A 72,089-nucleotide genomic window follows, 5' to 3' on the forward strand; every position below is an offset into this window, starting at 1 on the left:
AAGGGAACTTCAAGTAAGCGATTCAAAAGTTGTTCCCAAGGGAAAGGGAACAAATGGTCTGAAGAAACAAAGAAATGGAGCTCATCCGAATGAAGGCCCCCTGACGGTCACGCTGTGTGAGTTTTTCCCTAAAGGTTTTCTTACAAAGAGCCTAATGACAACCACTTACATGGTCTTTTGCCATGATGCTGATGGTCAAGAAGACTTCACCAAAAAGGAGGAAAAAGTGAACCTCGAAGAAACCAGAGGAACAAAGGAAGAGGAAAGTGAGACCCGTGCCTCGGAAGAAACAATTGCTATATGTGCTCACTGTCGCAACAAGATGACGTTCGCTGATGAGGATCTCTTATTGGGCTCCAAACCACACAATCGACCACATTTTGTCTCAGGTTACACACAAGGGGAAAGAGTAAGTCGCATCCTCATAGACGACAGGTCTGCCGTCAACATAATGCCCAAAGGAACAATGAGACGCCTAGGCATATCCATGGAAGAGTTATCCAAAAGTTGACTCGTCATCCAAGGCTTTAACCAAGAAGGACAAAGGGCAATCGGCATGATTCGGTTAGATGTGACCATTGATGAGTTGAAAGCAAGACCTCTCTTCCATGTGATCGATTCAAAGACCTCTTATAACCTGTTGTTAGGACAACCATGGATTCATGGGAATGGTGTTGTACCTTCTACGTTGCATCAATGCTTCAAGTATTGCGATGGCAAGCAAGTAAAGGTGGTGACAGCAGATTTGCAACCATTTACAGCGACAGAATCTCACTTTACAGACGCCAAGTTTTACTTGGACTGTGACACAACTTCCGATGTACCACAAGAAGAGTTTACAGAAAAGAAGAAGGCAAAACGTAAGGAAGGAGGCGAGCCCCTCACGGAAGGTCCCCAACCTAACTCTGAAGTGAGACAAATGTTTCGTGAAGAAAAGAAAGAGGTACCCTTGGTCTTACGATATGTGCCCGCGTCTAAACGGAAGGAAGGGAAATCCCCATTTGGGTTGATGATGGAGACGAAGGATAAGCACAAAAAGCCTCTTCAAGAGGAAGATATCGCTATCCTTAAAAGTGATTTCACCTTGCCATTACCAAAGTTAGACCAAGTGGCTTCAACAAAACCCCCACTCAAGGGTTTCACTAGAGCCACACATAGCCTTGTTGAAGAAGATTCATTGCCAGTCAAAAGAACAGAAGAGGGTTTTGACCCTAAAGCGTATAAACTTTTGGCAAAATTAGGCTATGATTTCAAAAATCCTCCGCAATTGGGGCAACTTTACTTAGATTATGTGGAAGAGAAGTCTCATGGGCTTAACTCGACCCAAAGCAAATTGAAGCAACAAGGCTATGCAATCGAGATTCCTAGAACCGGGCCGGGGTATTCGTCACAAGAGCCAGTTCGAATCTTGGCGAAAGGAAAAGGAAAAAAGGCGACATCTCAACACATCACCTTTGAAGTTGAGGAGGAGGGGAAGCCGAAGCCCATGACAAGATCTTCTGTATTTGACCGTCTAGGAACATCTGCTCCTCGAGAGTCAGTATTTAATAGATTAAGCATTTCTCTCCCTACAAAGGAAGGAACCTCACGTACACGTAGGTCAGCATTTGATAGGCTTGGGTCTATGAGTAGCTCAACTGACAGCCCACGACCCAAGGAAGGGAAAGGTGATCTACAAAAGAGAAATGGCACCAACCTACCTAACAAAACTAAGGTGGGCTTGCAAGGAGAAGTCTTTTGTGTGTGATCAGGCCCGTGAAAGTGAAGCCCCAGTGTTCAAAAAAAAGGGGTGTGTCCTCTATATGGTAAAGCAATGAAAAGATACCTTGGATGGCAAAGTTGTAATATACAACATTGGATGAAAGAAGCCCAAATTGCGCTTGGATGAAAGCCTTGTGTACCAGTAAAGCCAAATCCATTATTATAAAAAAATAATAATAATAAATAAAAATAAAAATTTAAAGGATACTTCAAGCCTCGTCTTCCTTGCACGACAATTGGGAGCAAAGCAGAATCTTGAAGTGGGGGCATTTGTAGACATCAAAATTTTATGATGAATTCACAACCGTCCGATTGTTCATGATAAAATATTTGTGATCAAATTAATCTCTAAATGATGACGTGGACGATTAGCAAATGAAATCAAGCCACGTGGCAACATCAAATGAAGAAAGCCATATGGCAGCATCAGAAGAAAAGATCTATATGGAAAGTTCTTATAAATGAAATACCAAATTAAATTCATATATAATTCAACTCTTAATAAATGCTGAGAGAAAATTCCAAATTAAATACCATTGAGTTGCCTATAAATAGAGGCTTCTCATATGAGAAAATGAGAACACTTAGAGAGAAAACACTACTGACACTCTGCCAAAATAAAGAGTCATCTCTAAAGTGCACAAGAATTCCATTGTTCATCAAGGCCTATTCCTACTTCTTCAAATCAAAGTGGGGATTCTCCTTTAACCTAGTTCGAGATCAAGCCAACGGCCCTCGCATCAAATCAAGCACGTTCGACTATTCATTCAACTTGGAGACATCACATCACGATTCAAGATCAAGCTTCATACCCCCTTTGGATCGTAACGTTTCTTGGAGATCGAATCAGAGGAATTTATTGTACTCTTTCATTGTAAAGATTCAAACAGAGGATTGTACTCACATATATACAAATCAATATAAATTGATAATTTGTTACACTATTTCGTGATCGTGTGATTTATCTTTTACAAAAATTGTGTGTACAATTGGATTCAAACAAATATCTTAACTAAAGACTGTTTCACAAAAATTTTCAAGATGTGCACTCTAAAGCATTTGTGTTTTGCCTTTTGTGCTAGTGAAAGTGAACACGAGATAAGTCATGTCGGCTTCGTATTCTTGATTCCATCACTGATTAAACTACTCCAACAAAAGGATCAAAGCAAAAATGTGTTCCCATTTGACACGCCCTATAAACACATGAATCTTCCTTACAGACTTGTTCATATATTGCTTGTCACTTGCAACCAAGATGGAGATTCGAACTCATTGGGCAAGGTACTCTCAAATCCTTGCCAATGTTCATTTCATTTCAGGAGCACTTGCATCAGTGTCATTGGCTTCAATCATTCTGCCACAATTTCTTGGGTGGTTATTTCTCATCATATGGGCTTTTCTGCCTATTATTATTGCAAGCCACTTTCTTATGTTTACATTCAGGTGGATTTTCCTAATAAGAATTATGGAGGCAATTTACTCCATATGTAACATTTCAAGTAGACTCATGGGATAGATAACAGTGCAGCAAAGAAGTTTGTCTATGTGATATTAGGCTATTAGGGAGGGTGTAGACATCAAAATTTTTATGATGTATCCACAACCATCCAATTGATCATGATAGAATATTTTTTATCAAATTAATTTCCAGTTGATGATGTGGACAATATCAACAAATGAAATCAAGCCATGAGACAACATTAAATGGAGAAAGCCATGTGACAACATCAGAAGAAAAGACTCATATGGAAGGTTCTTATAAAATGGAAAACCAAATTAAATTCATAATTCATAATTAAATCTCAATAAATATTGAGAGAAAATTCCAAATCAAATGCTATTGAATTGCCTATAAATAGAGGCATCTCATATGAGAAAATGAGACAGAGAAATAGAGAGAGAAAAATGCTACTGACACTACCAAAATAAAGAGTCATCTCTAAGTCCAAAGGGCACCCCTGCTCCCTCAAATCAAAGTAGCTAGGGATTTTCCTTCAATTTTGTTCGAGATCAAGCCAATGGCCCTCGACTTCAAATCAATTACATCCCCACACATCCAACTTGGAGACATCAAGGCACAATTCAAGATCAAGCTTCATAGCCCTCAGATCGTAAAGTTTCTTAGAAATCGAATCAGAGGAGTTTTATCGTATTCTTTCAGTATAAAAAGTCATACAGAGGGTTGTACTCACATATATACAAATCATTATAAATTGATAAATTGTTACACTATTTCGTGACCATGTGAATTGTACATCTTTAGTAATTGTATTATCCTAGTCTTTCGTGCTTGTATATCTTGTAAACTTGTATTGTACTATGTTTGGAGGTCCACTAGCTAAGTTCTAATCTGAATGTAAAGTCTCCCTGAATTTTTTAGCATATATATATATATATATATATATCCATGCAATATAACAATGCCCTTTAAGGGACAATTAGGTCTAAAACCAAAATGAAATATATATAAGTTTCATGCTATAACAATTTTTTTTTTGATAAACATGCTATAACATATTGAACCAAAAGTTGCTAGAATTTGCAAATCATATAACCTAGCGTTTGATATATAGTTGAAACTTAATTGAAACAGCAAAACACAAATATCCAAGTGTTTGAAAACCATTAGGTCATGTTATCCCTGGTATGTAATATATAATTGGTTCATGAAATCATCTCAACTAATTTGACTAATAATGGGCCAATATCTTTAAACTTCGATAGTATGGATACTTACTACTACATTATTATTAATAGGAAAAAATAAAAAGTTACTTTGATAACGGGAACTCATAGCTATTGTTGTATCAAAAGGACTCTGTATTGGCAACTTCAATCACATCTTAACACGTGAAGACAAGCGCTCGTTCAAAGACTCTCCCACTCTAGGTAGTAGGTACACAAAAATTACAAAATTTAATTAGTTTTGAATTGGGACGCATTGTTATTGAAGCCAAAGGCCTTTTGTAGACTTGGGATGAATAAAAAAGTCGGGAGCTAATTTTGTGATGGAGCTTTTAGCAACCTTGAATGGATGGAATACTACCCACATTGTATAGTAAAAAACTAAACTATTATTTTCTCAAATTATAAACTAGACTATTATTTGCTCCAATTATGGACTGAACCTTTTGGAAACAGAATGAGGGCCTCCTTTTCGTCACAGGCCCTTCAGATAATGTAATAATGAAATGATTGAACACTTGCCTAGAATGGAAGACTGTTGTTCAAGAAGCATGGGAATGAAGATAGAGCTCCTAGGCTCCTACACTTTCAACCTAATGAGTAAACTACGTGAAGTCAAAGGAAAATTAGAACAGACAATATTGTTTCACATTTATTGTACTTCCACAATACAATGTTCATAATTATACGTTTTTATTTTATTATGTCCATGCAAGCTTAAAAAAATGATATGGATGATATGTAGAAATGATGTACAAATGAGCGTGAGAGAATTAATACCCGGAATAAAATAGTTTTTAGATTACTAGAAAAGGAAATCTCCTTTAAGAAAGCATAATTACAAAAATTACAAGACAACCTACACTCACTAGAAGACCTAAAACAAAAAACTAGAAAAAGGTATATAGTGTTTCAAGTTCAACTACATGAATGAGACACTCACAAAAACATGTAGGCTTCATTGGTGTGCGAGACTTACAAGTTTTGAGGGGCTCGTTACACACGCTTGAAATACAATATATGCCTTTTTCCTTTCAAAGAATGAAACTAATAATGTGGGCACAAAAGTCTAGGAGTGACTAGATCCTAAATGAAAACATTAATACCATGTAATTTCAAGTAGCGGTTAAAAAAAGAAGGATGATAATAAAAAATAAGTGTTTAACTCAAAGGGCATTTGGCCGAACAAAGGTGGACATTGAGGAGTAGTGCTTCCAAAACCACTTCACTCACCTATTCATACAACCTAACAGTATGGAGGTCACAACAATACAAAAACAACTTAAAGAGGTCCTTCACCTTATAGAAGAAAAAAAAAAGTAACGTTGGAAAAACCCCTTTTTAATGAAAAGGTAGTGCAAGCAGCCTTTCAACTAGCGATCTAAAACCCATTGGATATGATGGCCTACCTGTGGCATTCCATCAAAAGTTTTGGTTCATGCTTAAGTTGAATGTCATCTTAATGGTGCGAGCCCTCTTTCAACCAAGTTTCTACTTAAAGGTTTGTTTGGAATGAAGGGAAAAAGAGAGAGGAGGAAAGGTAGGCGGAAAATCTTTGCTCCTCTCCCCCATCTACCTCCATCCAAATATAACGTAAATCCTTGAATATAGTTTATAACCCTAGTAGTAGTACTTAAACTATTGGCTTCCAAAGAAGTGTCACATTTTCTACCAATAAATTTTTACAATGTCTCTTATAAAATCATCTAAAAAATACTTGCCAATAGACTTAAGCCCATCATGGACAAATTGATTACCAACTTCTACAATATCTTCATAGCAAATAACTCACAAGATCATCTTAGCCCATCAAATCTTTAAAAACATAAAGAAGTGGGGAAAAAAAGCAAAGAACAAAAGAAAGTGGGAGCATTGGAGTCTTGAAACTAAACATGAATAAAGTATATAATAGAATTAGTTTGAATCTCTTAAGGGTTGTCCCACAAATAAATAGAAGTCTTTCAAAATTCAAACCTTTTCAAAACTACTAGGAGATTGAGACGAGAGGACCATTTTCCTCTCATTTTGTAATTTGTTCCTTCTTTTGTGCAAATGTCTTATCCTATTTGGTTTTTTTTTTTTTTTTCCTGAGAGAGAGAGAGAGATATCCTATTCCTTTTTTTAACTAGTAGAGGAGAGAAGCCAACAAAAAAACTAGGGAATTTATTACTTAGTGTCTATTTGGAACAACTTATTTAACTGAAATTGAAAACTTTTTGCTGAAAGTACCGTGTACAAAATTAAAAAATAACTGAAATAATACAGTGTAACTTATAAACAGTACCAAAAAGTACAATTTGATCCATGAATAATAACAAAAAAAGCTTTAAAAAAAAAAAAAAGACTTTTTAAACTAATGTCAAACGCACACTTACTATTATTTCAAGCTAGGAAGATCCGGTCCTCCTTTTTTATAGCCACCTAGCAATCAAAAAAGAAGGAACATTTGGGGGGGGATGCATTTTGGAATAAAACATAAATCCAAGGACTCATTAGAAATATATATCTTTGATAAATTAAAATCCGTAAAAACCAAAAAGTGAGGTGGGGCATATGTTCTATTATTGCTGTAGCCAAGCCATCCACATCCACACCATTCATTCATTGGATTCATATTTTAAGCCATAATAATTTCCACTTCAACACCCATCCATTCTGATATTTTTCCACAACCAAAACGCAAACCAAGAAGATCAACAACAACAACAAAGAAAGAAGAACCTCAAAACATCGACCTTTAGGCCTTCAATCCAAAACCCAGGTCTCTCTTTCTCTCTCTTTAAATAATTTTGTTGATTCTTTCTAATCCTAAAAGCTCCACCTTCCAAAATAAGCTTTAAGAAAAAAAAAAAAAAACCCTTAAAAGTATTATATATATGTGTGTGTATTTACTTATTTATTTGTTGTTAATATTATATATTGATTGGTAGAAACAGTGTTATTGATTTTTCTCTGAGCTGTGCCCATTATCAATTGAGAAAGAAGGAACATTTATCACTGTTTATTTTGAGCTCACATGGAATCTCAAAGTTTTATCTGTCAAAGAAAGTACCAATGTCAATGAAAAAAGGTGATAAAATGAATGAATTGAATGAGATCAAGCTTTATTTATGCTCAAGGCTTTATTTCGGTTTCTGGGTATTCAATAACTGGATTTGAATGTGAGAGTTCAAGACCCATGACCCATTTGGTGCCCTATAATATTAATATATTATTAGTTGCAATTAGGGAAAAAGGAAAAGATGTTAAATTGAGTGCTTTGATATTGGGTTGGTGTCCTTTTGTCCTAAGATTGGGGAGACAAGGTGAAGTCGTGACGGGTCTAGGCCCGGAATGTAGAAACATAAGAATACTATGTGATCGATTGAGATTGAGAAATTTTCAATCTTGACCTTAGATTGTTATGAGTGAATGAATTTATATGCTTTTCTGTGTAGAATTGAGGCTACAAGCTGTGGGTAGTTTGGTGAGACAATGTTGTAATATGGTACAATAATTCATAGATTCTCTGGTTACTTTTTGATGTTTGTGTGTTTAGGAATAAGCCCTTTTGAGGATGATTATAGATCTTTTTCTGTGAATATATATATATATATATATATATGTATGTATGTATATTTGTTTGTGTGTTTGGAAAATCATTATTTATAGAGGGTTTTTTTTTTTTTTTCGGGGTATTTTGTTTCTGATACAGGTGGTTGGCCAGGATGACCCCTGTTTGCCCTTTTGTCAAAGCTGCTCGTCCAGACGAGATGAATTCCAAAAAACCAGGCGAAAATCTGAATAAGCATCAGACCGAGACTGAGATCAAGACAAAGAAGGACACTAGTGACTCTGCCACTGCTTCTCCAAAGTGCCCCTTTGGATTTGATTCCCAAAAGAAGGATGCAAATGACTCTGCCGCTGCTTCTCCGAAGTGCCCCTTTGGATATGATTCCCAAAAGAAGGATTCGAATGACTCCGCCATTGCTTCTCCGAAGTGCCCCTTAGGATATGATTCCCAGTCATTTAAGATAGGCCCCCTCAGCTGTTTGGTCTGCCATGCACTTCTTTTTGAAAGCAGCAAATGCGTGCCTTGTTCTCATGTATATTGCAAGTAAGCTAAAAATGGAAAGTTACATTTAGATTTATTTTCCTTTATTGAATCTTATACATTTACCTTTTATCTTTTTTCCCCCTCATTCTGATATTATTCTTAATTTTCTAATAAAAATTTAACTGAAATCAGAGCATGTATATCACGCTTTAAGGACTGTCCACTATGTGGAGCTGATATTGAAAAGGTAGAAGCTGATTCAAATCTTCAGAGCATGGTTGATCGCTTCATTGAAGGTCATGCTAGAATCAAAAGGTCTCATGTTGGTACAGACAAAGAGGAAGTAGTAGGTGAGAATAAACCAGTCATATATGAAGATGTGTCTTTGGAGAGAGGTGCTTTCTTGGTACAACAAGCTATGAGGGTGAGTGTTTCTTGCTTTCATTTTTTTGCTAAGTTTTCCATTGTTATTTATGTAGATGATTAAGTTAGGGCAAGCCCTTTTAAATTATCAATTAATATCAATAATGGTAATGAAAAGAAAATTATTTTTTGAAATATTTGATACTTATACAGTAAGGAACTTCTTACTTCTTAAAATCAAACAAGATCCAAAAGTATTCAATGCATATAGTTTTTCTTCTATTTGAGTAGGCTGATGACTTTCCATTTGTAGGCATTTCGAGCCCAGAATGTAGAAAGTGCCAAATCAAGACTCACTCTATGTGCAGAAGACATTCGAGATCAGTTAGAAAGAATGGGCAACACATCAGAGCTTTGTTCTCAGCTCGGAGCAGTTCTGGGCATGCTTGGTGACTGCTGGTTTGTCCTTGATCTATACCTCCTCAGCTTTAGTATTGCATGTATCATTTTTTCTGTTATGGGTTTACACACTAAAATATTGTGGTATTTGTCAACATTAGCATACTTGAATCAAGCTTACCTGCAGCATGGGAAGTGTTTGAGACTAACAACAATTATATGTTTTGAACAGCAATGAGATTTTCAGTAATTTATCCGTGAAGGTGATGAATAGGAACTGACATGTATACATAGAGGGATCATGCTACAGTACACCCCTTTTTTTTTGTGTGCATGTACCCTGTATTTGCTTTGTGGGGTTCAGATAAGTCAAGATTAGGTAGGTATGGTAAATAAAATAAAAAGAGAGTAAAGTATCTACTGTAGACATAGAGACATGGGAAATGATTGAATTGGTCAAAGCTTCCTTTCCAGCTTTGGTAGACTGAGAAGTTCCTATCCTCAACTCAACTAAGACCCATTCCCCATTAAATTGGGGTCAGTTATGGATTCTTCCCATCTAATTAGAATCAACTAGAAACCTGTTACTTAGAATTCATACTCTCCTTTGTATAATTGTATTGGACTGGAAGAGCAATATAATTTCTACGATTATAATCTTTAGTGAAGCATAATATTTGAGTACATTTTAGACGCTCTAACTTGTTGAAGTTGACCATTAACTGTCAAGGTTAAGGGCACCTATTGCATATTTATGAGCTGCTTGGAATTGTTGGAAAAAGATGATACAAGCAGCTATAAAATGAAACAAGAGAAGAAAAGATTTGTCATGATAACCGTTTGACAGATGGACTCTTACAAATTGTTGAATAGCCTTCGTAGAGACCATTTCTCTCTCTGGATGAGGGAAGTCAATTGGATGAAATGTGCATAGAAAAACCATAGAAAGATAAAATGGTTGTCTGAAGACTGATCCAACAATGAGAAAGAAAGGAATTGAGTAATAGTTGCTTTCTAATGTCCTATTGTGAACTGAAACAGAATTTGATATGCACCTTTTACAGGGTGTCTTACAGAACTGTCACATTATCACATACATTGAGGTTTACTTTATCTAAAGATGAAAATTTTTGAGGCGGCTAGGCACTTTGTGCTGAGCCTTTCTGAAGTCATGAGAAATGATTTTGGCTAGGTGACCTTGTATTTTCCTTTTGGGGTTCTGATAATATACACAAGGAAACTGCTTTTCCTTTTAGTCCACTGGAATAGGATTAAACTTTGGGTTCACACAAGAATCTAGTCCTTATCATCTCTAAAAAGCCCAATCCCTAGTGAAAATGGGATGGAACAATTGAATTTTTTTATGTCAGTGAGCTTGATATATATATTGTTCACCCACTTCCTAATAGCTTAAGCATTTGATGCTGATGGTTTTAGATATGGTAGTAGAGCTAGGTTGTCTATGAGGTACTTGATTTAAGTGTTGGTGGCCCTCTTTTTATTAGTTTCTCTGTTGCATGTGCAAGTCCCATAGTTGGTTCAATATGGATGGGCATAAATGTGAGGGGGTGTTAACATTATTGCATTCCTTTTATGGCCGCATTTGGAGTCATGCATCACAAGCATAACACAAACAATTCAGCAGGATGAGTGCCACTTCTGCATATTTGGTGGTTGCACTCATACACTACACCTCATCTCCAATAAAGGTTCTCAATCCTTTTTCCATACCAGTGGACCAAGAGGCCATTGGTAACACAAAGGTTGTCTATGCTTAATAGTACAATTTTGACTATTGCATTTAGCTTTCAAAAACTAACATTTTGTAAGCTGATTTATTACTGGAGCATCATCTGGACTGTGTCTATGTTTTATTTAGGTAGTGAAGATATTTATTGATGTCCTAGTGGCTTTTAAACTTTGCGTCTCCTTTCTGCAATTACAATCTTCTTGAAGAAATTAACTGGAATTCTATTTATAATTTATGAATCATGGACGCTTGAAACTCCTTGATGTGTCTAAGTCGAACATGAACACTCTAGGGACACTCCTGTGACACACGTATGCGCTTTTTTAAGCCGTATATATTGTGATAAATGAGATGAAGTTCATATGATAACTTCACCATATCTTCATGTAATTTTACTCTGTTGATGCTTTTTATTTTTATTTTAAATAAAAAATTAATGTAATATATACCTAAAATATAGATTTATTTATTAATTAGTTAATTGTCATATGCCTGCCATATCGTATCCAAAATTTTGAAGAAATACTTTGTAGCCATGTCTGTATCATATCATTCTCATATCCCATGTCCATGTCCATACTTCCAAGTTTATATTATTTTCCCCTGATAAATAAACATTTTGTAAAGAAGAAATGGGCATAGCCCACTTTCTGACTTTCATGTGAGGCTTACATATTAAAATAATAATAATAAAGTGGATAATCTCACTGCAATTGATACAATCTGTGGAGAATTCAAGAAATAAAGAACTGCTATGACAGCCAGAGAGAGGAAAAACAAACCAGATCCATGGGAGAGAGCTTTAAGGGCATTTTCAACTCAACATCAAACATAAAAACGACTCATCAATTGCTCTGTATGTGTGGGTGGGCATGTGTGTGTGTTAACTCACTGTCTTCATGATGTCTTCCTCTAAGATAGATCTTGACTCCTGATGTTTTTGTTGGGGTAATGATAAGTTGATTTTAACTTATTGTATTTATTGCAGTCGAGCACTGGGAGATGCTGGTTCCGCAGTCTCTTATTTTGAAGAGAGCGTTGAATTTCTTTTAAAATTGCCAAAGGATGATTTGGAGGTTCGCATAACAACCTTTATTGTGTAATATTGGCATTATATTTATCACTTTACCATGCTTGTGCTAATTATTGTTGATTTTTTTTTTATGGTGCCCTCAACAGATTACCCATACACTTTCAGTTTCACTTAATAAAATTGGAGATCTGAAATATTATGATGGAGACCTACAAGCTGCAAGGAATTACTATTTTCGGTCTCTAAATGTTCGTCGTGATGCCGTCAAGCATCATTCAAATGTTCCATCCCAGGTCTGCAACCACTTTGAGCCTATCTCACTTACAATCAATGTATAGTTTGGCCTCAGTTGCTAATTTAATTGTGAAACAAATATCTTGTCAAGTTCTGGAGTGAAAACTATGGATTCTTGCAAGCAATTGCTGACCTGCTGAAGTGAAAACTATTAGTCTCAATGGGATATTGTTATAGATGTTTTCATCCACTGGCAAAGAATGCAGAGATTTGTTTGAAGGGAGGTCCTTTGGCTTATAAGAAGTATCTTGAGTTTTGTCCTCTGAAGAAAGGGTTAGCCTTACACGTAATTTTTTGTGTTATTGGTCAGTGCTTGCTTGGTTTGAACTGGCTGGTAAATGAGGACTCAGGTTTTCTGGAGGAATAATCAATTCTAAAGCCCTTTTGGAACTTGGCCTTTTTTTTTCTTTTTTTCTTTTTTGCTAACTGCCCTTCTTCCAGTTGTAGGCAAGTATAACTAGGATTTACCATCTCCTTCCTAAAACAACTACGCTGGATGTGATGATAATGCAAGTTTCTGCAGCATATTTGGTGAGAGTAGGTGGAGATAGCCCTGGCTTGTGGCATGAGGAGTGTAAGAATTTAGATTGTGGCCTTTGTCAAAATAGGAAATATCTCACTCTTTCCCCAATTTGGTGGTGGAAGCTTTCCTATAGTGGTTGATTTTATTTTGTATCATCTTTAACAGTAAATGGTGAAGTGGTTTATTCTATTCTATCAGTCTATGTTAAATGTAGTGGTTTACGTAGTGTGTCTTGCTCATATTTGATGTGGAGTAGTTTACTTTTGGATCTAAAATTGATTGAATTTGGTGGGGCAAGGTTAAAGAATGCTAAAGTAGGAGACTCTACAAGATTCTAAAAAAAATAAAATTAAAAATACCTGCACAAAATACTGTTAGAAGTTTTATATTGATTTGGTTTTTCCCATTGATATTTTTACCGGCCTAAACTTTTAAGTTTTTGTTGTTTGTTATTCCCTTATTACGTGTTAAACTAATAAGCCTTCTTCTGTTAGACATACATACATACATACATTCTCTCTCTCTCTCTCTTGTGTTCACAATTTGTTTTCAACATGAACACTGTTAAGTTTCTTTTTTTTTTTTTTTGGGTTATCCTTCACAGATTTACTTCTCTGTAAAACTGCAATTTTAGATTGAATCCTTTGATATTGCAAAGTTGAAATTGTCTATACCAAAATTATTTCAGTTTCTGCATTTTGCTTTGTGCAAATTTGAAAATCATTGCTTATTATGATTACAGATTCTCGATGTTGCTGTTTCCCTTGCAAAAGTTGCAGATGTGGACAGGAGTGTAGGAAATGAGGATGTGGCAATTGGTGGATTTCAAGAAGCTATAAAAATGTTGGAATCTTTGACATTGAACTCTGAAGACAGCAGTCTTGAGCAACGGGTAAGGTTCCCTTCTTGACTTTGTTATGTAATGAGTTTGGATCCTGAAAAAGTTATTTACATACTGTTTCCACTTTGCAGCGACTTTCGGTGCTCGGGTTCCTTAACAACCAACTTGCTGAGAAACAACCAGAAACAACTCTCTGAGGTCAGGTCCCCCTCAAACTAATGAAAATAAAAAATAAAAAACACTTCAAATAAGTATCTGTATCTGTATCCCCGAGAGCTTACATTTGTACTGGATAAGCTCAGTTTAGCAAAAGCATTCCCCTGAAGCTTAAGAGCTTTCATAGTAAAGATTACACATTCCTAGAGCACAATGTGGCTGGTGATGCAATGCAGATGGCCTTATTCTAAGTAGCAAAGATCAGTTTGTGTGTCTGGATCCATTCTTTATTGCCCTTGAAGTGATTCCTGGTTATGTTAGCTTGGATCCTCTTCTCTGAACCCCTTGATGCTATTTTTCTTTTTCTTTTTTCTGGTGTACAAGGACCAGTTTACTGGGATCTTCCCCTGTAAGTGAGTTTGATTGTAAGCTTCATTGTACAATTCTAATAAACTATAACAATAAACTAGATGTACATATTAACTTTGTGAACTTGAAATTGGCTGTCATGTAAAAGCAAAAATATGCTATCAACACATAGCCTTAACACTTGATTGTAGTCAAAATGATGACACAAGATCTCTGTGTGAGGCTACAATAATTGCTTTAAATAAGTCACCACTAACTCCAAAAGGCAGGAGCATTTATTCTGTCGTTATCTTAAGCAAATTTTTGGAATTGGAACCAAATCGTATGACGCAAAAAGAGCATGTTTGGCAAGTGGATGCAGTTAGTGCATTTGAAAGCATTCATAATTATAACTGTTTTGTGAATGTAATGCAATTACTTTTTTTTTTTTTCTTTTTGATAAGTAATGCAAATACTTTTTGCAGAACAGAAAAGGTGATGAATCATCTGTTGTAATATTTGTGCCTGAAAATCGTCATACTAGATTCTAGATGTACATTATGTGAGCTTAAAAAATGTTCTGATAACATGTGAAAGGATTTTGGTTAAGAAAACTAGGGATTTCGTCAACCCAAAGGTGAAGACTGATGAAGTTCAGCTTAGCAGCAGAGTGTTGAACAAACCAAATTTTGGATAGAAACCACGTAGCATAATTGCCTATGTTGAAGAGATTATGGTCTAAGAAATCTACACTCATTGTAGGCCCATGGTCCAAGTATTTATAGAGCAAGCAAAGTAATCTTGTATTTTATTTGCAGTACAAATTGTTGAAAGAGAATAATTACAAATTGAGTGTTTCCCAATCCAGCAGCCTAATGATATGGAGACAAGAAGGAGACATGTTTGGATTTAGACTGGTTCTTATTAACAATTCATCGAATAATAGTGTGTTTTTGTATGCAAAGTTGTCACACAACGACCACGATTCCTTGCCGAGTCTCTTCATAAAGTCACTACTCAAAGTCATAGTTAAGAAGCTCTTCACATCTACATGGATTAAAAGGTTGATTTTTGATGGAGCTGGTTTCATATACTTGCAAAATTTGTTCATTCGTCAAAGAAACCAATACAAAAGAAGAAGCCAGGAATAAAGATGTAGATTCATTAAACTAAATAACACGTAAAGGAGAAGAAAATAATGGAAAGAGAAAGAGAGAATAAAGGGAAATAAAGAAGAAAATTTCACATGCCTGTAGTGTTGAGGCATGTAAGGCTTCTTCTTCTGCTACTCTTTTACAAAAGAAGAGACTTGGTTACTTGCATTTCAAGTCTATGAATTGCCTTTTTCATCAACATGAGAGATACTGAAAAAGAAATGGTAGGCATCTATTCAATTGAGAATTCTTTTGTTTTATTTTGTTTTTTATTTTTCTTTTTATATGTAGTGAAGTAGAGGAAGCATTGTTCCAAAGGAATAGAAGCACTAGATATTAATTTATTCAAAAGCAAATTGAGTTTGAGGACTTCTCCATCTCTCTTACTATAGGTGACACAAAGCCTACTATCCTTCTCTTATAGTGGTAGTAATAAAACTAGCAATTGCCTCAATCTAGAATTTTTCCACCAAAAAAAAAAAAAAAAAAGGTCCTATTTAGTTATTGAGTAATGAATTAATCATTCACTAAAAAATGTCAACTTTATAATCATAATAATTATTGATTCTACCTCCAGTTTCCCACTCTCTAGTCTCTATACCTTATCTTTCACAATTGCTTATCCTATACTCCCATATCTAACTCGTACTTAATCAAAACTAGTAGAGAAAAATGCATGTTTCAAAGGAGGCATCATGGCCTATATTTGCCCCTAAAAAGAAGGTAGAGGAAAGAATGAAAAGAGAAGAAGTATCAGCCTCTGAAAATTCTTTATTTAATTATTGATTTTTTTGATAGGACCCTGAAAATTCCTTAGTTGGTGGGTCAAATGTATATAGACTTGGTCACTAGGGGCCCTACAATAGGGGGTGGTGCACACTAACAATAATGACAAATTTATAATGCATGTAGGTGAAACTTAGAATTAACAAATAAAGAAAAGAAAAGACACAGAGACAAAAGAATAATCAAATAAGCTTTTACACTTCATGATCAAGTTTCCTTCAACTAAAAGCCTTCACTTTTAAAACAGGGCCTACAAATAGGTGGTTGCATGAGCAAGTCCTTTTCATTCACTTATGTAGAAACACAAAACACACTTCACTCCTTATCCCATCTTCAATGGCTTCCCTTCTGCAAATCCTCCATTTCCTATCCATAACTTGCCTTCTCTTCTGTGGTGTTGCTACATCAAATCAAATTCCCAAGGTAAATTTCGAATTGGGTTTGCATCAAAATTATAGTTTTCTCATTGCTTCACTTTTATGCTTGGTTGCTGATAAAATCATAAAATGGAGCGGTCTTTGCATTAGCCTCTTCAAACTTAATTATATGGCAGTTTACCTTTTTTTTTTCTTTTTTCTTTTTTTGTTTGGTACCTTGCTAGTTATATGGTAGCTGACAATTCAATATGTTCATTCATTGTGATCTCTACCTGTAAAATTTTGTTGTGTTTCTTGGCAGCCTTATGTCGTTTACATGGGAAGTTCATCATCAAATAATGATGAACATATTCAAGCTGCAGAGTCAGCTCATTTGCAATTATTGTCCTCCATTATTCCAAGGTTGTCATCAATCATCATAATCTTTGTCATCTGTTATATGAATATGCCATTTCTTGTCTCATTAGTGTAACTAGTTATTCACTTTTTTCTTTCTTTTGGGGCAGTGAAGAGAGTGGGAGAATATCATTAATCCACCATTATAATCATGCTTTCAAAGGGTTCTGTGCCATGCTTACAGAGACTGAAGCTTCTATATTATCTGGTAATTACTCATTCTAACTTTTTTTTAATAACTATTTTTCCCGCTTTTTTGATTCTTTGGTTAAAAGAAGGCATCTTTGGGTTTGTAGTTTGTATAACTTAGTACTATAAAGTATAAAGGAAAAAAGCAACAAAGGTTCTGATAGTAATTTGGTGAAAGGACCTGTATAATTTCTCTAATGATAAATGCATCTCATTCCAGAGTTATTTAGAAGAAGATAATTGAATGTCATAGGCTAAGATTTCAATGGACTTAAAATTTGGAAAAAAAAAAAAAAAATCCCTTGTGAAAGAGACATTCATACTTGAGCAAAACTTTGTACATTTTTTTTTTTAATTTGTACTGAAATTTTGATTCTTTTTTCCTTTTTTAATCCTTAAACTGAACTAAATTCTAAATACATTTGAATTGGAATTGTGAAAGCAGGCCAAAGTAATATAGTATCAGTCTTCTCTGATTCTTTTCTTGAACTCCACACAACACGTTCCTGGGATTTCTTGGCAGCAGAGTCAGGCGTACGAGCAAGCCAAAGATATAATAAGCATGTACCTAGTGATGTTATAATTGGGATGGTAGACACAGGTAAGTTTCATTTGCTTTCAAATTAACCACTTCATTTAAGGAACATAAATAAATAACCATCAAATGGGGTGAGAAAAAAGCCTTTTTTTTTTTTTTTTTTTTACTGTGGATGATTGGGTTTGATTTCATAGATCCAAATTAGTGACTTCTATTTTATGACTTATTGCCCCTAAGTAATTATACCATGTGTATTGAAACATCCATCATTTGTTGATGTTGAAAATTGAAATTATAAGTTGTATAATCATTTTTCCAAAAGACCAAAAGAAAACGTGTCACACAATACTTTGAAGTGCTTATTTTCATAAGAGGAAGAAAAATTAGTGCGTAACTAGAGGGTTAGCCGAAAATGGAGCTGCCAAAATTGACCCAAAATGTGTGTGTATATATATATTCATTTTAAATAATAATAATAATAAACATATATTGAAAAGGGATTAAAATAATGTGGTATCTTAAAAAAGAAGTTCTTAACTAAGAAGAAGTCAAAGAAGTTCTTAAGTCAAAGCTACATATTTGCAGATTATTGGTTGTTCTACTCAAGCTTAGCTCAAGATTGGCTCATAAGAATCAGAACAATCCATTACTTGGCTCAAAACATAATTAAATGAAAGTTTCACAACATTGCTTAATTAATTTTTTTTTTTCCTTAAAAAACATGCTACTTAAAATGTTTAACATTAACTATTATTTATTATTTAGAGAATTTGTACTAAATAATTTACATAAATTCATTGGAACTTGTTTAGCACTAACTGTAATTTGTTTACACAAATTAAAAATGCATATATTAGAACGATAACAACAACAAAAAATTTAGACTTCTAGAAACTCTGACAACATTATAATAAGTTAACAAATAGTTAAAAAGTTTCATTTTATATTATATCTAGTTGTTATCCCATACAATGTACAAGGAAGTTTGATAAAAAAAAAAAAAATTATATATGATACATAATTTAATCAGAATTTTTTTTAGAGAAGATCAAATATAAGTTAATAAGAGAAAGTTTGATAAAAAAAAAATATTTATAAATGATACTTAGTAATTAATAAATAATATTTAATTTTAAATAAAAAAAATTGTAGGAAATAAAATGCATAATTTAATTAGAAATATTTTTTAGCAAGATCAAGTCTAATTTAATAATCTGTTTATTGTTGGGTTGCATAATTCAAAAAGGCGGTGATTTTTTTATCTTTTTTTAAAAAAAAATTGAGAATTAGATGTTGATTAATCTTGCTAATTTAGATTAACATATTTAACACTATTTGTAACTCTAAAAGCATTAGTTTCATGTGAAAAAATGTGGACTGTCCAAAGGTTTTGTTGTTATGTGGCCTACATTTGATTAATTTACATTTACTGTTGAAAACTATATCTTTTCTACTAGAGAATCCTAGGTTAACCCTAGACTAACTCATGGTTAGTTTGTTTGATTTACAAGTATATGGATCTACAATTAATTTGGACCTTTTGGGTCATAATATCTCTAACCATATATACATATATACACACACACACAATGCTTCACTTTCTTTCTTTTTTTTCTAGTCTTAACATCTCTAGACTGTGGATAATTACTGGTTTAATACAAAAAAAATTAAACTGAAATATTCATCTTTGTATGTGAATGTGTTCTCAAGGGATATGGCCGGAGTCTCCAAGTTTCAATGATAAGGGGATTGGAAAAATTCCTGCAAGATGGAAAGGAGTTTGCATGGAGGGACCTGAGTTCAAGAAATCCAATTGTAATAGGTAAATCATAAGTTCTCTTATTCAATCAACCAACGATTAGTCAAGGTTGCTCTCTCATTGTGTTTTCCTATTCATTCAATGACTTCCAATAAATTTAGGGGGGCAAAACAGCTAGTCAAAAGTGCTATAAATACTTGTCAAAAAATGAAATCAGCATATTTGTACATGGGATTGTGACAGAATTTTCATGAGACTTGTTTAAATCACTTAATGAGCCATGTTGTTAAAGTACTTGTGGATGATAATATGATTGACTTGTACTGGGTTGGAGGGCATTCCTTGAAAACTGTCTAGTGTATGGCTCAAGAAAGAACTGTTGCAAAAATGCATGACATGAGAAAGAAAGAGAGCACAATACTTGAATTTATGTTGCCTATTTATTTATGAAAATCCATTGGTGAGACATTATGCTTTTTGGCTACATTATAGGAAGTTAATAGGAGCAAGATACTACAACATTCCACTGGCATCCAATGAAAACAAGGCCAGTCCAACTAAAGCCACTGGCTCACCGAGGGATTTTGAAGGCCATGGGACTCATACTGCATCTACAGCAGCTGGTGCCTCAGTTGTCAACGCTAGTTATTATGGCTTAGCACGAGGCACTGCAAGGGGCGGCTCTCCTTCAGTTAGGATTGCAGGCTACAAGGCATGCTCAGAAGAAGGATGCATGAGTTCTACCATATTGAAGGCCATTGATGATGCAATTAAAGATGGAGTAGACATAATATCAATTTCCATTGGGATGAACTCATTATTTCAATCTGATTACTTAACTGACCCCATAGCCATTGGTGCATTTCATGCAGAGCAAATGGGGGTCCTGGTTGTTTGTTCTGCAGGGAACGAAGGTCCTGATCCTTACACCATTGTTAATACGGCTCCATGGATCTTTACTGTTGCAGCTTCTAATATTGATAGGGATTTTAAGTCTACTGTGCTTCTTGGAAATGGGAAAACTTATCAAGTAAGATATTTTTATGAAATATTCTAGCTTATCATGCTTCATCTTTTGTTATTTGTTGCGATCTAAATTTTGTTTCATTTATGTTTTCCTAGGGATCTGCCATTAGCCTCTCAAACCTCACCTATGCGAAGACATATCCACTTGTTTTTGGAAAAGATGTTGCTGGTAGTTATGTCCCTATGTATGAAGCAAGGTACTTGTGGATCATTATTCTGTCTGTCTTTTTGATTGAATATACACTTTTAAAATATCAAATTGCCAAACAAGATTTATTATATTGCCAACCTCAAATAATTAGAAGCCAAAACCACAACTAATATAATTCCACTCCTCTGCTCTACTGCTTCTCTTAAGTAAATGCAATGACAATTGCAATTGTAATCCCTTCAAAATGGTCTTCTTTTTTTGCCATCGTCCTGTGAATTACAAGTCCTCTTCATATTAAATTGCAGAAATTGTCGTCCAGGATCTTTAGATCCAAAGAAAACCGCAGGCAAGATTGTTGTTTGCGTTGACGATGACCCAACTATTTCAAGGCGAATCAAGAAACTAGTGGTAGAAGATGCAAAAGCCATAGGGATGATTTTGATCAGTGAGATTCAGAGAGGTGTATCATTTGATTCAGGCACTTTCCCATTTACAGAAGTTGGCAATGTTGAAGGATTACAGATTCTTAAATACATTAATTCTACCAAGTAAGCAATTTACTAGATTTATTTATTCCATACATGTTGAGGATATTTTTTATTTAATTTTATTTTGTTCTTCTCCATCTTGCTCTCTTTTCTTTCTTTTTCACTCAACGTGATCATTTTTCAAGCTCTTTATTTGGCTTGTCTATATACCATGGATTTTAATTTAAGACTTTACAAAAGTTTCTACCAATATGAATTGTACATTTTCCGAAATGCTAAATTCAATATTTTAGGGATGCATTTTGTAGATGCCATACTTGAAATTCAATATTGGAGCATTCCTCAAGGAAGCATCTAAAAATAAAATTAGGGTCTTTCAATCTAAATTTTTACTCAATGTGTCTAGAAAATCCAAAATCCCTATGATCTAAATATCCCAACAATGATGGCATTCAGTGTCCATCCCAGAATATGTTGAAATGGACTTAAGCACTTTCATTCTATTCCCCTATGACAGGAATCCAAGAGCAACAATCCTTCCAACAATAGAAGTTCCAAGATCTAAACCTGCACCTGTTGTTGCATATTTTTCAGCCAGAGGTCCTTCACCCCTTACGGAAAACATCTTAAAGGTAATTTTATTTTTTGCGTAACTTACAATATATAAATATAGATGCTTCTGTTCAAATCTATGTCACATAATGTACAGTCTCATTGTAGCCAACATATTTATATGTGTGCATTCAGCATGCATTCATGCATATTTAACATAATGTGCTAGCATACTTTTATTACATTAACCATCGTCTAATGTTAATTTTGATAGTGCAGCCTGATATAATGGCTCCAGGAGTGGCCATTTTAGCTGCCACAATTCCAGAAAGAGAACCTGGGAATGTTCCAATAGGTATGAAGCCATCCGAATTTGGCATAAAATCTGGAACATCAATGGCTTGCCCACATGTAACAGGCGCAGCTTCACTGGTTATGTCAGTGCATCCTGGATGGACTCCTTCCATGATCAAATCAGCACTTATGACAACAGGTATTTTTTTTTAATCTTGGAAATTCACCAAGATTCTCCTTTGCAATTATCAAACTTAATATTTTTGGTAGTATTGCTTTAATTCGAGTGTAACTAAGCTCAATGACATTATTAACAGAAATTTGCATTTAAAGGTCTGTAATATTCCTTCAACAAGATTTTGAAATAGTGCTAATAAATACAATTTAAGACAATGAATCTAGGAGTCACAACATGTTTCACAATGGTTGATATGTCAATTTGTTAATAATAACCAATAAATTAGCATTAGTGGTAAGTCTATATGAAAATAAATAATAATTTGCCAATTTAGCAGCTGTGAGAAATGTTATGTTTGTAGCATTACTGATTTAAGAAATTGAAAAGTTCATCAAATCCATGAGAGCTGCTTTGCTTCAAGGCAATCTGACATCACTAAGTTAGTTTATATTTTAGAATACACCAAGTTAGATAATAATGCTCATAAAAAGTGGTGGTTTCATTAATTTGTTCTTTTTCTTACTTTGCAGCAAGCTTGTATAATAATATGAGGAAACCTTTGACAAACAATTCAAATAAATCAGCAAATCCACATGAGATGGGGGTTGGAGAATTAAGTCCACTCAAAGCTCTCAATCCAGGATTGGTCTTTGAGACCACAACACAAGATTATCTTCAATTCCTTTGTCATTTTGGTTATTCACAGAAGATAATAAGATCTATGTCAAACACTAACTTCAACTGTCCAAAGAACTCCACTGAGGAACTCATCTCAAATATCAACTACCCATCTATCTCTATAGGTATACTTAGTAGACATCATCAAACTGCCAAAACAATACAAAGAACTGTGTCCAATGTGGGACTCTCAAATACCACATACATTGCTAAGGTGCATGCTCCTATGGGATTAGTGGTCCAGGTGTTTCCTAGGAAGCTTGTGTTTTTCAAGGGTGTGACAAGGTTGTCTTACAAAATCTCATTCTTTGGCAAGGAAGCTCCTGGTGGTTACAACACTGGGTCTATTACATGGCGTGATGGTCGACATTCTGTCCAGACAATGTTCACAGTGAATGTTAAATAATTAGCAAGTACTACTTAAAGAAAATAAAATTTTGAAAAAAATTAGTATAAATTTTGAAATGATTTTTCTTTCAGGTATGCATTGGGTCTGTTTGGATAGAACTTATTTTGCTGAAATTGAAAACTGAAAACTGAAAACACGGTAGCAAAATAATTTTTAAATGTGTAAATAGTACCGTGGAACCCTTTTTTAATGAAAAAGTTGATAAAAAGTAGAGTTTGTGGGTCCGTGAATAGTACATAAACCACTGTTCATGGCTGAAAAGTCAACAATATGCGGCTGAAAAAAAAAAAAAAAAAAAAAAAAGAAGAAGGAAAACGCGGACGCAGACGTGAAACGCACTATCCAAACATACACATTATCTATTTTTTGGTGAGCTCATTTTTATTACATCAATACAATAATAGAGTTGGATGTGTTAGAGGGAGGATGTTGGATTGCGTTAGATTATGCATAAATTGTTTTGGAGGGGACTTCATTGCCAAGAATGGAAGATCATGGTATTTCTAAAGGAGTGTTTAGGGTTCAAATCCATCATCCTCCAATTATCAAAATATTTAAAAAATAAAAAATAAAAAAGAGTTCACTTTATTGTTTAAGAAGTTCAATGGATATAAAAATAAAAATTATGCACCGTGCCAAAATGTTTGAAAACAGATATGAAACTAAGTTATTCGATAGTAAATTATTAGATATTAAACTATTCAATTTCCTCTCTCCCAAATATCAAATTATTTAAATAAAAAATATCAAGATCATCTTCTTTGCTTCTTTTTTTCTCCCCTCGAGATTGACAGCCCAAAATTCTAAGGAAAATGGGCTTGAATCTTGATAGTTACTAAATTGAAAAGAAAAGAAATTGGTCCTTTTCTCCCACATAGTATGTTTTAAGTTGAGAGTGATTGGGACCTTTTTTTTTCTTTTTTTGGGTACAGGGTGAATTGGACTTATAATAATATGAAGAGTTACCAAAAAGGGCAACAAAAAAAATTCAGAATACTCATTTTGAGGTGGATTTGAAACTAATATCATACTCAGCATACATGCAAGGAAATTAGTCTTAGACATTAGTCATTGCATTGAAAGCCCCAGAAGAGTTAACAAGAACATTAGTCTTTGCAGTACACAGGAACACCAAAAGTCTTGAGATTTGAGTGAATTGTAACTAAGCTAAGCTCAAACCTATATAAGGCATCGTGATTCTTTAAATTAAATAGATAATTATAATAAATAATTTAATAAGAAGTAGGCTGTAGAAGAAGATAAGGCATCACAATTAACCAGCCAAATTGGTATTGCAGCATTGTTTGTGACGACTATTCATGTAATAAATTCAGTACCTTTTCTATATTTGTTTATTATTTTCAAACTTTCAATGGATGGATGTAGACCAGTGAGGGTAAAAAAACATAGTAATTTATTCAGTGCTTTTGGAGTACAATAATATAAAGCTATATACCATCTTCGCACATGAATAGTGTAATTCGCTAATTAAAGTCAAAAGGAGGAAGAAACACGTTATTAAACTCTAACAGTATTCCATAATTTTTCTTAAAAATCTCATATTGTAATCCTATCCAGAAGGATTGGAAAATAAAATTTGGTGTGAAGGTTTACATTCGTCCACTTCATTCCATGAATCACAACCATATGAAATGATTGTGAAGTCTCACATGCCTCCATTGGACACCTCCGATTACAATTTATGCCACCAGAAAAATGGTGTCATTATGGACATTTTAAAATTTTCTTTTGGCCATGCTTCTTTATACAACCTTAAAAGGTGCCAAGGTTCACGGGCCATTAATTCTATGGGTCTGTTTGAATATCGTTTATTACTGAAAATTGAAAACTGAAAACTGAAAATACTGTAGCAAAATAATTTTTAAATGTGTGAATAGTGCCGTGAGACTCAATTTTAAAGTTGATTTTACTAAAATCCGTACTTGTGAGTCTCGTGAACAGTGCACGGGATCCATACAAATAAATGCAAACATGTTGTGGGACTGCTATCCAAACCCAGCTTATATATCACCTAATATAAACATATATTATAATTCGATAATGGGCGAATGTAAAATTTGATCCTTAGATATTTTTATTGCAAACAACAAAAAATATCAATTGGGTTACAAAGTTCCTAACTTTTCTTCACTTGTTGTAAAACACCGTAAATGAAATAGATTTCGCCACGTTCTATAGTCCTTGGTAGTGGGCCAGTGGCCCATTAAGTGTAGAGTTCAATGTTTGGGCAGATAATGAAGAAGAAATTCTACTCTTTCCTTCTAAATAAGATTTCTACCCTCATGAAATGGAAAAATTATAAAATCCATATGGTGGACAAGTGATGTAGTCTACCATTCCACTAAAAAACTTCCACTTGTTTAAAATTGTTAGTTAAAAATTTTTTTTAAACATAAATTAATTACTGACTCAGCAATTTTAAACAAGTGAAAGTTTTTTAGTGGAATGGTGGACAAGTGACGTGATCCACCAGAGAACTCTATAATTTCTCCATGAAATGGCCATCCACACATTGACATAAAATATGAAAAGCAATTAGAATGGTGGTAAAGACTAGATAAGCCACAATCATTGCTCTATTTGGGTCTCCATCTGTGCCATATGATTCAACAATCTCATAATAGTCCCAAATACTTTTGTGTAACTTTTTGTCAATGTTACATTGTTTGATAATCTTTTGTTATGTTTTTAATAAATTTACTATTGGATTATATGTTTCCATATACCTTCCATGTTTCAAAACTATTAAGGGGTTTTCCCTTCCAAAGGGGTTAGTCCTCATTTCCTCAATCAAATTAGAGCTCATTGGGGCCTAAGCAAACTCCCTACTTCAGCAAAATATTTGGGTATCCCATTATTCCTCACCCCCCACAGGAAAATGGATCTTAATGACATTAAGGAGCGAGTCGAGAACAAGCTCAATAGTTGGAGAAGCAAGAATCTGTCTTGGGCGGGTCGTGCTACTCTTATCAAATCTGTGGCATTTGCCATCCCCTCCTACTCCATGTCTGTCCTCCAATTCCCCAAGGGGTTTTGCGATCAATTGGATGCTATTGTGAGGCGTTTTTGGTGGAATCCAAAATCTGATAAGGGGTCTTATTCCTCTCCTATTGCTTGGGATTTGTTGTGTTGGTCTCTCAAAGAGGGTGGTTTGGGATTTAGAAAGTTTTGGGAATTTAATCAAGCGTTGCTTGCTAAACTCGCATGGTGGCTCCTTGAAGGTAGAGATTGTCTTTGTATAAATCTGCTCCGAGCAAAATATAAAGTTAGAAACAATTGGCTTAATCATAAAGCCTCTGGCAGCATCTCTCCGGTTTGGAAAAGCTTAGAGGGTATAAAGCAACTCATCGCTCAAGGTGCTTGTATGTTGATCGGAAGTGGGGAGTCTATTCGTATATGGGAAGACCCTTGGATTCCAAATCTCCCTCTCTTTCGGCCAAATTTCTATGGATGGAGCTTTGGTTGTTTCACAGCTGCTGGATCACAGCAGGATTCGGTGGGATTTTTCCAAATTGAAGGCTTTGTTCGATGATGCAACGGTAGCTTCAATTTGCCAAATCCCTTTACCTCTTAACGTCCGTTCCGATAAATGGATTTGGACCAAATCTGTGCATGGAGAGCTGTTAGTAAAGTCAGCTTATTGGCTTGGCAGAAGCTCTAACCCTCCTCCAAACCAAGACTTGTTGAGAGGCCAAATATGGAAGACCAGAATCCATGAAAGGTTGAAGATGGTTTTATGGAGAGTTGCTGCAAATTGTCTCCCCACGAAGGACAAAAGGCTGAGGTATGATGCCAATGCAGACACCATTTGCCACCTATGTAATTCTGGGCAAGAGTCAACCATTCATCTTTTTATTGATTGCCCTCTAGCTAGAGCTTTGTGGTTCAGTAGTCAATGGGGAATAAGGATTGAAAATTGCGAGCTGTCCACCCCGGCCAAATTCATCCATTTTCTGCTTGTGCCTCCTTTCCATGAGGCTAGGGAGGACTTGCTTCTTTTTGGGGCCTTACTTTGTGATTTGATTTGGAGAATAAGGAATGAGGCTCTATTTGAGGGTAGAGCAGCCAGCTATGAAGATTTAAAAGCCAAAATTGTTAGATTGTTTGCTGAGCATCGTAAAGTCAGATCCTCCCCTCAGATTAGAGGCAATTGTATTCAAGCTAAATGGGTGAAACCTGAGCTAGGTTCTAGTAAATTAAATGTTGATGCTGCTGTAGGCGCCCATCATTCTGTTGTTGCAGTCATAGCTAGGGACTGGAGAGGGGAGTTGGTATTTGCTTGCTCCAAAAAAGTGAACACCACCCTCCCTCTCCAGGCAGAAGCAGAGGCTATTTTATGGGCTTTGCAACTTGCTGAGCCTTTAAATTCAGCTCCAATTTTGGTTGAAGGTGATTCTCAGGTTTGCTTCAAATCAATCACAGAGCATGGCAGGGACGTCCCATGGGCTATTGAGAATGTCATCCACAGTGTAAAGTTTCTAGCTTCCAATCTCCCTTGTTTCTCTTTTACGTGAGTCCCTAGAGAAGCCAATGAGGCCGCCCACTCTCTTGCTAAATGGAGTCTGTTGTATAGTGTTTGTGGTTCTTTTGGCTTTTGTAACAGCCCTCCCTGTTTTGTTAAGGTTATCAAGGAGGAGGCTGGGTGCTTTCTTGTTTTGTAGTCTTCTTTTGCTTTGAATAATATTATCCATTCATCAAAAAAAAAAAAAAAGTTCAAGAATTAATTCAACATGGTATGGTTGATCGGGATGGGTTTTGGGTTAGCTCACCCTTGTTATCACGATCCTTTTGTCCAAACCATTGTAGCATTTGTGTCATCCAAGGCCAACTAAAAGAGTAGTGGATAAAAAATAAAATCAACTAAACCTATAAAACTCAGTTAGTTTTGAATCTTTGCTCTCAGTAGATCAACAAAATTAACCACAAGATGATCAGAGATCTATAAATATCATTTATAAAAATGCTTAAATTGTTTATGTTTTTTAATTTAAAATTTACAAAATATAAGTATGTGAACTGAATGGTAACTAACACATTGATTAACATGAATTTTGATGTGTAGGTTAAAAACAAAGAGAATGCCCCACTATGAACTCCAAAATATTTAATCCCATAAAAATCTAATAAATGGTGTAACATTAAAGAAGAGATATATAAGGTCTATATGATCCTAAGTCCTAACATCCCCCTACCACTATAGTCACTTTACAAGTATAAGTGCTTGTGACGTATTGGGGGTAAGGACCGAGGTTCAAATCTCTAGGAGGGAGCATCACACACATATGCACTTAGATAAAGTTAGAGTAGAATTTCTATCTTATATATATATATATATATATATATAAATAATAATAAAAATCCTAACACCCCCCCCCCCCTTCTCCCCTCTACAAATACATACACACACGAATTAATTTTAGAATAATCCTAGCTAACTTGATACATTGAATTTGATTATTGATAAGATAAATGAATACGTGTGAATTTTTCAAATATAAATAGGATAGGAAGAAATTCTTACAATTTAATAGAATTTAAGACGATTTTGGGATATAAAATATTTAACGTAGTTGAAATTCAAAATTCATTACATTCTTCTTTGAAAAATTAAATAAATAAAAGAAGAAGAAGGATTTGTAAGGTTTTTTTTTTTTTTTTTTTTTTTTCATACATCAATAATTTAGGTTAGGGAATTGAAGTTTGAACCCTAGGTATTGCCGTTGGAAATATCGGATAGTACCAACTAATTGAGTTACAAGGCTCTTGAAAATTTGAGAAGGATTTTTGGATACCAAACTAACTCACTAACATTCCTAATTCAAGTAAATTATGAGTTATTCAAACATATAATCATGAGATATCATAATGAAAACACTATAAATAAATAAATAAATAAAGAGAATAAATTGGGTCAAGAACTGGCGTAAAAGGTGTGTTTTACGCCAGCCAATCTTGACCTGCCACGTCACCAATTTTTTTTTTCTTCAACAAAACAGATTAAGCCTTAAGCCTTAAGCCTTAAGCCTTTCTCTCTCTCTTTCTCTTCTCTCCTCACCCAATCTCTCCATCTCTGAATCAAACCCATGACCTCCATGGCCAAAGCTTCAAAACTGAACACAAGCCACCAACACCACTGCCATGGCCGAAACTCCATGGTTCAACCAATAGCCACCGCTATGTGTGCTGTATTCATGTGATGATTTTACTCGTGTTCACATTTCACAAGAATTACAAATAATACAGCACACACACATCCAACCATAGAAAACCTGTAGCCCCAAAATCCCAACGCAAAAGCATAGCCGCACCCAAGCCAAAAATCCAACCTTTTGAACACTCAAAACTTGAAACAAAAATCCTTTCTTTCTTACACCCCCAAACCCAAATCAAAATCCCTTCTTTTTCCAAATCATTAAACCCAAAAAAAAAAACCAAACCCCTAAACCCATAAATAGTCAGGCAATAAAAAAGAGAAACTTTTGGCTATAAATCAAAGAATAACAACAGAAAAATATAAAGATAAAGAGAAATAGAGATAGAGAGAGAAGCCGAGGGAAAATGAGGCCACCCCAATGGTGGCTCACAGTGGCAGCTATTGGTTGAACCATGGAGTTTTGGCCATGGCAGTGGTGTTGTTGGCTTGTGTTGAGCTTTGAAGCTCTAGCCATGGAGGTCATGGGTTTGATTCAGAGATGGAGAGATCAGGTGAGGAGATAAGAGAGGAGAGGCTTAAGGCTTAATCTTTTTTGCTGGAAAAAAAAAGAAAGAAAGATTGGTGACATGGCGGGTCAGCCATGGCAATGGTTATTGGTTGAACGATGGAGTTTCAGCCATGGCAGTGGTGTTGGTGGCTTGTGTTCAGTTTTGAAGCTCTGGCCATGGAGGTCGTGGGTTTGATTCAGAGATTGAGAGATTGGGTGAGGAGAGAAGAGAGAGAGAGGGAGAAAGACTTAAGGCTTAAGGCTTAAGGCTTATTCTATTTTGCTAAAGAAAAAAAAAATTGTTGACGTGGCAGGTCAGGATTGGCTGGCATAAAACAAACCTTTTACGCCAGCTCCTGACCCAATTTATTCTTATAAATAAACACTTGCTTCTATATTTCTATATGACATGTCATGAGCATATGCATGTTCTTAATAATGGAAAAGCAAAATTGTATAGAAAAATTAGCCAGTGTGATAACTAATTTGTTAGGAAAATTGGAATCATAACCATAATATTGGCACCAACCACGCATAATTTTTATGGCTTTAATAATAATAATGTATATAATAATGTGTGTGTATATATATATATATATATGTAGATATATTGATTCAATATATAGTCTTTGTTCCATTATAATAACTTTTTATTATTAAATTAGGATGTTAATTAGTTTTTGGTGTATGTAAGATTCAAATCCAATTCTATATTTAATGACAAGAAACTTTACAATATGAGCTAACTGGAATCTAGACTTTTAAATATATACATAATAATTTGACTCTTAAAAAAGAGGGTTAAAAAACAATTCAATTCTTATTGGATTGATATGGATCAAATTCCTCATCATTTCATTATTCTAGTTTGATAGTCTTTTGTTATGCAATAGTTTTTCTTTTTCCCATTCATTCAGTAAAATGGGTTACATCCTATCAATGATTTTAGGGTCAGATATAATCATTCACCCAATACTATACTAATGTATTTGAAATATGCACCTCAAACTTAAAAATTTTGCATTTAATACCGTAGTTTGTTGTTAATTTCCAAATTTCACTCCAACTTCTAACTTAGTGAAAAAATAATAGGTTAGTGGGAAACTAATCAACTATGAGAACATTTGCAACGTGCATCTTAAATTATAAAAGTATTTATAATTTGCACCATAAACTATAAGACTATTTGCAATTCACATTGTTAATGCGGACTCTAATTTATATTGGTGGGTGGAAATAAAAAATCATTTTTAAATTAGAGTGTTGGTTTTCAAAATATTGAAGTTTAGGGTGAAATTGCAAATGCCCCTTTACTTTAGGGTGAATAGTTACAATTAAGTGATTAACTCTGTACTTTACATGGAAACTAGCTTGTAACTAATGACGCATTTAAGAATAATCATAATTAGATACATATGGATTCTAAAAAAAGAGGGGGAAAAAAAGAATAAAAAGAGTTTTTTTTTTTTTTTGAGAATAAAAAATAAAAAGAAATACATATGGAACTCTCAATCTATGTTTAATTCTTTCTCAAAAAAAAAAAAAAAAAAAAATCTAAGTTTAATACTATTAATGTTCGTTTCAGAAAATTTTTACTACTCTTGAGAAAAGCAGTACTCTTTGACAACTCTTGAAAAAACCATTGCAAGGATATAATATGGTACAGTATGCAAATTTCTCATTATTCAACACTTTGTTTCTTTAAGAAAAAAAATAAGGCAGTGTTTGACCCATTTGTAATTTTTTATTGCAATAATAAAGTTAGGGATAAAATAAAAAATTTATAGCATCCCCAAATTAGCCTACCAACTTACACTTGGGCCCACCACAATCTACAATTTATTTTTTAAGTATACGGTGTGTGAGGAAGTAAGCTAACATGAAAATGTTGTGAATCTTTGTTATGTCCCAAAAAGGACTCTTATTATAATACAATGAAATTTGTTTATATATTTGTTTTAAATTCAGTCAAGATAAAAATTTATTAAAAATACACAACTAGTTTTTTGGAGCATGGTAATTTTTATTTATTTATTAAAATTTATACTTGAATTGAATGATAAATTTTTGTGTCAAGAGTTTTGTAGCTCAATGACATTTTCTAATGTTTTCAATAAAAATATCCATGATTTGAATCTCTCTTCCCCCAATTAAAAATGTATAAAAAAGATCAAAAGTTTTTGTAAGACCATCTAGGTAGTTTCGAGTAGGTTGGAAATAGTTTCAAATGACTAATAGTAAATTGAAGTTTATTGGAATATAGGTTGGAAATAATTTTCAAAGAATTTAAAAGTAAAATTTTAATATATATTGGAATATAATTGGACTTAAGTTTTAAAGAGAACTTGAAGTAGTTATAAATTAGAGGTACAATTGGTACAAAATTGGATTAGCTTTATTAAAATACATGAACCGAAATTTAAATGAATCAATTTAGTTTTTATCGAGCTTTCAATATACCATGTCATGTAAAAGCTTCTTCAATCCTATTAGCATCTCATCAACATATTGAGTGTGTCAAGCATGCAGATCACGACAACCTATAGTTTCTATGTCTTTGTTTGAAAATTGCTTATTTTTGGTCACTTATTTACAATAATTTAAGATAAAAAAAATATTAAAAACTAATTTATTAAAAAATGAAAATTAGATGATTTGACATAAAGTTGAGAAAAAAAAAAAAAAAAAAAACCAAACAAACAAAACAAAAACAGAATGAGACCTGCAAACAGTGCATAAAACAAACAAAAATATATATAATCCAATGCCAAATGCATACATACAATTTGATAATTTTTCAAACTTTGAGTGTTATAAATTATAATGTATTAATTTTACTAAAACCACTGCGCATTCTTGGTGCGGTGGTCACTCCACAAGTATAAGTATTTGTGGGGTGTGAGAGGAGACAGAGAGAGGGAAGTGTTGCTGAAAATTTTGGAGAAGAAATGATCTGAAATAAGGAGTCAAGCAATGGTAATATTAAAGGATTTAAGATGATTTGACAATGCACCACAAATAAAAAATGTATTGTACATCCCCTAACAAATTTTGGCATGTGAAATAACATTTCAAATCCAAGTTCCACTAAAGGTTCGTTTGTATATAACTTATTTTGCTGAAAATTGAAAACATTGTAGCAAAATAATTTTTAAATGGGTGAAAAATTACTGTTCACTCTTTTTTTACTGTTCATATGCCTTGGCGTTGGTCTTTAAAAAAAAAAAAAAAAAAAAAAAGCTTAAAACGCGCAAACGCAAGGAAACGTGAAAGTGAATGTAGATCCAAACCCACACTAATTATCAAATGCCACTAGAAATGAAGAAGACAAAATGTGAGAGGAGACGGAGAGAGGAAAGTGTTGCTGAAAATTTTGGAGAAGAAATGATCTAAAATAAGGAGTTGAGCAATGGTAATATTAAAGGATATAAGATGATTTGACAATCCACTACACATGGGTCCCACGAAGTCACTTTATTTACCAAACTACCCCCTGAAAATTAGTTTTAAACTTTTGGAAACACAAAATTTTGTTTCCGGTTTCTATCACCCAAACTCAATTTTTTGAATTTTGAATGATGGAAGCAATACTTAAAAACCAAGCCAAAAACCTTTTTTTTTTTTTTTTTTTTTTTGTAGATCCCACGATATTTGGATTATGAGTAATGAAAATTGAGTTATATAACTTAGTTTTCATCACATCCAAACAAGCTCTAAGTAATTCAAACGATGTAATTAACACTTTTTTAAAAAAAGAAAGAAACAAAAAAGAACTCTATTAAATAACAACAACAGTATATGTACTTCCTAACATTTTTTAGTAAGTGAGTTTTGCAGTTTGGTCTCTATAAGAGAGGGAAGAGACATTGGAGCGACACCAGGACAAAGAAGGCGAATAAGATTCCTAAACGTACTGCCTTCTTCTCTTACAACATGCTTGTCCACGAAAGCGAATAATTTTTTTAAATAGTTTTTTGGAGTTATTTATGTCCTCAACTATTATCCCATATTTCAAAATGTTCCAAAATCATTTAAAATGTTTTATTTTAATCCTTATGTTTTAAGCTTGTGTAAAAAAAGAGTTCCTACAATTAATTTTTAGATTCGAGTTACCCCTCTCCCAATAGTGACATGTTGGTGTTTCTTCTTTTTCTTCTTCTTCTTTTTCTTTTATTTTCCTTTATATATACATATATATATATATATATATATATATATTAATATATTATAAATGAAGTCTTAGCTTGGAGTGGTTAAGGGCTACTAACAATTAATTGGGACCTTTTGTTTTTATTGCTTCCAAAAGACTAAATCTAATCCTATGCTAAGCAAAGTCATTACCCAAGCTGGTTTGGTGGTGTCATTAGAGATGTGTTGAGTAATTCGGTTCAAGGTTTTTCTAGAAATATAGGTGTTACTTCTAGTTTTTGGGCTGAGTTGTAGGCTCTAAGGAATGGTTTACTCCTTTATAAAAATCTCTAACTCTCTTCAATTGAAGTTGAATTGGATACTAAATTTGTTATTGATCTTTTCTCCAATATGAAGAACATTAATGGTCCTCCTAATTCCCTTCTTGATGATTATAGAGGTTGTTGGCTATCTAGATTCCCCACCGGAAGATAACTCATTGCTGTAGGGAGGCTAATAGATGTGTTGATGCTTTAACTAACGTTGGTGCTATTCAAGTTTTGGACTTCGTAATTTACAATGCTTTCACTCCTTTTTGGAGGTCTTTTGTTTTTTATTTTTCCAGTCTGTACCTTAATAAGCTTTGTCCGGCATCCTCTTCATTTTCTTTTGTCTTAATATAATTGATTGTTTACAAAAGAAAAATAAATAAATAACAAATTTTTTTAAAAAAATCAAAGAAGGAAAGAGATTGGATATTCAAATATATTTATATATATATATATATATATAAATTCATCTTTTATGTATTATTTTAACCTTGAAATTTTGTAAATATAGAGAATATATGAAGATAATGTAATATAATGGTGGATTTGTCAATATCTGCATCCAATTAAAAAATATTGAGTAGTACAACATTACTAAAAGTTACACCAGATGTAACTTGAATCCAACTCTCTATATACACACTTTTTTTTATTTATGTTTAAAGATTGAGAAAATGAAAATAGCAATTAATGACATGCAATTTTGACAAAAAACTTTTTTTATTTTTTTTTATTTTTTTTTCATGAATGACTTTTGACATAACTTTAGAAGTACCAAAATAAAACATATCCAAAGATAAGGATCATTTTAAAATATGAAAAAGTTTGACTCAAATATGCATGAATATATGTGGTAATTGAAGAGAGAGACTCTCCACACATAATTTTAGTTATATAAAATTTTCCCACTAATCACACATCTTATTTAAATAATTAAATAATACATATGAATAATTTTATATTTTAACATGAAATAACCTGAAAGAGACATGTCCCAACTAAATTTGGAGCTCAACTTTGTTGTTTCAAAACATGGAAACGCACGTTATTAGTTAGGACTAAATAAATGTGTGATTATTTATTTAATATTTTTAGGCTTGGGGGTAAAACCGTAAAAGAAAACGAATAAGGTTCTCAAAGACACGTAACCAAGAAAAGATTTAAGGCACGGGAAAATGAAATTCAGACAAAAGAAATTCCTAGATGGCATAAGCAAAATGGCTTAGCAAGGCTAAGCTTAAGCACAGAGAAAGACAGCAACTTAGACAGACAAAGCTGCCCCTTTCTCTTTCTCTTCATTTCTCAAACTTTGTCTTCTCTTCTTCTTCTTCTGTATTTCTGTCTCTCCACTTCACAAAAGCCCCCACCAACAATTAGTCAACTTTTCAACCTCCCAAAAGGTAGCGATCTCTCTTACTCTCTCAAACTTTTGTTTCAAGTTTGAAGCTTTTTTTTTTTTTTTGATCCGATGATTATGTTCAATTTCAAGCCCAAGTAACACGTGCACATGCATCTACTTCTTACTCTTATGAGTTTTATTTTGCTAAAAAACTGTGATTTGTTTTCAACAATGTGTACATAACCTTAATGTTGGTGTTGGTACTGTTTGTTCACAGAAGTTGCAGCTTTTAGGCTCAGACTTCTATGCTAATATGAAATAGAGAGTTGGGTGTTCTTTAGATTTTGGAGAAGTGGGGGGTATTTACTATTTTTGTGAGGGTATATAGTGTTGTTTGGTTAAAAGGGGTTGTAATGGAAGGAGGGTAAGGTTGTGAAAATGGAGTTAAGAATTGTATAAAGTCTTTAGTTTTTGTGTAAAAAGGAAAAGGAAGAAGTGGGTATTTGTTAGATTTGGAGGATAGAGTTGGGGAACTTGAATATTGTGTTGTTGCTGTTTGGTTGAAGGGGTTTTTGTTGTAATGGAAGGAGGGTCAGGTTTCAACTCTGTTCCTCCTTCAAACTCTTTTGATAAGTCTAGAGTTTTGGATGTGAAGCCTCTGCGTAGATTGAAACCAGTTTTCCCCAATGGTCCTCAAACTCCTCCCTTTGTGTGTGCCTCACCCCATGGCCCTTTCCCTTCTCAGTTTACACCGTTTTACCCATTTTGTGGGCTCCAAGGATCTCAAACCTCATCTGATAACCAGCAGAATCAAACCCCAATGCCAATGGGTCCTAATCCAACTCCTCTTCGGGCATTTCGAAGCTTGCAAGCAGCAGAATTCTCAGGTGCCTTTAATGGAGACACTGAGCCATCAACAGGTGGGGATGGTGATGGGTTAAGAATGAATGAAGATGGGTATATTGAAGGTCAAAAACGCACAGGACCTAACTTGCGTGGCTCCAACTCGTCCCAAAAGAAGACGAGGAAAAATCAAGACCCTGGTTCTTCACGCCGTCCTGCTGCTACCAAAATGTCTCTTCCAACTATTGTTGTTACTGTTAGTCAAAGCGAACGGGATGATGGTAACAGGGAGGTGGTTAATCATGTGCTTATGACATTTGATGCGCTCCGGAGAAGGCTCAGCCAAATTGAAGATGCCAAGGAACAGACCACTGGGATTATCAAGCGTTCAGATTTAAAAGCCTCAAATATTTTGATGACCAGTGGCTTTCGGACAAACATGAAGAAGAGGATTGGAGCTGTACCTGGAGTTGAGGTTGGGGACATCTTCTTTTTTCGTATGGAATTGTGTTTGGTGGGATTACATGCTCAGTCTATGGGTGGAATTGATTCTCTGGTTGTCAAGGGTGATCTGGAAGAAGAACCTGTGGCTGTGAGCATTGTTTCATCTGGAGGATATGATGATGATGCAGAGGATAGGGATGTTCTGATTTATAGTGGTCAGGGTGGCAATTTTGGTAAGAGAGACAAACAAGCAGCTGATCAGAAGCTTGAAAGAGGTAATCTTGCTCTGGAGAGAAGCTTGAGGCGGGGCAACGATGTACGTGTCATTCGGGGTCTGAAAGATGTTGTTAGTCCTTCATCAAAGGTCTATGTATATGATGGCCTTTATAAAATCCAAGAGTCATGGATAGAGAGCAAATCTGGTTGCAATATATTTAAGTACAAATTTGTGAGGATGCCTGGGCAGCCTGATGCCTTTGCTGTTTGGAAATCAATTCAGAAGTGGAAGGAAGGTTTTTCGTCAAGGGTAGGACTTATTCTTCCAGACCTCACTTCTGGGGCTGAAAGTACACCTGTTTCACTTGTAAATGATATTGATGAAGAGAAGGGCCCTGCTTATTTCACTTATTTTCCCACTCTCAAGTACTCAAAATCATTCAACTTAGCACAGCCTTCTTTTGGCTGCAATTGCCATAATGCATGCCAACCAGGTGATTCTAACTGCTCTTGCGTGACCAAAAATGGTGGTAAATTTCCATATACTACCAATGGTATTCTCGTGAGCCGGAAGCCTTTGATATATGAATGTGGTCCCACCTGTCCTTGCTTTCCTAACTGTAAAAACCGAGTATCACAGACTGGTTTGAAAGTCCACTTGGAAGTATTTAAAACAGTGGATAAGGGTTGGGGCCTCCGGTCATGGGACCCTATTCGTTGCGGTACTTTTATATGTGAGTATGCAGGTGAAGCTATTGACAAAGGCAAGGCAAAGCAGGGTGGGGAGGAAGGTGAAAATGATGAGTATGTTTTTGATACGTCCCGTGTTTATGGTTCTTTCAAGTGGAATTATGAATCTGGATTGTTGGAGGGAGAAAGTTCTAATGAATCTAATGAGGAATACAAACTTCCATCTGACCTAGTCATAAGTGCGAAGAATGTTGGAAATGTAGCACGATTTATGAATCATAGTTGCTCACCAAATGTTTTCTGGCAACCAGTTTTATATGAACACAATAGTCAATCCTTTCTACACATTGCATTTTTTGCAATTAGACATATCCCCCCTATGACAGAGTTGACTTTTGATTACGGGATTGCTGGCCCAGATGAGGTTGAGGGTAACAGTGCACTCAATAGGAAAAAGAAATGCTTATGCGGATCATCAAACTGCCGCGGTTATTTTGCTTAATATTTTAAGGTTTGCATACCAGCAGACAAGCATGGTGCCAGCAAATATGGTCCTGGATAGAAGGTTTGAAATCTCCCATATGTACATGTTTTGTGACTGCTAGCTAATATTTAAACTTTTAAACTCCTTATATTTTTATTTTTCTAAATGACATGTTTGTATATCTTCGTTCCATATGTTGATTATTGTGTTTTATATTAAAAACTTGTGTGTTCTAAATTTAGAAGTAAATGGGAACTAAGGTAAGAAGGCATTTAACATTTCCTGAATCTCAAATTTGAAGGATTTCTGAGTTGTAAGTTTGCATAGTTTTCTGCCTGATTTCTTTGGTTATAGACTTAAATTTCCTTAGATATTCTTTGTAATGGTGTGAGGTCCCGTATGCTGAAGAAAGCTAATTAATGTATATCCTTGAGGTGAACTTAGATAGAAAAGCCAATGAGCTTTAGCTCAAATGTCACCTCCTCCCCTTGTAGCAAGGTGGAGGGTGAGTTTATGGGTTCAAGAGTCAAGACCCATCGGGTGTAACTTACCAATAAAAAGTATTGTTTTCTGGACAAACAAATAACTGCTTTTGTTTGATGATAAATTGAACGAAATGTAGAATAGTCAATGTTTGTGCATTGCTGTTACTGAGGAAAACTAACCACCAATCAAGCCTTTGTTTTGATCGATTTTTTAAAGATAAATTTTAACAGTAATTTTTGGCTAAAGTGCAAAAAATGCCCCTAAATTTTGGGGGTCTTTTGATTTTGCCCTCTAAAGTTTCAAAATTTTGATTTGACCCCTTAATGTTAGGGGGTCGTTTTGATTGGCAGCCCCTCTGTCCATTCTTTTGGTTGACCATTAAGTGCCACATAAGCTTGTTACCTATGCTAGTTTGTCCAATGAAATAATTAGAAGTAAACTATGTAATTAAATAAATTAAAATAATTCCTAAAATCTTCAGTAATATACAAATTTATTTATTTATTTTTTAAATAAAAAAGATGGAGAAGCTCAGGCAAGATCTCCGATGGAAGGACACTGACATTGATTTTTCTCCGACGAAGCTGGAATCCACTGTCTCCTGTCTCTTTTTCTCTGGGCTGTTTCATTATCACAGTGCTCATCAAAGAATCTAGACATAACAAAACCCTCTTTAGTAGTATTAGTTTCTCACAGTCAATATTGGACTAAGGAGGATATAAAATATGGACTTTAGGGATTGATGTGTTAATCCAGGATGAAGAAGGGAGAGTGGTGGCAGCAATGAGCAAAAACTTGCAGGTTCCTTTAGGAGCATTGGAGGTTGAAGCAAAAGCTGTGGAAATGGCTGTAATCTTTGTTTGAGACATCGGCATTTAGAACATTATTGTTGAAAGTGACTCATTGGTTGTTTACTTGGCTCTACAAAAGGAAGCAGACATATCACCTGCCATTGATAACATCATAGCTGGAATGCTTATAAAGTTGCAATACTTCCATAAAACTGAACTGAGGCACACACGATGGAGGGGAATAAGGCAGCACATGGTTTAGCCTGATATACCCAATTGTGGATGATTTTGTAGCTTGGATGGAGGAAACTCCAACCATCATAGACTCTGCAGTGATTTCAGATGTAACCCAGTTTTCTCATTTTTGATTTGAAATAGAATCACTGGTTTCTGATAAAAAGAAAAAAGAAAAAAGAAGTGCTCGATCTCTTAGCCCATAGCTGTACTCTGCCTAAACAAGGGCAATCTTGTGACAGCCCCGACCAGATAGGAAAATAACAAAACAAGGGCAATCTTGTGACACCCCAGATAGGAAAATAACAAATCCAAGTCCGGAACTGACTCCAGAATCTGATTAGAGGAGAACAAAGAAGTAGCTTGGCTATACCACTCTCTCTCATCCTCTCCTTTCTCACTTAGGCAATTTTTCAATAACTTTGTGGCATTCCTTATTGGTTTAGGCTTTGTTCCCTGTTATCTAATCTGGGCCTTCATTGTTTTCTGATATAGAAGCCATTTCCTCATCTGGGTTTTTCTTCTTGTTTTGTTATTTAGAAGCTCTTTCTTGGATTCTTTTGTTTTGGGGGCTATGAGGAAGAGGGAGAGAGAACCCTTGCAGGGTTTGCTCGATTCAGAAGGGGCTTGGCCCTTTCACAAAAGAGAAAAAGTTCCTGTTGTCATGATAGGGGGGGAGTGGGTACTATCACTGATATGAAGAAGAGGTCTGGCATTTGCGGTCACCGGATTCCAGCTTTGTCAAAGAAAACTTTCTGGCCTCATATGAGAATGGAGAACTGGAGCATTTTTTTTCCATCGGAAATCTTTCCTGAGTTTCTCTATCTTTTTTATTTTTTATTTTTATTTTAGGATTTATTTTAATGCATTTAATTACATGGTTTACGTGGCATCATTTCATTTGACCAACTAGCATAGGTAACTGGCTGATGTGGTACTTAATAGATACATCAGCAAAAAATGGACATAGGGGCTGCCTTAGGGGGTCAGATCAAAATTTTGAGACTTTAGGGGACAAAATCCGAAGGCCCCCAAACTTTAGGGGTGTATTTTGCAGTTTAGCTGTAATTTTTTGTGGTACAATCTGTTTTCCACCTGTAAAGAAAAAGTATGGATTTTTTTATTTTTCCTTTGATTGCCAACTATGTTGCATTTAGGTTTGAGTGGTTGAGACTTTATATTGATATCTGTTCTTTCCGTGCTTGAACAATAGGCAAGCTCTAAAGATTAATTTATAGTTGTTCTATTTTGATTGACAATATCTCATGTAAGATAGCTGGCTGCTTTCACTGTATGTTTTTTCAATGCAAATAACAGAGGAATAATTCATGCACTTTACTAGTGTCTGTGTTCAAGATGCCTATTAGTCCTCTTCAGTTAATTCCATAATTTGGCTTTGGGGTAGTTTTTTAAAAGTGCAATTTTGAGAGACAATATGCATGTGCGTGCTGCCATGGCCACCTGGGGGGTTGCTGATTTTACTTGTGCTTCTCTGTTTTGGAGGGTTTAGACAAAGTTGGGCTGCTATAACTTATCATTTCTTAATAGCCTTCATAGTCTTGGGGTCTTTGAGGTTAGGTTCTTTTGGTTGTGCCATTAACTTATGGATAATAGAAGAAGAAATAAACCAACATATTTGACAGTATGATGATCTGAGGGTGGTAAATTTATCTCTTATTCACAGAAACTGACGCAGGATAAAACCAAAAATGGTGGAAAACCCCAAATTAAAGAACATATAAATAAAAATAACTTAAGAATCAGAACCTAAGCTTTCTTGGAATCACTATCAAGTACTCAGAGACTAAGTAGGTTTGACTGGAATCAGCACCAAGCTACTGTACAATAGCATGTTTATACAGACTAAGTAGGTTTTCTGGAATCAGCACCAAGCTATTGTACAATAGCACACTGTATAATAGCATGTTTATACAGACTCCTAGGTCTAAACCCTAAATTGACTTAGGTGAAAGCCCCAATTACTGAATTACAAAATTAACCCTTTTGATAAATGGTTAATTTTTTAATTCCATAATTGGGTTTTACACTACTTGATTCTCAAAAAATAAAAAATTGAGGGAACAAATATAATTGGGCTTTACTAAAATAACAAAATACCAAAAGGGTTGTTTCGTAATTCAATAATTGGGAAAAATGATCTTGACTCTGGGAAATTAAATAAGGTAATGTAAACTTAATTAACTAATAAGACCTAAATTAAAATCCAATGTAAAAATTGTTAAAATACAATTGACATATAAAAAAATAAATAATTAAAATTAAAATACAATTATCTTTGTGCTTCATACATCAGACACACTCTTCCCACTTGGTTGCCTCTTGAAAGGCATGAACTTGATTTGGGAACACTGGTCAAATAAAACTTGGGGATTGGTAGTTTGAAACTGCTATCTCTTCCTGTTTTGGTAGTTTGGGGATCTAGTTAGTATCTTGTTCCTTGTAGTCAATTCTGCCTTCCAAAATTTTGAAGGTTCTGTTCATATTCATAGTGTTATTGAAGAATTCTCTAGCATTGTTAAATAAATGTTGCTCTGAACCCTTTGGTAGTTGGAAATGCTAGCTTATGATTTTGGATATCAGTCTCTCTCTCTCTGTTGGACAGCTAAATTGAGGGGATTCTCTTTCTAAATATGGAAGCTTGACACCTGAATTTTCTTGAGAAACTATATTTGTTCTAGATTTTATTCACAAGGGATTAGAGTAAACTCATTTGTTCATACTTTCCAATATTTGCACTGAATGTTTTCATAAGACCTTGCTTGGTATGATAAACTGAAATTGATCACAGTCCTGCAGATGATTAATTGATTACATGTTCTCATGTTTGTTCTGGTAGTATGGTGACATATGTACTTGTGCTTATTCCTGTTGTTGAGTTTTCATTATTTCATCTTGATTTTAGAGTTTTTGTTTTGGGAGGAAAGAAAAAAAAAAGGGGGGGTGGGGGAAGAGAAGGGGGGTGGGGGAGGGGGGGGGGGGGGTGGTTGAATGAAAAAATAAAAAAATAAATTTTTAGTCTTACATGTCTTTCTTTTTTAGTGAATTTTAACTGACAATCTCTGATGTGTTGCCATGGGTTATTTAACTTGGTAGCAATGTTTTTGTAGTTTGTAAGCATATGATACAAGCCACATTCACGCTAAAAAACTTTAGGCACATGGAAAATATTCAATAGTGTGACTTCCAAAGGTGGAGTTTAGAGTCTTTAGACTTGAACTTTTAAGATGATTTGCCACATATGCCTCTTTAACAGTTATTTTTGTCTATAGGATAAAAAAGTTCATATAAAATAAAGTGCACTAAGAGGACAGACCTAATTGAAAGGAGGCAGAAAACTATAGGCATATAATGCTGGAACTGAACACACCTTTGAATATGATAGAATTGTGTTTCTACTTCTCATCCAATGCCCTGTGCACCTTCGCACAAGGTGGGATCTCAGTTTTCCTCCTTTTTCTTCTTCCATATCAGACTTGAGACTATTTTTCTTTAGAACTTTAATGGATTGGTTGGCTGCATTGCGGAACCAATCATTTTTATCTTTTCCTGATTTCTTAGATTCTTGTAATTTTTGTTCTTGATTGTTTCAACCCTTGTACACTCCCTGTGTACTAGGGTGTTCCCCTTTTTTTGGACATCAATAAACTTATTACTTATAAAGAAAAACCTTTGAAACCCACTACTATTTTTTCTTATATAAAATTTTTAATTATTTTTATTTTTCACTTTTACCATATCCGTTCTTATATAAATAAACACATAGGTATATACCTACTTATATATTTTATATGTGTGTACCTTTATTTATTTTTCCGTAGAAATCACGTCCAAATCTAACAAGATAAAAAACCTAAGAGAATGCAAAATCAAAAGAAACCAAATCCAACAAACAACCTACCAATATGTATTTTGTTTGAAATTGAATACGAAGTCACTTTAAATTGCACTTAAAACTACCCGAATTGAAGATACATGTAAGTGATAAATGTAATACTAGGTTATTTGTAAATTTGATGAATGCAAAAGTATCTTACATTGAAAATTATTTTCATTGAATTTAAGTCCTTGATAACAAGAACAATCAAGCCTTAGTTCAAAATTTTTTTGGGTGTTAGCTATGGATCCTCAACAAATTTTTTTCCACCATTCTATTCCATCCAAAGTCATACTCTCTATTACTTTCTTAATTGAAATGTCCTTAATTACTTTTACTAATGTTACTTTCGGTCTTCCTTTACCCTTTTTTTTTTTTTTTATTCCCTTTGCTTTGCAACTTTCTCATTGGTGCATTAACAGCTCTCTTTTGAACATGACCAAACAATTTCCAGCAACAATCTCTCATCATTTTCGTTAAAAAAGGAGAGAGAGAGAAAGGTCTAGGGCTACTTTAAGAGTTCCTTACGAATACCCTTACGTTACAATAAAATGACAAGAGGTAGCTCTAATGGACTTGATACAAGGTTGCGTAAGCTAAATGTTAATAAGACTGCATTTAAGCGGGCATAAAATATGTTGTACTTGCACCATAGGCATGACTCATGAGTCCCCTTTCCCAGCTAGAAAAGGAAGAAATGATTATAGGGCTGTGGAGCTTAGAAGTTAGAACAAAATTCCAAAGCTGAAGTATATGCATATCAGGTTGCATTCTAGAAATGGTTGCATATTTTATTGGGTTAAAATGATTAGACCCTTTGTAATTTGAGACACTCCAATTTTTACCATCTTACTAGGTTTCTTGTGGTTGAATGTTTATTAACATGCTCAGTTTGATTGTTGATTGGAACTAAGTATTGATCATTGACTTGTTTTTTCATCTGGCAGTATGGGCAATCTTAATTTTTGTGACCAGTTTTTGTTGAATATATTACAATGGTTTACTTTATTCACCTTTTGTATGTGAAACGGTTTTGTTTTTCCTCTTATATGTGCTTCCACTTTTATCATGTAACAGGCACACCAACAAGGATTAAACACCGCGTCTGTTGGGAGCCTGTTCCATCCAAAGTTCCTCTTAGATGGCCACACATTTTCCATTACTGTGACCAAGCTTAGCTGCTAGATTGTATGCTGTAAACAGTACTCCCCCTCTTGGAATAGTGGTGTTTTGCTATCTTGTGTATGACTGAATGGTAAAGTTATTGGTCTTGTAGTATTAAAGAATGGCCATGGCTTTCACCTTGAAATGCTTTTGTAGCAGTAATTTGCATTTGTAACCATGTGTTGTGACAGAATTCTATTGTTGACTTTTGTAGCTGTATTAGCAGTGCAAGCTCATGATGTTATCCTAAAACTCTTCTAATTGTTTTGTGAAAGCAGGGAAGGAATCTGTCTATATATAATCCATATACTGGAGTTAAATCTAACACTAATGCTAGGCACAGCACACTTTCACAAATATTTTTTTAGGAATGTTGATGTTGGAATTTGTAATTGGAGCAATATCATTTCATGTGGGTCAACCACTTAACATTACCACTTACCTCATTACATGGTTAGCAAAAACTCATGCTATCTATAAACTATTAATAATTTATTTGTTTTAAGTAAGCTAAACCTGTGCATTTATAGATTAGACGATTAGTGACATTTGATTGATATAAAATTTGGAGTTCATAATATATATATATATAAATTAAAATAATGGTAAAATTGACAAAAGATTAATCTAGTGTGGGTGTAACTGAAATAGTACAAAATAGGTATATTCAACTGTGCCTCACCCCAAGTTGAGAGAGAGAGAGAGAGAGAGAGAGAGATCCATTTCCAATTCTGATCAGTCTAATCAATTTTATTAGTAAAATTCTACCACACCAAATCTTGTTGTCGTATTCAAGAAATTGATGATAACCTTCATTCTCAATTGGCTATGAGGACCATGCATTAAGATATTCTTAGAGTTTTTAATTAATTCCACCATAATGTCCCTAAAATTCTATTCATTTGTTTTTTTAAATAAGTAGATTGGATTTTGAAAGCTCAACGGTTTTTAATTAATTCCACCAAGTGTCCCTAAAATTCTATTCATTTATTTTCTAAATAAGTAGATAGGATTTTGAAAGCTTACCAATAATTTAAATAGGGATAATTTTATCGTACCCCAAAAAAAAGGTATAGTACATACTAGTAAGCAACCTGCTCATCACTTTCGTGATGTTTATAATTTTCTAATTAACATTAATGTGTGTGATTAAGTAGTTAATTAATTAAGTATTTCTTTATTTAGTTATACATATTGATATATTTTATAAGTTATATTTTTTTAACAATTCAGTGCGTTAGCTTTAGTGGTAATACGGTTATGTTCTTGCCAAGCACCTTGGTTCGAATCCTAATGTAAAGGGAACTAGTTAGTTAGTTTACTAGTGCAATAGTTCTAATCTCAACCTTTGATTTAATCCAACGGTTGCAAATAATTTATTACACTCGAGAGGTTAATTTTCTAAATAATTTTGAAAACGTGTTGACATGACAATATTTACGCTAGTTCTGGACAGAAGGTAGTCTCGTCTTATTTCTGTTTTTTTATTTTTTTATTTTTTTTATTATTTCAGTACTTACGTCTTTCTATAAGTTGACGAGGACTGGCATGCAGAAGTCAGTCCAACTCCATCTTAAATGCTTTGCTAGTTTAAGAAAAAAAACAAGCAGAAAACAGTCTCTAAAAACAGCTCTGATGCACATTTTAGCGTGTCACTATGCACGGAATTTTGATGGTTTATCTTCTTCTTTTTTTTCTTTTATTGAAGAGAGTGGTGATCGTCTCACCAGGGCCTCCTAGGTTTTTCCTTTTCCTCTTCTTATCAATTATATATATATATATATATATATGTGTGTGTGTGTGCGCGCATTTCTATCCTCACCTATGTTATCTTGTCAATCTTGTGCTACCCCCAACTGGGTTTTGATTGTTTTTGTTTGGGATCTCGTATTTTTTTATGTTTAGGTGTTGGAGCAGCTCAGTGGCCAAAATCCAGTTTTTTCTCAAAAGGTATGTTTTTTTACGTCTTTCATTTTTTGGGGCTTTTAACAATTTTTTTTGGTTTGGAACTTAAGAAAATAGAGAGAAAATGAGTTAGATCTTCGATTGTTTGGGAGTTACAACAAGGATTCTTATATTGACTTACTTTGATACATTGTCTTCTGGCTTAGTTGGATAAAATTTATGTTTTGGAATGTCGGATTGAGTTGGGCCTTTTTTTTTTGTTTTTCTTTTATTAGTTATCGTTTGTAATTAAATAATGGGTTTTTTTGGTTGCTGAGCGAAGATGGGTAAAGAAATAGGAGCTGGTTTGCAATTTTGGATCATAAACTTTTGTGTAGTGTCCAATAAAGGGTTCCTAATGGAACTGCTTGTGCCTTCGTTGATTTGGGTTCTAAGTTTCTATGTCATCATGTTTCCTCTTCCTTGATTTTCTCAGCCATCAAATGGTTGGTTTTGTTGATTGGTTGATTGGTCTAGTGGGTTAAGCGGGAAAACAGTTCTGGCTAAGTGTATAAGAAAACAGAGAGCTAGAGGATAGAGAAGATCACAAGAAGCTAGAGAGAAAAGATTGAAGTATAAATTTCTGTAATTGCATTAATAATCAAAACTGAATGTACAAGAGGCATATATACCTGAACTAATCCCAAAATGAAAATAACTAAACTCTAACAAACTCCACACTATACGGGCTTAACATCTACAACCAATCACTTCTTTTCACGTGTTCATATACGTAGCTTCTAATTGATCTAAGCCTATAATTGATTTAAGTCTAAACTACAGGTCGTATGAAACATCACAGTCGTTTAGCTCAAGCTTAAACATAAATCTTCCAATACTCTGTTCTGTTGCTCTGCCTCTCTGCCTGAGCTCATATCTTCAAATACTCTTTAACCCAATTAACTTGAATTGGTTGCACCTATCTTCTTTGTATCTGTCTTCTTCTTCTGTTTCCCATCTGTACAGTCAACCAAACTTTTACCAAGTGTTTCATTGCTTTTATGTGTACTTTTTGGTTTATCGTATTTATGTGTTTCAATGAGTTCAGTAAGATTGTATTATAGAGTCTACTGGTGTTGAGTTCTCCTACATTGTGACCTTTAATTTCGTGGAATAGAACTTTAACTTCAGTTATAGTTCTTTGTCTAAAAAAAACGGAGGTAGTAGTAAATGATTCCAAATTTTATTTTTATGGTTTGGTCTCGTAATCTGTTCTTAGTTTCATGCTGATGTCTTTTCTGCTACTATTTGTCTTGCCAGGAGCAATATTGTATGTGATAATATGAGGATTTGGTTAGAAGTCATTTTATCATCCATGAGCTTCTTCCTCAACCAGTAGCCAATGGCAAAGCAGACAAGGCCGATCAATATCACCCCTATCGCCGAGACAACGATGGAAATGATAAATGCATGGTTGGTGTGCTTACTACTGGGGTTGGGGTTGGTCATGTTGACCTTCCTGTGGGAGTGTTTTTTGTGGTGAGGAGGAGAATTTAACCCGATCAATCCTCCTCACCACAAAAAACACTCCCACAGGAAGGTCAACATGACCAACCCCAACCCCAGTAGTAAGCACACCAACCATGCATTTATCATTTCCATAGTTGTCTCGGCGATAGGGGTGATATTGATCGGCCTTGTCTGCTTTGCCATTGGCTACTGGTTGAGGAAGAAGCTCATGACTCCACCACCACCACTAAAGCGGTCCTCCACTGTTCATCAGGTACTTCACTCCACCAAAACTGTTCAATTTTAACAAATTAACATTTTGTTTTTTGATTTGCTTGAAGTTCCTCTTTTCAGGGTGGTTTTTTTTTTTTTTGGTGAACGAAGCACAATTCAGTTTACAATTGGTGCAACTGGTTATGATTTTGTTTAGTATTTTCTTAGCAAGTGATTTTCTAGGTGGGTTTTGTTGGTTAAGAAAGATTGACTACTGGTTGGGTGGAGGGGGAGATGAGAGGGTCGTGATGGTATGTTGGGTGTGCTGAGGATGATTGTGAATTGAACATATGAATAATTGTTCTGTGAATATGTGATTGTGATTATCAGTCTGTCTCTTAGAGACTGAAAATTATTTTTGCAGGGGCTGTAAAAAATATTAAATAATGTTTATTTGTTTTACTGTTTGTTTGTAGTTGGGGCAACAATAGGAACGTGCACAAACAGATCAACAGAGGGTAGTGATTTAGGAAAAAAAAAAAAAAATCCTAAAGTTAAGAAAAGTGTGTTAGTAGCGCATTATAAAATCATATTGTTTTTTTGGCGTTTATTATTATTTTTTTTTTGTTTTAAGGATTTTGTAATGTCGTTTGCTTGGCTTTTGGATTAGGCCCATTTAGGATTTAAGAAGTTTGGGTATTGCTGGTTAATTTTGTCTTATGATATATGGGATGTTTTTAATGTTTTGATATTTTCAGTGGTATCAGGTATGGTAGATTGAATTTAGAAAGATAGAAAAATTCATAATATTGGTAGTGGGTAAGTAAGGGTGTGTTTGGGGGCGTGGGTGAGTAACAAAGATAAAAAGACAAATAATTAATTTAATAAAAATGTCACTACTTTTTTTTTTCTTATATTTCGGGTCCCTAATTAGAAGCTGTTTAATGAATGCAAGTCCCTCATCACTCGCAGCTGGATCATCCTTGCTGCTCACACGTACCGGGAGGCTGCTCTCATGCACCAAGAGGATAGCGAAGTGGCTGATGGACTATAGATAAAAGGGGAAGCTTGCAAATGGACAGAATTTTTATTTATGAGTCTTCCTGAGTTTTATGTATGATAAGTATCTCGGGAATGTTTGTTAAATGGACACTTTTAGAAAGTGCTTTGTAACAAACTATACTCTCCTAAACTGGCTGTTTGATTAAATAAAACTTCCTCTTTGTTAAAAAAAAAAAAAAACTATTGATGGTTCTTTCAAACTATACTCCACTCCACCAAGTGATTGTTCCGGCACTGAAGGCATGGACATGGAAATTGACTTATCTAATCTTGGTACCGTCAATACAATGTTTGCGGCTTTATTCAGGTGGTATCTTACTTGGTAGATTAGGAGCTATCAGAGTCCTTGAGCTTTTATAACCCCTCATTTTGTTTGTTTATAGCAAGCTGGGTGTCCCAATTAAGACTACAATTTCCGCTAATGTTCTTGAAGAAGCTCTGAATGGTATTGTTACAATAAGACCTCTTCCAATTGGCACATCAGTTAGTGGAAAGGTTCTTACTTGGTTTCTTTCCTAATGACCTATACTCTTTGGTATCATATTACTTATTTTACATTCTACTGCAGGTAGAAAAGCAGTGTCCCACTTCTTTGGTATCATAATACTAGTATTTTAATATGCATGAACTGTGTTGCAATCTCCATACGAGGTGTTTCTTTTTTAGTTTTTCTTGGGTTTCATATGATATGTTAGCGTGTATTGGGTCTTGAATTGGTTAATGTGTCTTACTGAAAGTTAATATATAACCCCATTTGGATTAGTGGGTGAAATTGGTCTTCTTCTTTTTTTATATTAATTACATAAATTACTAAAAACAATATGCACAAATTTTACCAAATGCTCAAGTGTGTTAATAGAACTCACATTATAATTTATAATTGCTTTTTTTTAGGCATGTTCATCTAAATATTCATTTTTTTGGATCTGTTTGGTTGCAACAAAATTTGGCGAAACACAATGAAGTGAGGGTATGAATCTTACATATAATCTTATATCACTTAGAGAATCACAAAGTCAGAATTTTTTTTTAAAAAAAAAAAGGGTTTTTGAAATTATATTCACCTGTGCTCATGCCCGAGTATATGAGTAAACATGTTAGTTTTTAATTTTTTTTTAATTTTATGTTCTTTATTCCTCTAGTTTGGTTGCTGAGAAAGTGTAGGAAAAGATGATGAACTTTTTTTGAATTTTATGCTCTCCTAAGTTGCTGAGGAAGGTGTGAAAATTAAAGAAAAGATCAAATGATAGGATATTCATTATATGAGGTTCAGGATAAGTAATGTTAAATCCCAACTAAATAATTTGATTGATAGGTTCATGTGGGTGAGTTAGAATTGTTTAAGTTGACTTAAACAGTTAAACCATATGATATTAAGTTTCCTTCCCCCAATTCTTTTTGTAGAGCATTTTTTGCAGTCCTTAACGTTATCTGATAAATTATGGATTATGTTTTGGCAGTTGTCAACTTAACATTGATAGATTTCCCTGGTTTGACAAAGGTTGCCATAGGTATACTTCTTTAAGTTCCTCTTTGTCTCCTGTTAAGTTAGATTTATCCACATTGAATGTTTTATTTATTAATTTTATAAACTAGAGACGTTTTGTTATTTCGAGAGGGACAGCCAGAGAGTATTGTTCAAGACATTGAAAACATGGTTCGTTCATATGTTGAGAAGGTAAAAGAAAGGATTTCTTTTTCCCTTTTTATTTTTTCATTTTATATAAAGGTTACGATCTAATTGGCAACATTCTTATTAATGATATCATAACTCATTAATTTATGCATGTATTGCATATAATTTTCGAATAGAATTCATCAAGTTAGAAGAATACAATCTGTGGCACTGTTTTTTAATCTCTATTGAATTCTGGTAGATTGTTCTTCAGTGTATTATATTCTTATGTGTCAATTACATAATGGGCAACCTCAGATCATTGAGATACATATCAAGAAGTCAGGGAAGAGGCTATCATGAAGGACAGACATTTATTACTACTTTCATTGTTGTAATTACATTTTTTTTTTTTTTTTAAAATACACTTCTGGTGCAAAAATTTACACGCACTACTATCAAATCAACGCACTGCTATCAAATCAATAGGGGAGTTTATTAGATACCAGGTTTATCTCTCTCTCTCTCTCTCTCTGAGCTATCAATTTTGGGTGATGGGTTTTGTTGTGTTGGTCATTTGGGTTAATGGGTATGTGGGTTTCTCTTGGTATGTGTCCCTAGTCTTGAAAAGCAACTTTTTTTTATTTTTTATTTTATTTTTTTTACATATTTGTGTAATGTAATTGAAAAGTTCATTGATTTCGTTGAATTGGGATAATGGGTCTTCTTTGTCTTGACCATTTGATGCTTTTGAGAAAACCAAAAGCATCAAATGGTCAAGACAAAGAGTTAGCTTTTGTTAAAAATGATAATTTGGTGGCAATGCATGGCTTACATGAGTGTTGGTGGCTTGAAGGTTGATGGTGGCCTTGTGTTGATGCTGTTACATGGCTTGGCCTGGCAGATTGTAGACTTGTAGGCCATTTTGCGTGATGTGCATGGCATGTATTGTGCTGGGTTGCGGTAGCCTTGCATGGGTTCGGCCATGGTTAGGCTTTTTGGGTGTCCTGTTAATGCTAAATATGGGCCAAGACAGTAGCAATTGTGTTGGGCCTTAGGCAGTACCATGCAAGAAGAAGCATGGCCGAGGCCACAATTTTAATAGAACCCTTAACATATTTAAATATTGATTAAATTATATTATTTAACTTTCTTTTAATATCAATTTTTCCAATCACTTAAAATTTATTTTTCTTGCCTTTTGAAAAGCAAAATTATTAATTGTTAGCTTTTGTTAAAATTTATTTATTAGCTTTTGTTAAAAATGATAAATTGATTCATTTGTCAATGTGTTTATTTGGTTGAGTTATAGAGAGGTCATCATTTATTGTTCTGAAACACACTCTCTTTGGTCATGTTATGAGGGACAGGCTGTTTAGGGCTAGTTTAGGAGTGCTGTAGCTTTTCAAAAACACGAAAAGCTTAGCTGCTTGCTTCTTAAAAGTTGCTTAAAAAGCATGAGCTGTTTCATTTCTTAAAGAAAAAAACATACTTTATCAAATTTTTCTTTTCCTTTGCTATGTAACAATTGAGTAAATATTGTGGTGGGGGGGGGGGGGGGGGGGGGAAGAGAGGGAAGAGAGGATAATAGAACCTTCCTTTTCAGTTAGAGCAGAATATTAGGGCCATAAAAAATAATTCAATTTCTTATAAATTGCCCTCTTAAAATTCAAGCCCCACCCCCATCTAGCAAATTGCCAACTTCAACACTTCAATGCTCTACTTTTCAAAGCACTTTCCCCCTAATCTTATTCAATTTCAAAATTTTATGTCAATTTGTTAAGAAAATTTCAAGCATTATTCTTTCTCTGAAATTATTTTCCAGTAAAGATTTTTGTTTTATTTTTAGGTCTTACTGGTGTGGTGTCCAGCTTCATTCCCATTTGGGAATATATATATGTGTGTGTGTGTGTGTGTGTGTGTGTGTGTGTGTGTGTGGGGGGGGGGGGGGAATAATTGCCAATTTCAAACCCCACAGCCTATAGGGTATCATTCAAAAGGCTATTGTGGGGCTTTGTTTTTGCATCAATCTAAAATTTTTTATTTTTTATTTTTTATTTGTCAAACTAATTTTTCTAGCCTCCGTCCATCCAAAACTTCCAAATAGTAGGATCCTTGCCTCTTGCAGTTGATAACCCTATAAGGTCCTTCTCAATTTGGCCCCAATTTCCATAGGCCGGGTTTCTTGTTGCCAAGGTAACCCTCTTCAGGACGAGATCCCCAATGTTGAAGCGCCTGAGTTTCACCATGGCATCATACTACCTTGTCATAAGATTTTTGTACCTTGCTATTCTCTGTTCTGCGGCCATCCTCACCTCGTCTATAAGGTCGAAGTTAAGACAAGGCTTCTTCGTTTTCTCCAGCTTAATACTTCTTCACCCTGTGGCTGGCCATGTGCACTTCTGCCGGTATGACTGCCTCACTTCATAGGCTAGTTTAAAAGGAGTTTTCCCCATGGGGGTTCTCACTGTCGTTCTGTAAGCCCACAAAACACCGGTAACTCATCCGGTCATATTCCCTTTGCCCCTTCAAGCCGAGTCTTGATGATCTTTAACAAGGATCAGTTTGATACTTCTACCTGGCCCTTGGCCTGTGGGTGGGAGGGTGAGGAGTAATGATTTTTGATTCCTAGTTACTCGCAAAAGTACCTAAAAGGTGTGTTGTCAAATTGTCGTCCATTGTCAGATATTAGCACCCGAGGTACCCCAAACCTGCATACTATGCTTTTCCTGACAAAGTTTTTGACATTCTGTTTTGTAATTTTTGCCAAGAATTCAACTTCCACCCATTTAGTGAAATAATCTATTCCTACCACCATAAACTTCATTTGTCTGGTTTCAGTTGGAAAGGGGTCTAAAATATCCAATCCCCATTGTGCAAAAGGCCATGGGGCCATCATTGGGGTAAGGTACTTTGACGGCTGTCTAGGGACATTACTGAATCATTGACACTGACTGCAGACCTTAACATATGCTTTAGCATCAGCTTGGATAGTTAGCCAGTAATATCTTGCACAAATGATCTTATGGACGAGTGATCTAGCTCCTGAGTAGTTGCCGTATGCCCCTTCATGAACTTCCCTTAATACATAATGCGCCTTGTCCAAAGCTAAACATCTTAGATAAGGCTGAGAAAAATCTCTTTTGTATAGTACTTCATCCATGAGGACTTACCTGGCTGATCTGACTTTAAGTTTCCTGGCCTCATCCATCCCTTCTAGAAGTCTTTCGTCCTTCAGGTATGATATTATTGGAGTCATCCAATTTTCTTCACTTTCCACCTGTAGTACTTCTGGAAGATCAATGCTAGGCATATACTGAATTTCATCAGACTCGTCTGTTGCTTCATTCGCTGAGGCTTCCTTTGCCAAGGTGTCTGCTTCCATGTCCTCTTCCCTTGGGATTTGAACGAAATTGGCTTCCTCAAACTTCTTCACAAGGCGTAGTACCTTATTCAAGTATTTCTTCATTTCTTCCTTGCCTTCACATGTTCCATTTACTTGGCCTATGATCAACTGAAAGTCTCCCAGGACGAGTATTGACTCTACCCCCACTGACTTAACCAACTCCAGCCCTTTAAGAAGGGTTTCATACTCAACTTCATTATTGGTTGTTTGATATTGCAAACGAACCTTATGCTTCAATTTATCTCCTTCTGGGGATTGTAAAACAACTCCTATTCCTCCTGCCTGTTGTGTAGACGACCCATCAACATGGACGACCCATTTTTTACTGCGCACCTTATCTGAGCTATCATAACTTAGGGTAAATTCCGCAATGAAATCTACTAGAGCTTGAGCCTTTATCGTATTTCTTGGTTGGTACCTGACGTCAAATTCACTAAGCTTGACGGCCTGTTGAATCAATCGTCCCGTGGCTTCCAACTTGTTCATTGCCTTCTTGAGTGGGTGATCCGTCATGACATTGATGATATGGGCTTGGAAGTAATGCCTCAACTTTCTAGAAGTTGTTATTAGCACAAAGGCCAACTTCTCCATCAACGAATATCGTCCTTCTGCTCCCCTAAGTGCTCGACTTGTATAATACACAGGCTTCTGCACCTTCCCTTCTTCCCTGATTAATGCTGAACTTACAGCATGAGGGGATACTGCCAAGTACAAATACAATTCTTCTCCTTGCATGGACGGGCTTAGCAATGAAGCCATGGTAAGATAGTCTTTGAGAAACACTTATCTGTGGCTTTTAAGACAAACCTGTTCAGAGCTGCAACTCTTCCAGTGAGGGACTGGACTTCTTTGATGTTCTTCGGTGGTTCCATCTTCAATATGGCTTGGATCTTATCCGGGTTCGCTTCAATCCCCCTTTGTGAAACCATGAATCTTAGAAACTTTTCCAACGACACCCCGAATGCACATTTACTTGGATTTAGTTTCATTTTGTATCGCCTGAGCGTCTCAAATGTCTCTTAGAGATCTTCCAGGTGCCTTTCTTTGTCCAAGCTCTTTACAAGCATATCATCCACATACACCTCCACATTCCGCCCTATCTGTGGGCGGAACATGTGATTAACCAATCTTTGATAAGTTGCCCCCGCATTCTTCAGACTAAAGGGTATCACCTTATAGCAAAATAAACCCTAACTGGTAACAAAGGATGTCTTTTCTTGGTCTATCTCGTCCATCTTTATCTAATTATATCCTGAGAAGGCATCCATGAAACTTAGCAACTGATGACCGGTTGTGGAATCTACCAACTGGTCAATACATGGCAAAGGATAATTATCCTTAGGGCAAGCTTTGTTTAGGTCAGTGAAGTCTACACACATCCTTCACTTGCCATTGGCCTTCTTAACTATCACCACATTGGCTAACCACTTCAGGTAATAGACTTCCTGAATGAATTGTGTTGTGGTCAACTTCTGAACTTCTTCCTTGATAGCATTATCACGCTCTGAAGCAAATACCCTCTTCTTCTGACAAACAGGTTTGGAAAAAGGGTATACATTCAGTCGATGTGTAATTACACTTGGGTCAATTTCTGGCATGTCTTCATGACTCCATGCAAAAACATCGATATTCTTCTTCAAAAACTGGACGAGGGCTTCCTTCGTTTTCTCCTTCATGCTTGTTCCAATTCTGGTAAATTTTTCAGGATCATCTTGTTGTAAAAGAACATCTTCTAATACCTCCGTGGGCACTGCAACAACTCTTCTTTCTTCAATACTCATTGTTTGCACGTGCTCATCTAAAGCCAACATGGCCAAGTAACATTCCCTAGCTGCCAACTGATTTCCTTATGCTTGTCCTATCCCATACTCCGTAAGGAATTTGACTAAAAGATAGTAGGTAGATGTTACTGCCTTCCAACTATTTAGGGTTGGCCTACCAATGATGGCATTGTATGAGGACGAACAATCCATCACAAGGAAATTCACTTCCTTGGTTATCTGTTGTGGGTATAATCCCACTACTACAGGTAATGTAATGGTGCCTATAGGCTGCACCTTCATTCCCCCAAATCCTATCAATGGCAAACACACTGGACGAAGTTGATCTCGTCCCAGCCTCATCTGCTGAAAGACGGGGTAATACAATATATCTGCTGAACTTCCATTATCCACCAACACTCTTCTAGTTATGTAATCCACGATGAGTAAAGTAATGACAACTACATCGTCATGTGGGTGATGGATTCTTTCGGCTTCCTCATCCGTGAAAGAAATAGCTAGCTTTTCTATCCCCCTCATCCTTGGTGATCGTCCAGAGAGTTGGATGTTCTAGACCACTTTGAGATACGTCTTCTTTGACTTAGAAAACTGTCCTGTTGAAGTTCCTCCAATGATAAGCCTTATCTCTCCTAGTAGGGGCCGTGATGATTCCTCCACCTTTCCCTTCAATTTCTGATCTTTATGACCCCTTCCTACCAAATGCCTTAACTTTTCTTGTCTAATAAGATTCTCTATCTGTTGCTTCAAGTCATAACACTCATCCATGTCGTGTCCATGATCTCTCTGGAAGCGGCAATATTTGTTCTTATATCACTTGTTAGGGTCTCCTTTCATCTTCTCCAGCCATTTTAAGGAAGGGTCATCTTTGATTTACATAAGCACCTGATCAAGCGGAGCGTTTAAGGGCGTGTAGTTTTGACTTCTTCCTGAGGACAAGCTCGTCTTCCTATTATCTCGGTCCTTCTTATCTTCTGTTTGTCCCTTCTTTGGACGAGGACCTTGCTCCGAGTGGCGTGTGGGGTGTGCTTCTATTCTCTCAGCTTTCTTCCTCTTCTTGGCTATGATTGTGTCCTTTGCATTTATAAAGTTTTGGGCTGAATGAACAAGTTCAGCCATGGATTGAGGCTCCTTCTTATAAAACTTATGGATGAATAAATCAAAATTAACCCTATTATGGAAGAGTAGCTTGTCATCCACCTCGTCCACGGTTAGGGCTTCCCTGTTAAAACGAGTGATGAAGGAGCGCAGACTTTCATTCTCCCCTTGTTCTATGGTTAACAGACTGGACGAAGAACGTTTGTGCCTTTGCCCTCTGATGAACTTATTAACAAATAACTAACTCAATTATTCAAAAGAACTCACTGTATTTGAGGGTATTTTGCTGAACCACACTCGTACCGGTCCTTTAAGAGTGGTAGGGAAGGCTTTACACATAATCTCATCCGGGACTCCTTAAAGGTGCATGGTAGTCTTGAAAGTAGCTATATGATCAAATGGGCCACATGCTCCATCATACAAATCCAATAAAGGCATCTTGAACTTCGGAGGCAAGGGGTGACCATTGATGGAAGCCGTGAAAGGGGAATCTATTTGGTGGACTAGATCCTTCACTGGATTTTCCCTTCTCATGTTCTCCCTCATCTCCGCCATAACCTTCCTCATCTAGTCCACTTCCTTCTCCAATTGTGGCACCCTTCTTGACATGGTACCCATTGATTGGCTTTCAGGTTCAATGTACCCCTCATAGCGTTGCTTCTTCAAATTAATCTCCCTTGTCAATTCCTGATTCTGACGAGTTAACTCCGCCATGGCGGCTGCCATAGTTTGCATGTGTTGAACAGAGGATTGTGGCATCACTGAGGCTGATTGACGATCATGGTGGGGATTACTTGAAGCATCCCTACTCTCTTGATGGCTTGGGCTAGTAGCCCTCGATCTGGTTCGAACCGATGGGCTTATGCTTGTAGCGAAGGCCTGCAAGGATGAACACACTAATCAAAAAGGTGACTGGGGTGACCGGCCAAGTCCTCTCCAATGAATAAGTCAGTTTCTCTCTCGAAAACCAAGTTCCAATTTCTGGGGAGTAATGTAAAAAAAAAAAAAACTTGCCTTGATTTGATACCGGCTGGTCTTTATATAGAGAACCTTGGAGCGGTTATTGATTTAGTAACTTCCCCAGGATTTGTAGAAATCAATGAATTCTGACATAACTTCCTCAACGGCTATAGAAGTTACAACTGCTGAGGGAAGTTAAGCATTTGTGAGGAATTTGTGGCGATGAATACGGGTTTGGTTCCCACTCCAGAATTCTGTGAGAATTTCCCAAATGTCATGTGGTCGTCCATGTGCTTTGCCTCTGGACGACTCCTTTGTCCATAGATGACCTTCCTGAATGTTTGGAATTTGGTTCACGGACGACACTTATGTACGAACCAGAGATGAACAATTTTTGCTATCCCATCAATGTTAATAGTGAATAAGAAGACCAATGATTCAAACAATCTAAATAGTTTCAAGAAATCGTGAATAAGAAGACCAATGATGTACATGTTGAGGAATCCCAGTATAATCCAAAGGGTTGTTGGGAAGCTGGCCCTAATCAGCTTCCCCAACAACAATGAGAATCATGAGTTGGAACTGTAGAGGTTTGGGCAAATCCTTTGCAGTTCTATAATGCAAGAAAAAAGCCCTAGAATTAAAGCCTGATTTTTTATTTCTCATGGAAACCTATTTAGCTAGTGGTAACGGTTCAGAAGTGTGGCAAAAATGTGGATTTTCTGAGGGGAAGGAGGTTCCTAGGGTGGGTTTCAGTGGTGGCCTTATTCTTGCTTGGTTACCTAGAGAAGGAGTACAAATTGTTTATGATTCCCCAAACCTAATTCACATCAATGTGCTGGAAAATAAAGGCTATGGACATCCTGATCATGCTAAGAGAGGGGAGGGATGGCAACAACTAAGATCTCTAAAACAACATTCCCATCCTAGCTGGTTATGTATAGGAGATTTTAACCAAGTTCTATCAAAGGAAGAAAAATTATCTTTTAGAACTAGGAACATTATTAGAGTAGAAGAGTTTAACAAGTACTTAGTGATGTGCAATTATGTAATTTGACTGCCTCTGGACAGAGATTTACATGGATGAATAAGAGGGAGGAAGATAATTTTGTCATGGAGAGGTTGGATAGAGCCTTTGGTAGTGTAGAATGGGTTAACAAATACCCTTTATATTCTCTTAGGAATCTCCCAATTGTCAAATTTGATCATGGACCAATTATCCTAGATTTAGAAGTTTAGACACCTTTCAGAAGAAGGCCTTTTCGATTTGAATTTATGTGATTAACCCATGCTGGGTGTAAGGAGATGGTGCAAAATGCTTGGGGGTGGTCTAGAGCTACTTAGTTGAGAAATAAGCTCCTCAATATTAAATACAAGGCTTTGGAATGGAATAAGAAAGTGTTTGGCAAGGTGGAAGTTGAAATTAAGAGGAAACAAATTAAACTACAAACACTTCAGGATTCCATTGCAACAAATGAAGATGTAAGGAGGGAGAGAGTATGTAGAGAGGAACTTGAGGAGCTTCTAGACAAAGCGGAGCTAATGTGGGCTCAAAAAGCTAGAACTAATTGGATCCTTCATGGTGATAGGAACACAAGATATTTTCAGATAGTGGTTAGACAAAGAAGGTCTAAAAACAAGATCCTTCAAATTAAAGATGAGAGAGAGGTCTTAACTGATAATCCTAAGGAGATAGAGAATATTTTTCTGGACTCTTTCAAAAGGAATTATAGTGGCAGTAGCAATCTAACTATGGATAATATCCTTCATGAACTCCAAGGACTTCCTATCCCTACTCTCTTTGAACGACACCTTCAGTTCCTTAACATAGGTATTTCAGATAGAGAAATTGAGGGAGCAATGTTTCAAATGGGGCCTTATAAAGCTCGTAGACCTTATGGTATTCCTGTTTTTTTTTTTCTTTCAACAATTTTGGGATACTGTTAAGATTGATGTATGCAATGTTGTCCAAGCTTTCTTTCATTCTGGCTCTCTCCTTAAAGCACTTAATCAGACCTTTATCACTCTTATTCCAAAAATTCCCCACCCTGAGGAGGTTTCTCATTTTAGGCCTATCAGTTTGTGCAATGTGATATACAAAATCATTTCGAAAGTACTTTTTAATAGACTGAAGCCCATCATGGACATCATTATTACACCATACCAAAATGCATTTATCAAGGGTAGAAATATCTCTAACAACATCCTTTTGGTACATGAAATCATTGATGTGGCTAGGAAAAAAAGGGGGAGGAGAGATAGATTTGGAGTTTTGAAAATTGACATGTTTAAAGCCTATGATAGAGTTAATTGGATTATGGAATGTGTGTCTTCAGTTGAGTATACTTTATTGATAAATGGCAGCATGATCAGGTCCTTTAAACCATCCCAAGGCTTAAGACAAGGAGATACTATATCTCCATACCTTTTTCTCCTATGTGCAAATGTTCTCTCCATTTCCCTAACCCAAGCTAAGGAGCTTAAGAAGATAAAAGGTGTAAAAGTTGGTAGGAGTGGCCTCACTTTTTCTCACTTGCCATTCGCTAATGATTCACTGTTGTTTTTTAGGAAGGACAATGCTTTTGTACAAAATCTTCAAATCATTATGAATTGGTATTGTTCCATCTCGGGTCAGTCTATCAACCTAGTCAAATCTGATGTGTTTTGCTCACCCAACATGCCTTTGGAGGAACAACAAGACCTTGCCAAAACTCTCTAGCTTAATTTGGTTCAATGACCTAGTAAGTATCTTGGTGTTCATTTCAAGTTGAGAGGTAATAGGATTGCTGACTTCCAATTCCTCATTGATAAATTAAAAGCAAAACTTCAAGGTTGGAAAATCAAACTTTTATCCCAAGCTGGTAGAACAACCTTAATTACCTATGTTCTTCAATCCTTACCCTTATACACCTTTGCATGCTTTAAAATTCTTGAATATGTGTGCAATAAAATGGATTCAATGTCATGATTGTGGTGAGAACAAACTTCATTTGATAAACTAGGATAGGGTTAGTCAACCAAAGAAGTTTGGTGGATTGGGCATCAAAAAATTCAGGCATATGAATAAGGCTATGCTACACAAGCAGTATTGGAGAATCAGCCAGAATCCTCAACTCATTTTAGCTAAAACTTTTAAGGCTAGGTATTTCCCAGCTGGTACTATTCAGTATTATAGGTCAAAACCTCATTATTCATGGGTTTGGAGAAGTATCATCCAACAAGAAAATCACCATTTGAAAGAGGGTAGGTGGAGAGTTAGAAATTGGTATAGTACCCCCCTAAATCATAGAAGTCTTAAGCAGACTTATAAGAACAACACAGCTGTTGATTGGTTAGATAGCACTAGACTAACTGATCTATGGTTTTTGAATTAAAATGGTTTTTCTTGTGATGTCTTTTGGGTACCCTCTGTGGTTGTAAAGGACTTGAGATCTGTTTCTAGGTTGGCAACCTGTGTGCCAATGCATCTTTGCTGGATTCCTCCAGTTGGTTCTAATCTTTTGTAACATGAACTGATGTATTGCTTTCTCCCTTAAATGGTATGGAAAAAAAAAATCATATCTTTTACTAACTAGTATAAACAATATACTTTTGTGATAAAGGAACTAAGAATAATATACAGATCTAAACTTCAACAAGAACACAAATATATTCAATAAGTAAACCATGCACAATTATAACAGAGGGTGAGAGGGTATTAAGGGAGAAAAGTGAAAGTGTGAGATGAAGAAGCAAATAAGGTTTTGAACTTTTGATTCTATATTTAACCAAAACGAAGCTATTTTTTAATATAAAACTAGAACACAGTAACTTTGGGCTAGCCATTTACTTCATATAGTATTAAATTATTAAAATATATTTAATATAAAATAAAAATATATATGTGTGTAGTGCGGTGCAATGTAGTTTTGTATAGCTACTCCACTTTGCTGTATAGCTACTCCACTTTGCTGGTAGTTTTGGTCGGTTTGGGTGTAGTTGTGCAATTTAAGCAGTTTGGTGAACACCCCTAAGTACAAGCATGCAACTAGTTTGATATACATTAAAAACTTATGGAATCAATGAGGGCATTGCAAATAGCTACAAATAATAAATCAATCCATCTTTCCTGTTTCATCTAGTCAATATTAACGTTATTTAATAGACTTAGTTGGTTCCAAGAGCCTTGTTGGCTTTCCTTAACTGTGTAACAAGACCTTATAAATAAATAAATAAACTTGGGCTAGCATTTCCAATAGAGATGGTAAGGTGAAGATAATATAAAATATCAATCCATCTTTTCCTCCTAGCGTTTCAATAAAGATCTCCATGATTCAAATTCTCCCTCCTTCAACTATTGAGTTATAAAAGAAGAGGACATTGTAGATAGCTACAAATAGTAAATCAATCTATCTTCTCTCTCTCTCTCTCTCTCTCTCTTTTCATTTGATCAATATTAACAATTTAACACTATCTAACATGCTTTGTTGGTATCAAGAGCCTTGTTGGCTTTCCATAACAATACCTTACAAAAAGAAAGGATTGATCATTCTTTTTCTCTTAGTGTTTCCAATAGAGACATCCATGATTCAAATTCCTTCATGTCCCAACTATTAAGTTATATAAATAAATAAAATAATAATAGCAATAATAATAATAAACAAACTTGTTTGACTTTCCATAATGAGACCTTATACTTATCTTCACCTCATTATCACTACCTTATAATTAGCCTCCTAGCCTTTCTAATAGAGATGTCCAGATTCAAATTCCTCCCTTTCCCAACCATCAAGTTATATAAATAAATAAAATAATAATAATAATAACAAACATACTGACATACTTGGTTGGCTTTGCATAATGACACCTTATACTTATCTTCAACTCAACATCACTCCTATAAAATAGCCTCCAAATACAACAATCCAACATACATCAAATTAGTGAGGCAATGAATTTGAAAGATTGATCCTAATTGTAGTTTTGTGTATGTGCTTGACAAGCAGCTATCAATTGAATAGAACCCAAATCATATCCAAAGAAGAATTGGAGTTGGAATTGGAGTTGGAAAGATAGCTAAAGCTCATAAACAAAACCCCTTGTTAAAAGCATTTAGGTTTTAGACAAACTCAAACTTATGTTTGTTTAGAATTTTTATATGTTGTAATACTATAATACTTCATGCATATCTTGTGCAATGATATTTAAATTCCATTTAGAAATTATGTTTTCTTCTTATTATCAATTGATTGTCCTTTTGAGTAAGATAAAATGCTCTAAAGTATTGAGATTAAGTGTTATTCACCAATTCTCGAATAAAAGAAGAATTTGAGTTTGACTTTTGTTGTGGAATTTATAAATACTTGTAAGCGCACAAATCATACCGAAATATAATTTGACAAGAGTGAGATCGAACCCACAAGGACTTGTGTGAAAGTAGGAAAATTAACCACTCCCTAACTAAATAAATCCTAATCTACTTTAATAACAATGGATTATTTTGAAAAGAAATAAATTTAATGAAAAATTAAATGAAGCAAAGAGATTAAACAATCTAGAAAGAAGAATTAAGGTTTTGGGATCTGCCTTATTAATTGATATCAGCATATAATTATGATCATGAATTTTTCCAAACTACTTCATGGTAATCTAGAATTCAATCTTGTTATCATGGAAGATATTCTCATTAAAATCTAAAGCATGCTTTTATTCACTTCCTAAATATAAAATCAAATCATCAATTGTATCCATTAACAAGCAAATCATAATAAGAGATATCAAAATTTAAAATTAAGCAATAACAAACCAAAAATTCAACTGATACAGTTAAGTAATTAGGATTCTAAAGCCCACCACGCTATTGTGCCTAACTCTTCTCTTTTTTCTTTTGTCTTTTCTTTACTTCATGCCTAGGCTGGACCTCTTCAAGGATTGGCACTTAGGCTTGACAATTGGCCTACTTTGTAATTTCACATGGTCAAGTGCGTGAGGATAGCTTCTTTTTTCCTTGTGATCCACTAATTTTCATTAGCATGTAAAGCCTTTATAACCTATAAAACAAAGATAGTTTATAATCAATTACAAAATAACATAAATGTAAAGCTAAATATGCAAAAATGAGACTACTTTATTTTATATATATTTCATGCACATCAATTTCCTCTCTCCTTTTTATTGTAAGGGGAAAAAAGATAGAAAGACAAAAAAAAGGACTTTGATTAAGCTATGAAATTAATAACAAACATTGATTTAATTGGAAGAACTGAGACTTAATGAAATGAGTGAATTTATATTTAATTTTGACTAAAATATGTGTTTGACCTCTTAAACTTTGTGGTTTTTTCATTTTGGTTCTTTACATTTTCTTTTATCTTAAATTTTATAATGATATGATTTGCTTCAAGGAAAAAAAAAAAAAAAGTGTGACATTGCACAATTCATAAGTTCTTTTAACTTTTAGTTCTTGAAAGTTTGACAATACCTAATCAAAGAGCACAATTTTTCGAAAGATCTGGGGTTTTAATCATATGGGATGATGATATTCGAAAGCTACCATAACTAGGCTCAACTGACACTAGTAATGAATTCCAAATTCAGACATTATTGCGTAGTAGTAGAGCTCATTATTACTCTACTGCCTGTGTGTTGTGTCCTAACACCTAAGTTCAGCATAAAGAGTACGTACGTACTTAAAACATGTATGGATCGTGGATGCATGAACAAAGAAAAGATGGATCAGTGTTTTGCAGTAAAGCTCAGCAGAACCAATTCCTCCAACAAAAGCCCCAGACCTCAAACTATACTGGGAATTATTCTCAAGCTAGTGAAACGACACTGGGAATTATTCTTTTTCTATTTTGTGCTATTCTTTTTGGGTAAGACAAAGGTATTAGAATAAGAATACGAACATAATATTTTTCATAATGGTTGATATATGGTTCGTTGTGATTAATTTGTATATAATAAAATTACTTTCTAAAATAAATAAGTTTAAAATGATATTACTCTAATTAGAATAAACCATGCATGTACAATTGCGAAAAATACTGTAAAAAAAAATTACATTCTTAACATTACTAAATATATTAAATCGAATCTGTACCATATATATGTTGAGGTGGAAGGAGCTCTTGTGACTCAAAAGAAGGTGCCAAGGAGAGTAGTACCATGGTACCTTGAAGGACTTTATGAGAAAAGTGGCAATTAACAATAACATACCCAACTGCTATCACTGAGTTAAGTGAGTTGGTACATTCCTAAATCATAATTCATAAGTGCTTGGGAGAGAGGGGGAGTGGGTTTGAGCTATTGGAGTCGCAACATATATAGCATGTAAGTATGTCTAACAATTTAGAATAATAATAATTGTAGGGTCACAATTGGCAGCCCAAGCCCAAAATGTATGGAGTCTTAGTCCAATGAGTCCAATACAATGAATTTGTAGAGAATAGGTCAAAGAATTAGGTCCTAATGGGTTGGACAACAGCTAGTATTGAATTGCATGTCGCTCAAACACAAATAAATGGTGCCGATATCAATAAACTTTCAGTTCGAGGAGGTTAAACCTGCATATAATGATCACTCTTGGATATTAGAATGATTTAGATTACTATACTATTTTTTCTCTCTCTGTTTTTCGATCCCTTTTTCATGGAGGGCCTCTCACATTATATAGCTCTTTTTGGATCATCTTGATCCTACACTTGTTGATCATCTAAGTTCCTACTTGAGTGCTCGTCCCATCAGACACCCCTTTCAGCCTTTTGTGAGTTGTGGTAGCCAAGATAGCACTATTCAGAGATCTTCTCCACATAAATGCTGCCAGAAAAATAGCTGCAAAGCATTTAATGCGGTGGTAGCAGCTTTTCCATAGATATTTTGAGTTTCCTTCCTTCTCGTATGTTCATGGGGCACATTTCTATTTCTAGAGCCTTTTGGAGGGTCACTTTAATTGCTAGAGTACGCACTTGGACTACATTTGTCATATCCGAGGAGAAATTCCTCCTCGGATCACCTCCCATTCATCCCCCACTTATGAGACTTTAACTAGGAATCTCTTAATAACTATTTGCTCCTCCTCGGACTTGTCAATGTCTTCGGACAAGTCCAAGGCCCAATACACTATTTTAGGCCCTAGTCCCTACAACAGCCCCTCAAAATTCCGATTTTTCCCTCCCATCCGAGGAGAAAATGTGGGGTTTTGATTTTTAAGAGATAAGATCAACTGATTTTTTGATTTACACGCGTGAGAATGCGGTTTTACCTGCCTCATAATTGTTACTAACGCTTCGTAGTCTACGAGGAGTTATTAATTACTCCAGGCGACTTTATGTCCCTCGTATCCAATGGTGAAACACAGATCCAATGGCTGACATTTCTTCTAGTATTTTGAGTAGGAGTACTCCCACCCATATTCTCCTTCTATATAAAGCCTTAAGGGAACCCTTTTTCTTCTCTTTTTTATGAATCTTCAAGAACTTCAGAGAACTCCAGCGCCCAGTCTTCACAAAACACATTAAACTCTTGAGTCTCCATAGCCATTTTCCTGTAAGAAGTTTTTCGAAAAAATCTCTGAAAGTTTCAAAGATTAACATACGAGTTCCCGTAAGTCTTCATTTCTTTATATTGCCCTTTTTCCTCTCGGCCTTTCTCCTCGGCCTCTCAATTTGTCTAGATGGGTAGGTTTAAGCATTTAGTAGACACACCGGCCGATATGGAGGGTTTTAGGGCTAAGTACCATATCCCACAGGGGGTGGTTTTAGAATATTGTCCCTCGGATCGAGTGCTGACTGATAGGGATATGGGTCAAGTCGTCATTCCCATGATTGCTTTCATAGAGGGAGGAATAACGCTTCCTATGGGTATGATAACTAGAGACTATTTGATTAACCATAGATTGACCCCTTACCAGTGCGCCCCCAACCTATTTAGGGTCTTGGGCTGCGTAGACGCCCTGAATGAGCAAATGGGCTTAGGGTTCACGTGGCACGATGTGGTTCACATGTACGAGTGCCACAAGCTTGCTGATACGAGTTACTACCTCAAATCCCGGTTCGAGGACGTCAGGCTGATATCCTGTCTCCCCAAGTCCAATAAGGGTATAAAGGATGACTACCTGATTGCCTTAGGGGAATGGAGCGACGGTCTTCATTGTCCAACTCGGGCAAGAGATCCAAGTGTGGTACCTTTAGGATCAGTCCCCTTGGAAGGGGACTTAGCCTTTTTAGCTTTACTCTTTTTTCTTGACACTTCATCTTCTTCTGGTGAAAAATATTCTTTTTTGGCGATCTGACCATAATTTTCTTCTCGGATGTTCTAGCAGATAAAAATCACATTTCTCCGAGGTTCAATTTGACTAACGTTCAGGCTCTCAATTACCTTCTAAGGTCAAAGATTTTTGTGAGCGAGGACGGACAACTGCGAGTCGCTTACCTAATCTTGGATTACGAGCCTCTATCCCGCACCTTCCAGGACGTAGGTGCTTGCTCACTCCCAAGTGTAGGAGATCATAGCAATATAATTCTTAGAGTATCGAGGTCGAACCACAAGAAGCAGGATAAATTCAAAGATAATATAATTAAACAAAAATTTGGGTAAAGAAGAAAAATACTTTTACTTGGTGATTGTTAACAAGAATAATAATAAAAACTGATTTAAATCAATAATGTAAATACTAGGGCATCGGGATATTTCCCTATATCGATATGAAATTCTTTGTGATCTAAGAAAATATCTATTTCATAATTGATTGTTCTTATACAATTAAAAACTTATGATTCGGTTGAACTGAGACAATTCAAGAATGCATAATAACCTCGATTAATAATGCGGCTAGAAAAGTTTTCAGAAAAACTCATTCACTTTAAAACCTGATTTCTATTTGAAACTATTAGAAATTCATCTAAAAAATAAGAAAAATACGATTGAACTTATTGAAATCATGGAAGAACTAATACATCATAAGAAATCTAATTGAACAATCAAATATGTTATTGATAAAATCCTAGAAAGAATCACATCGAATATTCATACCGTATAGAAGAAACCTAACCCCTAGCCCTAGCAAAGAGTTTAGGCTGCCATTAAAGAAAGAAAAATACAAGGTTTTCTCTCCAAAATTCATTCTACCAGCCTCTCTTCAAAACCCTAATGTAAAAAAGTGTCCAAAGAAAATAAAACATTTACTATTTTAATTTCCGTCCCGGTTTACAGCAGTAACTTGTGAGTTAATTTCGGCCTTCAAAAATTGAGAATTTCGAAAAACTCAAAACTGGAAAGTTGTAGATATTTAAGACATGGTTCCAACCCATCTGGCCTTGTATCAATTGGATTTTTGAGGAGAGAGATACGTCCAAAATACTGATCAGTGCTCAAATCAGATTTTTCATTTTCAGATTCTGCCTCTTTGATTTCTTTCCTTATTTGAAGCTTCCAATCATGGTAGACGATCCAAGCACTCCAGCTGCACCTCTTTAGACATTTAAACATGGTCCTTTAGCTCCACTTTAATTCTATTTTGGCCTCCATTCTCTCACAAATTCCTGTAAACTCATCTTTCTCACATGATTTCCTGAAAGTAGAAAATTACACACAATGAATAGCATCTTATTCAAGAAATTATATAAAGATAAATAATAGGGACTAATGCAAATCATGGCTTAATTATACAAATTAAGTATAGTAATAAGGAGATAACGTCCACATAAATATAAAACACGTATACATTTTAAGACGTTATCAGTAGGCCAAGCAATAAGGGCTGGAAGTTCAAGGTTAACCCAGATCAACATCTCCAAGCTAGGATATTTGGCTTGAAGGGGTCTTCCCCCAGTTGCCTTGCCAATTCCACAAAACCTTCCACCAACTACATAACCACTTCCACAAAATCTTCCTAAAGCAGCAGCATTTCCTGAAGAGGAGATCGCCTCATCTCATCTTTCATTAGAGGAGGAGATAGACAAATTCCATCTCGAAGAAGAAAACAATCCAAGGGCTCCTTTAATTAACATCTCGGATGTCGAGGGTGAGTTAGACAGGAATTTTGGTGTTCACACTCCTATTCTTGTAATCGCCTACCCGGATAACTCCTCCGACAAAGAGGAAGCTAGTATGGCCTTGAACAAAGGCAATAAGAGCCTAAAGGAACTCATGGCTGCCAGGGGTAAGGAGTCAACATTGAAGGCAGCCCCTAAGTCCCAAGTTCCCTCCAATCTCCACCCTCCCCCTCCACAAGTCCCCACCGACCTCGGCCTAAAGTCTAACCCTGACTTGAAGAAGAAAAGGCCAGCTGAGACACTTGAGGAAGGCAAGGTGGGTCCTCAAAAAAGGACCAAGCATTAGAAAGTGATCCAATAGCCTCAGGACAAGAGGTCTCAATCCGTGGATAGCCGAGAGGATAGAATAGGGTTGATGTGCGCATGACACAGCGCACATGGAGCCCTCAGCTTGAAGTGGATAGGGCTCTAATTCCTTGGAATGCCTCGGTCCGAGAATATTAGAGGAGCCAGGCTGGATACATAATTGAAGCCCTAGAGCAGCCCATACTCCTTCCTAAGGATATGGACGCTTATAGGCGCTTCACACAAAATGATCTTTTTCTATCCCTAAAGAGGGACCTTGCTATGGTAAAGCCTTTTGTCCATTTATGAACATAAATACTAAATCATGTTTTTGTCTTTAACTCATATTATTTTTGTGATCTTTGGGCAAATTACTCAACAAATTTTTGTGGCAGAGGAGTGGTAGCATGATGCTCGTAAGCAGGCCGATGATGAAGCCCTCACTTGTGTCGAGGTTGAGAAAACATTGGGGAACGTTAAGTAGGAACAATATGAACTGACTGAGAAGCTAAAGGAGGCACATTCAGCTCGTTTGAGTGCCGAGGCCAGTCTGAAAACCGTGGAGAGTAAAGCTGAGGATCAACGCCAGAAGCTGCACGTGATTGAGATAGATCTAGCCACTGAGAGACAGTTGGTCTTAGATCTCAAAGTCGCGTTGTAAAAAGCCAAGGAAGAAGCTCAGCTGGCCAGGGAAGCAGCTGAGGCTGAGAAGAAGGCTTCATACCAACCTGGTGTGGAGGAAATGCAAGTAAGCCTTACTGAGGAGCTATCAGAAGTGTGCAAGGACTATTGCAACGTGACATGGGACAGGGCCCTGAGCGTTGCAGGAGCCCCTGCAGATTTTGTTTGGAGGTTGCTTGAAAGTGTTTACTACCATCCAGAGTTTCGTGAAGTCCCTGCTCCTATCTCTTCTCCTCCTGCCTATGCCCCAGAATCTTCCAAGCAGCCTTTGGCTATCCTAAATGCCCTCCCTCTAACTGAAATTATGAAGGGATCTAGCCAAGGCTAGGGGGCGGAAGGGGAGAAGGGTAAAGGCAAAGGCAAAGGGAAGAAGCTCTCTGCCAAGTCAAAAGATGCTGCCAAGGAGAACGAAGCAGAGGCCGAAACTCAGGGAGCTGATCCCTAAGCCAAGGATGTTCCTACTTCTCAGCCAAGCCAAAAGGAAGATCCTCCTGCCCCTCCTACTGAAGCCTAGCCCTTAGGATTTCTTTTTGTGACTCCTTTTGTAGTAGAATTTTTTTTTTTTTTAAAAGACACTATGTCCGTGCGTATAATGTACTATCTTTACCACTTAATGAGAATGTTCTTCATTTCATCTTTTGTTCTTTTGCCTTACGTAATTTAAATTTTTTTTACAGAGCTTTGAACTGATGTTACTGTGCCTTCAATTAAAGTTTATAATAACACGCTACTCAGTAATCTGACTAAGTGTCAAGAGTAAGGTTGTGAATTGAATCTTAGGTAATGAAGACCGACATGCATAGACTTATATCATGTGAAAGAGAACAAAGAGGCAGACAGTCTATATATTGCACATAAATATAAGTTTAAATTTGCCTTGGGCCTGTTTTGGCTTTAAGTTCTATTTAAACATTTATGTATATGCCTTTGAGTATTAACTTCACCCCCATATGTGGTTCGAAAGACCTAACATATTTTAAGATTTGTTTATTATTTGAACAATTATCAGAAGTAGTTAATTTCCCCTAAGCTTGTGGTCCAAGGAGCCATGTAAGACTTAGGTTCTATTTAATACTTGAATAGAAGTCAAAAGTTATTAATTTCCCCTAAGACTGTGGTCCAAGGAGCCATGCAGGGCTTAGATTCTATTTAATACTTGAGTAAATGTCAAGAGTTTTTAATTTCCCCTAAACCTGTGGTTTGAGGAGTCATGTAAGACTTAGGTTCTATTTAATACTTAAATAGAAGTCAAAAGTTATTAATTTCCCCTAAGCCTATGGTTCGAGGATCCATGCAGGGCTTAGGTTCTGTTTAATACTTGAGTAAATGTCAAGAGTTATTAATTTCCCCTAAGCTTGTGGTCCAAGGAGCCATATAAGACTTAGGTTCTGTTTAATACTTGAATAAATGTCAAGAGTTATTAATTTCCCCTAAGCCTGTGGTTCGAGGAGTCATGTAAGACTTAGGTTCTGTTTAATACTTGAATAGAAGTCAAAAGTTATTAATTTCCCCTAAGCCTGTGGTCCAAGGATCCATGCAGGGTTTAGGTTCTGTTTAACATTTGAGTAGATTAAGAGACAAGAAGCATGATGCCTTCATACAACAAAAGAACTTATTGAGAAAGGAAATTTTCATT

General features: G+C 35.4%; 3 protein-coding genes and 1 long non-coding RNA gene across 6 annotated transcripts; all 4 read left to right on the forward strand.

The window, feature by feature from the left end:
* Positions 1–6,992: 6,992 nt before the first annotated feature.
* On the forward strand, positions 6,993–14,392 carry LOC115986528 (protein NCA1). Of its 2 annotated transcripts, none has more exons than XM_031109644.1 (8): positions 6,993–7,207; positions 8,141–8,542; positions 8,675–8,906; positions 9,159–9,304; positions 11,983–12,070; positions 12,174–12,320; positions 13,587–13,736; positions 13,817–14,392. In XM_031109644.1, the coding sequence occupies exons 2-8, from the start codon at positions 8,154–8,156 to the stop codon at positions 13,880–13,882; spliced, it is 1,218 nt and encodes a 405-aa protein (XP_030965504.1). In that variant the 5' UTR covers positions 6,993–7,207; positions 8,141–8,153; the 3' UTR covers positions 13,883–14,392. The 2 variants fall into 2 exon arrangements, with proteins under 2 accessions (XP_030965504.1, XP_030965505.1); XM_031109645.1 differs by having other exon boundaries at positions 7,023–7,207; positions 8,153–8,542.
* Positions 14,393–16,416: 2,024 nt separating this feature from the next.
* Positions 16,417–23,200, forward strand: LOC115983891 (CO(2)-response secreted protease-like). Of its 2 annotated transcripts, XM_031106747.1 has the most exons (11): positions 16,417–16,552; positions 16,808–16,908; positions 17,013–17,110; positions 17,537–17,692; positions 19,340–19,451; positions 19,881–20,418; positions 20,511–20,611; positions 20,871–21,113; positions 21,571–21,685; positions 21,885–22,098; positions 22,608–23,200. In XM_031106747.1, the coding sequence occupies exons 1-11, from the start codon at positions 16,466–16,468 to the stop codon at positions 23,159–23,161; spliced, it is 2,319 nt and encodes a 772-aa protein (XP_030962607.1). In that variant the 5' UTR covers positions 16,417–16,465; the 3' UTR covers positions 23,162–23,200. The 2 variants fall into 2 exon arrangements, with proteins under 2 accessions (XP_030962607.1, XP_030962608.1); XM_031106748.1 differs by lacking the exon at positions 16,417–16,552 and having other exon boundaries at positions 16,841–16,908; positions 17,018–17,110; positions 22,608–23,185.
* Positions 23,201–35,512: 12,312 nt separating this feature from the next.
* On the forward strand, positions 35,513–45,203 carry LOC115983974 (histone-lysine N-methyltransferase, H3 lysine-9 specific SUVH3-like). The gene is made up of 3 exons (XM_031106842.1): positions 35,513–35,743; positions 35,960–38,440; positions 44,843–45,203. The coding sequence occupies exon 2, from the start codon at positions 36,263–36,265 to the stop codon at positions 38,375–38,377; it is 2,115 nt and encodes a 704-aa protein (XP_030962702.1). The 5' UTR covers positions 35,513–35,743; positions 35,960–36,262; the 3' UTR covers positions 38,378–38,440; positions 44,843–45,203.
* Positions 45,204–46,510: 1,307 nt separating this feature from the next.
* On the forward strand, positions 46,511–49,733 carry LOC115983355. The gene is made up of 4 exons (XR_004090029.1): positions 46,511–46,669; positions 46,835–46,879; positions 48,546–48,596; positions 49,491–49,733. It is a non-coding gene; the product is annotated as an uncharacterized LOC115983355 (long non-coding RNA).
* Positions 49,734–72,089: the final 22,356 nt, after the last annotated feature.

This window comes from Quercus lobata, chromosome 4 (assembly GCF_001633185.2).
Source record: "Quercus lobata isolate SW786 chromosome 4, ValleyOak3.0 Primary Assembly, whole genome shotgun sequence".
Classification (NCBI taxonomy): Eukaryota; Viridiplantae; Streptophyta; class Magnoliopsida; order Fagales; family Fagaceae; genus Quercus; species Quercus lobata.

Bases quoted from the DNA above. Each gene is read 5' to 3' on its own strand.
- LOC115983974 (XM_031106842.1), top strand. From the start codon at position 36,263: ATGGAAGGAGGGTCAGGTTTCAACTCTGTTCCTCCTTCAAACTCTTTT.
- LOC115983891 (XM_031106747.1), top strand. From the start codon at position 16,466: ATGGCTTCCCTTCTGCAAATCCTCCATTTCCTATCCATAACTTGCCTT. The intron at 16,553-16,807 runs GTAAATTTCGAA...GTTTCTTGGCAG, and splicing joins CATCAAATCAAATTCCCAAG to CCTTATGTCGTTTACATGGG. The intron at 17,111-17,536 runs GTAATTACTCAT...TTGTGAAAGCAG, and splicing joins TGAAGCTTCTATATTATCTG to GCCAAAGTAATATAGTATCA.
- LOC115986528 (XM_031109644.1), top strand. From the start codon at position 8,154: ATGACCCCTGTTTGCCCTTTTGTCAAAGCTGCTCGTCCAGACGAGATG. The intron at 12,071-12,173 runs GTTCGCATAACA...TGCCCTCAACAG, and splicing joins TGCCAAAGGATGATTTGGAG to ATTACCCATACACTTTCAGT. The intron at 12,321-13,586 runs GTCTGCAACCAC...TTATGATTACAG, and splicing joins ATTCAAATGTTCCATCCCAG to ATTCTCGATGTTGCTGTTTC.